Consider the following 71,841-nt stretch of genomic DNA (forward strand, 5'->3'; position numbering starts at 1 on the left):
CCTTTGTAGGGACATAGATGAAGCTGGAAACCATCATTCTCAGCAAACTATTGCAAGGACAGCAAATGCTGTAGGTCTGAGGAGGTAAAAGGGCCTAGCAGAGTCATCCTCAATAAAGACCCACAGCCAATATCATGCCAATCTCCAGAAACACCCTCAGAGGCACACCTGGGGCAGCCCAATCATTCCAATCAAATGCCAAACCACCTGCAGTTCCCTTTCAGCAGAAGAGGCACAGGCTGTGTCTACTGAAGCACTGAGAATAATTAGTGCTTTCCCAGCTCTCCAGGTATCCCTTAACCCAGTCACACTGACGTGCAAATCAACCAGCACAGGTAGTGACGATCATTCTGTGCAGAGGCCACAGGGACCCTGGGATCCAGGATAAACAAACCCTCTTCAAACACAGCTCTCATGGGCTGAGGTCCCAGATTTCCATTCTGACTCTCCACTAGCCTAGGGTGCAGCCCTGGGCAAGTCACTTCCCTTCCCTGGGTCTTAGTCAGAGGACAGAGGGGCATTTGCTGACCCTGTGGCCTGGGGCAGGTGCCCTCACCTGAATGTGGGAAGGCTGGTAGGACCAGGGTGGTTGTAAGTAACAGAGAAGACAGGAGTTCCTAAACCCAGCGCCGCCTTCTCCAGCCCCACCTCCTTAAAGGGCCCTCTCTCTCCAGAGCACACCAGTGAACTCGCACTTAGGCAGAGCGTGCCCCTCTTGCATGGTGCAAAAACTGCTCCCTCAAAGGCAGTGCAGGTACTTCGGTGGGTGCTGCAGGGGGAGCATTGTGTAGATGAGGACCCCACCCACCCTTCAACCAGATTAGGCCAGGGGAGGCCACTCTGACTCCCCCACTCCTAATCATGTAAGGGGGAGGTGGCTGATGTTGCCTGTAGCTCTGACTCCTAGGATCAAGCACAATGTGCACAGTGGATGCTCTGGCTATCCCTGACATTTAGGGGATCCAGGGCAAGAGCACAAATGGACATCCACATTCCCAAATACTTAAAATGATAAACCAAATGAACAAATTGGTGAACGAAAGATGTCCTACCCTTTTCCCTTAGCAAATGCAACTTTATAACAACCTAGGAGGCCAGTTTTCAATTTAAAGTTCTCAGGCCCCCTGGGACCCCAGCTGTGGAGGTCCCAGGTCCCACCCCAGCTGTGGAGGTGCAGGGAGAACCAGCCTTGGCCCCTCCTTGACCCACTCCCTTCTTTTCCTACCCCAGGTCCCTCCCACACCATGAGGGGCTCACATGCACGTAGACACCAGTGCAAGTGTTCAAACTCCTTTCATAACCCCCCAAAACAGCTGGCCACTCCTCAGGCCTGGGTGTGCACTGACAGAGCAGGCCACCCTCAGGAGGATGGACCCAGGAATGAGGCCCACCTGGGCTCAGGAAGTGGGCTTTGGGATATCTGGGCAGGGAATGCTGCAGTCCCAGGTATCAGGCAGTGATCTGGAAGGGTGGGAGGTGTCAGGTAGACTCCAAGTGAGCACAGCATCCCTTTGGCTCCATGGATTCCTTGTCCCTTGAGGAGATGCATGGCCAGAGTAGGGTCCTCTGAAGTGTGGGACCCAGGGAGCAGGCCTCTTGCCCAGGTCTGAGGATGGTGTGAAATCAGCCCTGCTCCACTAGCCAGGCTGTCTCCCCAGCTCTACAGTGGGATGGACCCAAGAGGCTGTTTCAAGCCACTAGGGAGAGCAAGACTCAAAGACCCCATTCCAAAGGCCATGGGCAAGGGTCCAGGGACAGGACCCGAGTTAGGGCATGGAGGCCTAAGAATAGAGTCAGATAGAAAACGGGCCTGGGCTCCAGGAAGCCGTACAGGTGAGAGGGTACTGATGACCTGGCTGCTTTACCTGGCGACGCAGGGCTGACAGACCCACATACACTGCATCGCTTCCCCAGGTGTCACAGTTTAAAGTGGAAGCCGTGAGCACCAGTTAGGAGCAGGTCATTACAGACAGCTCTGCAGCAAAACAATTCAGCCCTGCACTGTAATGGCCCCATGAAACTGCCTGGGTTTACACACTCACAGAGACATATTTCATGCCGCAAATGAGTATGTCTTTAGGAGCCACAAATTTCTAGGAGTTCATGTATTCCTAGAATCATCACTCTTTTGATAGCTTCCATGAGACAGAAGAATAAGTAAGGATGTTGACATTTAAAGAAAACAGAAGGGGGTAAAATGGAAAGACTCACATTGCGGAAGTTCTGCTTTTTACATAATATATCTTCAGAGTACTGGCTGCATTTTCCCAAATTGTCAAAGATGAGTCCCTCTCTCGTGAGGGCGGCCTGGAGAGGGTGATGCCGCCTCAATTGCTCATGGAGACAGAAAGCAAGCCCCTGACACGTCTGCGCTCTTGTCATTCACCAGGTAGAGGAAAATAGCAGTTTCAGTTGGATTCACAAGGTCGTGAGCACAGAGAATCCATTTCTGCACACCAAGCTCAGACCAGACCCACACTGTCAACCTGGGTAGGGAGTGAGAAAGAAGGTATTGGGGGCAGAGAGAAACAGCTGTCATGTGGGATTCTGGAAGGGACAGCCAGAACGAATGATAGCTGTGGGAATGACAACCCCCTCCTTCACTGTCTAAAAGGTCCAGACTTCACTGTCTAAAAGGCCCCAGCAGATCCCCCAGCTCGGGGTGATACCCACTGCCTTTGATCAGGCGTGTTCTGTACCAGGCCCTGTGCGAGGCACTTGATGAGGATTATCACCCTGAGTCCTCCCCGCAAGTTGGAGGAAGGTGCTATTAGCATCCCCGTTTTGAGAAGAAACTGAGGCTCAGGGAAGGAGAGGGACTTGTCCCAGGTCACATAGCCAGCAGGCAGTGGAGCAGGACACAAATCCCAGATGTGCAACTGCGGAGCCCACAGTCCTGACCCCTGGGTAGTCCTGGCCGGGGGATGGGGAGGGAGCCCGTCTATCAGGCGCTGGGCTGAGCATGTTACCCATTTATGCCTAGTGATCCATTATTGGAATGCTAAGCTCGTGGGCGTTATTTATATCCTACTGCTCAAGGTCATTGCCAAAGTCTGATTTTTCACACAAAAGACTTGCAACCTCTGGCGTAAATGGGTTGTTATCTCACTCCCCACTGCAGTCCTGGGAGAGGGTATTCTTATCCCCAGCCCTGGCTCAGAGCAGTGAGGTCACTGGCCGCCTGGGGCCACGGAGCCTGTGCATGGAGCAGGGTCCAATTCCCTCCACTCACTCCACACCCAGGGGCTCTTCTCTGCAGAGAGTGGCCCCTGGGACACAGTATTTCCTGGGCACCCTGCCCCTCTCTCCCTCCTGTGCCTGCCAGCATTGGGGCTCCCACCCCTTACCCTGGTGCTGCTGCCCAGCCCCCTCCTGGGCTTGCTCTGCTCCTGGGCCACCTGCTGAGCTCACTCACCATCTCCAGAGCATCTCTGCCTGGTCTGAGAGGAGTCTCTGCTGCTGGGCTGATGGGAGAGGGGCCGGCTCACCCCTTGCAGGCAGCGTGAGCTTTAACAGGTGCCTCCCGGAGACAGCGCACTCGGCTGCAGTGGCCACACACAACTTCTTAAGAGTTGGACCTGGGCTACCATGTTGTCCAGAGGCGCAATGCCCTGGTCAGGGGACAGAGGTGGTGGGAGAGAGAAAGAGTCTCTCGTCTGTGGTAAGGGTCTCTGACTGTGTGAGCTTGGAAAGGTCACTCTCCCCCACCAGCACCTGATGCCCTCCCCAACTGCCCAGACCTCAGTATCTCTGACTGTAAGTTTGTGCAGCTGGGTTAGCTCAAGGGGCCTTCCTAACCCCAATTCTCTTTGAGTCCTTGAGCCCCAGATGAGGGGTTCCATTACATTCTCACAATCCAGGATGGCCTGGGCCCCTGGGAGTTCAGGGAGCACACGAGAGAGGCTGAGAGAGGCCTGAGGTCCAGGCTCTTATGCCTTGGAGCTGCCAGCATCCCTCACCTGCTCACAGGTGGCACATCATACCTGTGGCCCACTATTTACTATCTTATTCTCTGAAGCTTCAGGCCCTGCTTAGACCAACCTGCTCCTCTGAAGCTCCTGAGTCCTCTCCCATTCACTGCCATACTCCACCCCTCAAACCTGACACTGGGCGCATCAGCTCCAGCCCCTCCCACCTTTGGGGGCAACTCAACTCCATTTTCTTCCTTATTCCCCAGAAAATAGGCCCTCCCTGGCTGACTGGGATCCCAGGACACCCCCTAACCCCCACCCAACCCTCTTTCTAGCCCTGAAGCACCAGGTCCCACAGAAAGATGCAGTTGTCCTCATTGCAGACTGCACAAGGGGATTTGAAAACCAGAGCCATGATGTGAGGTTCAGCCCTTGAATTGAGAGCCTCGAGACCTGCTTTTCTTCCTCCCCCATCCGGCAACGCATCTGGAGGGGTTGTTGATTTCACATGACTAGAAACCCAGATGTGTTTGTGCTTTGGCTGGGTTTCTGTGGCTCTTCCCACAGCCAATCTCTTCTATTTTCTTTCCGGCCCCCAGCCTCCCATTGTGGTGCCCACAGGCTTTCTCTTCCTAATGCATCCTTTCACATTCCTGCAATTGCTTTTGGTCCCAGCAACGCAGGCTTCCAGCTTTGCAAAAGTGCCTATGCTCCACCCTTGGAGGGTAGATCCACACCTACCTTCAGCCTCCTCCCACCCAGACAGACTCCCTGATTTCCTAAGCCCCAGTCAAGATGAAATAGCATGTTTTCTGTGAGAGAAAGGTCTTTTCCATCATCATTCATGTGGCTCTTGCTGAAGTCCATGAACCAGCCCAGGGGGCCCACTTGCCATGTCTACTAGTAAACACACTCCCAACAGAGAGATGCAGGCAAGGAGACATGATGACCATCATAGTGACATTGGCAGGAGCCAACAACTACACCATGGCAATCACCGGGCAGGCCGCTGAACTGGGATCCCTTGGACGTGGCCTGTTTCCTCTCAACAATGCTAGGAGGGTGCTGGCGTTGGCTGCACCAACTCGGCTAGGCACAGCTCCATTCTCTCTTCTCCTGTGTTTCTCATTATGAGGGGTGCACTCACAAGAGTTGGTGGCAGAATAACAACACCCATGTTTTAGTAGCCACGTTGTTGCTGATCTGCCGACCCGCCGAGCACAAGGAGTTGGGCCTGCAATTGCTCTCCATTCTCTCCAGATCCTGCCCCACTTCTTTCCAATCTCCTATTGGCTCTGCTCCTCTGGTTGAGCCCTGACTGATACATACAAAGTGGGAACTATTAATATCTCTATTCTACAGTTTAAAAGTGGAAAGGAATTTTGCCCCAGAATGGGCCATATGAGGAGTCTCACTAGATACCTGTTTTAGATGATTTTGATGATGAGATTTGGGGCTTTTGAGCTGAAGAGATTTAGATGAGATTTTGCACTTTGAGTTGATGCTGTAATGGGTGGAGATTTCAGGAGATGTTGGGACAAATTGAATGCATTTTGCATTTGGAATGGATGGGAATCTTTGGAGGGCAGAGGGCAGACTGCGGTAGGCAGAATAATGGCCCTCAAAAGATATCCACACCCTATATCCCTGGAACCTGTATAAATGTCGCCTTACATATCAAAAGGGACTTTGTGGCTGTGATTAAATTAAGGATCTGGAGATGGAGAGATTATCCTAGATTTTCCAGATGGGCCCCATGTAATCACAAAGGCCTTATAAGGGAAAGAGGGAGGCAGGAGAGTCAGAAAAAGAGATGTGATGACAGAATCAGATCAAATGATGTGGGGCCATGAGCCAAGGCATGTGTGCAGCCTTGAGAAGATGGAGATGGAAAAGACAACAGAGGAAAATCAAGGGGAAAAAAGGCAAGTTCTCCTAGAAACTCCAGAAGGAGTGGAACTCTACTGACCCATTTGAGATTCCTGATCTCCAGTACTTGAGGATGATAAATGTGTGTCATTTCAAGCCATTAAAATTGTGGTGGTGATTTATTATAGCAGCAGAGGAAACTAATAAAGATCTGAGTACTGTCGAGCTCGCTTAATCACATCACATACGTTGATATGCCAGTGGGGGTTCATGTCTAACCAGATGCTCATTCAAACACCAAAGAGAATACCCACTCCCCGGGACCTGCAGACACACTCCTGCTGCACTAACCAGCACACATCCCTGTGTGCACTGATGAAAGACCTGCATTTGTGCACGGATGGGTGTGCCCTGTGTATACCAAGGATGCCCTCCCCTGTACACAGCTGACCCTGGTCCCTAGGCACTCTGGATCCTGCCTGGCACTGGGCTCTGGGGCGAGCCCATTTTCTGTACACCTGTAAAACCTCCATCTAGGAGTCCCATTCCAAGCTCAAGGGTGCTGTTGTGGAAATGCTAAGAAATGCATTCTTTCTGTCTCTTTCCTCAACAGTAAAGCTCTACAGACACTGGAGGGACTTCACAAGTTTTGCCTCTTCCTCTTGTTAATTTGATTTGCCCTTTGACGAAGACCCTAATACAGTGAGTGGAGTGCTGGCAAAAAAAAAAAAAAAAAAAGCCCTGATGTGCCAGTTTCTGTGGTGTAGATATTTCCACCATGGTCAATTTCAAGCTGTCAATGGTTTAACAACTGGCTCGGAAAATTTAATATTTGGCTCTCAGTTGGGTTTTGTGAACTCCAATGCATGCCCACTGCCCAGCCTGAGAAGTCAGCCTCACTCCAGCAGCAGAAAAAGACAAAAAACTGCAATTGTTTGGGCTTAATCAACTCCAAACACAGAAAGACAGTCATGAGGAAAGGAGGCCCAGGTTTGAGAGAATGTGAATTATATGCTCCTGGAGCTTTATTGCCCTCAGTTACTGGTCTTATTTGTGTTATCTTTATTCATTCTTGCAAATTAAATCAGCACTGTCTTTCCAATCTCATTCTCCCAGCAGAATTAAACCACAGCAGTAGAGTGAATTGGTCATAATGAAGGTGTTTAGCACACTTTTGGCCTCTGCTCCCCGCATCTTAAAGTTCCATAACCCTGAAAAATACCAGACAGGCACACCTCCTAGGGAAAGTGGTTTGGGGCATTGGGTGAGATGCTTGCCTCTTCCTTATCAAGAGGGGAGAGGGGTCTGCAATGCCAGATCCAGGGGTACTTCTCCAGCTACAGGAGCATTCTGTGCCTCATTTGTCCCAGCAATGAAAACCTGGTATCAGTATAAAAAACACAGGCCCCCAGGGGCTAGAATTTTAAATACGCACTGGCCTCAAACATGTTGCTAGGTGAACTCACAAACTGGCAGCAGGGAAGATGAAGAGCAAGAAGGAGAGTTTAGCTGGAGTGGCCTCTTTTTAAAGCTGGAATGATCTTTGAGGCATTTTACAGCCCTCTGATCTGGCAACCCTCCACTCCAGAGGTTGCCAAATCTGCCTGCCCACTCACCTGTGAGACAGGTTAAAATACAGATTCCTGGAGCACAGAATATAACTCTCCGGGACTGGCCTGGGTACCTTTATTTTCCACCAAGTCTCCTAATGGTGCTGATGCAGCTGGTCTACAAATATAGATTTAGAATCTGCTGCTTTGACCCAAAGCTTCTTGACTTGGGCCATCCAAGTCTTGTGGCAGACAAGACCCATGCTCTCCCCTATCAGGGTCTCCTCTCCTCTCCTTTCTGAGTGCATGAAAACTACACTTCCCAGTTTTCCCTGCAGGTAGGCAGGCCACGAACCACTTCCAGCCCGTCAGAAAGAGACATGTATTACTTCTGGGCCAAGGAAGGGAAAGGTCCCTGCAGGCCTCCTGGCTCTCTCTTCCCTGTTGTGGAAAAGTATGGAGGCTTTGTATTAAGGTGGGCAAGACACAACATTACAGCAGCCTGGATCCCTGGGTCACCCAGGACAGCAGCCTCTGAGTGTCACCTGACATACAGTAGAGTTTATCACAGAAGAAAGTAAACTGCAGGTGTTAAATTACTGAGATTCCAAGGTTGTTTGTTACCGCAGCATGAGCCTAGCCTAGGATCATTAGATCCCTATCCCTTTGAGAATCTGGTAATTCTGCCCAGGAAAGTGCTTAGATACCTGTAAACATTATTGCCTGGTGAGGTGTCAGAGCCCTGGCATCAGAAAGTGGGTGACTCACAGGTTGGTTAGAAGAATTTACCGACAACAGTATAGGTTTAAAAGGAACGTTTTCTGTTTTTGTTTTTTCCATGCAAATATATACAGCTGTATTTTCATGGCATCTGCTTACTTGATGACATTCTGACATTCTAGAATGACATTCTGACATTCTAGCAACATTCCTTGCATCTTTTAAAAAAAATATTATTTTATTTTAAGTTCCAGGATACATGTGCAGGATGTGCAGGTTTGTTACACAGGCAAACGTGTGCCATGGTGGTTTCCTGCACCTATCAAACCATCACCTAGGTATTAAGCCCTGCATGCATTAGCTATTTATCCTGATGCTCTCCCTCCCCCAGCCCTCACCCCCTAGACAAGCGCCAGTGTGGAAAGGAAAGTTCTATTAGAAAGAAAGAACAGTGCAGAAGAGTGCAGCAGGGCATCTCAGCAAGAGAGGACTGAGTGCACCCTGGTGGATTTTTCCTTAGGGGTATTTATGGACCTTAAATTGGGAGCTTAAGGGTAATCTGGACCATATTAGCCACATAGATCAGGATAAATGATTTCATTTGTAGACATTTTGGTCCCTTAATGTCAGCAAGGGTTGCACAATGAATTTTGACATGCATGCATTCAGAGATGTATAGAAATTTTAGTTACTTACGTATATTTTTAAAAGCCTGGTACCAGATGCCTGCTTTTCTCCCTGTTTTCTTTTTTTTTTTTTTGAGATGGAGACTTGCTCTGTTGCCAGGCTGGAGTGCAGTGGCACGATCTTGGCTCACTGAAACCTCCGCCTCCCAGGTTCAAGTGATTCTCCTGCCTCAGCCTCCCGAGTAGCTGGGACTACAGGTGCGCACCACCACGACCGGCTAATTTTTGTATTTTTAGTAGAGACAGGGTTTCACCATGTTGGCCAGGATGGTCTTGATCTCTTGACCACGTGATCTGCCCGACTCAGCCTCCCAAAGTGCTGGGATTACAGGTGTGAGCCACCTGGCCTGGCCCAGATACCTGCTTTATATAAGAGGGAAGTATAATTACTTCTGAATTCCTCAGATAAGGAGTTTTGCCTCTGGACAGTCTGCTTGATGGCCACCGGGTGATCTTTGCTTTCCTTGATTACATTTGGGGTTCCCTGGGTATCTGCTCTGGTCCCCTTGCCTCCCTAAAATCTAGGCACTATTGGCTTAAACCCTGCTGGTTTTACTCTCTTTTGGTCAGATTTATGGCAAAGGTGACATTTGCTCCCACCGTTGCTCCTCCTCCCAGCACTGCCTCACCTTCAGTGGTGGCCTCCGGAGCTCCGCCCCTGCAGAACACCCCTGCCCTCTGTGCCACCCTACCTGGGATGGGCATCAACTCACACACCAACAGAATGTGTAATCACTGTTACATTTATACAAGTGTAGGGGCTCAGGGGGTTTGGATGTCCCTAAAGCTCATTCACAGACCTTTTGGTGAAGAACTTCAGCTCCCGGGGGTCCATGGGGAAATTCTCCAGGACCTATGCCTGTCCAGTGCAGAACGCTGAGAAGATTTTGCAGTTAGAGACTGAGCCCAAATTTTGAAACCTCAGGCCTGATGAGGACAAGCCCTACCCCACCCAGTGGCACCGGCAGCTGAAGCTTGGGCCCCAGGTTCTAGTCACAGAGGGGTCCCACTGCCTCCTTGGCCTGCTTCCTGCTGACTGAGCAGCCAGTGGGAGACTCCCCTAAGGCCAGTGGTTATTACGCTACATCCCACGGGGCTGATGGAAACACAGATTGGCGTCATGGTCTCAGGCTCCCCCTGAGCAAACCTGTGTGCTCCCCTTTTATCACAAGTCGTCCCTATAAATAAACTCTTGCTTTCCAAATTCCCTCTTAGTGTCTGCTTCCCAGAGAACCTGGGCTGACAGGCATGAGGTGGCTGCTCCATAAAATGTTTATCTGAGCTTCAAAGTCATAACGATGCCTCCTGCACAAGGCTTATCTCCAGGGTTTCAGCTGCTGGAAAGCACCAACGCTATATAGACCTCCTACCTGAGTTTTTGCCTCCCCTGGAGCCTGGCAAAGGGGTGACTCCCTGAGTCACCAGAACCTAAATTCAAATGCTGGGTCTGCCTCTTGCCAGCTGCGTGAGCCGGCTGGCCTCTGCTGTGTGGTCCGTGTGTGTGTGTGTGTGTGTGTGTGAGACAGAGAGACAGAGAGAGTGTGTGTGTGTATGTGCACACCTGCCAGCCTTTGCCATGTGATCCACTTGTGTATGAGTGTGAGAGTGTATGTGTGTGTGTATGAGTGGGAGGCTGTGTGTGTGTGTGTGTCTGTGTGGGCAGGTGTATGTCCTTCTCTGGGTGTGCATGAAGCCTACCTCAGTGTCTCTTCTCTATTTCTCAATGAATCAATGAATCTCTCCCTCTCTTACTCGCTTGCTCCCCAATCCTATATTTTGCTGCTGGTACCAACATGGAAATCTGTGAGACTCAGATGGGGTCCTTGAGTTCCAAGGGAGGAGGAATCTGCTTTTGTGCAGGCAGGCAGCTGTCAGCTGGGCATCAGAAAGGAAGGAACATGTTGCAAATCCAGTGGCCGGGGGAGGGGGGCGGCCCTGAGTCACCTCATCTAGAGGCAGCAGGAAAAACACCGGACTTTGAGCCAGAGAATCAGAGGAGGAGCCTGCTTCTTCCACTTCCTGTGTGACCTTGGGCAAGTTACTGAACCTCTCTGACCTCAGTGTCCTCATAATTAAAATGGGGCTATTGTAAAGATTAAGCGAGTTCATTGTTATAGAACTGGAAGCCCAGTGCACAGCACAGTGGGTGCAATAAATAGATGGACGAGTCTGGACTCAAAGGCTGCCCCCGCGCAGATGCAGGCCCAGAGGAGGATGACAGACAGAGGAACTGCTAGAGGTCAAGGAAGGAGATGAGGATGCGTCCTGGAGATGGATGCAGAGGACAGGCTGTGGGGACACTGCACACTGTGGGGTTCTTTCTCTTTGGCCCAGCCTTGGGCCTCTCCCTCCCCTGACGTCATGCACTCACAGTTCTCCCCACAGAAGGGTCGCTCCCAGGGCTCCACGGAGGTAGAAAGCTCATGGCTCACTGACCCCACACAAGCAAGCTGTGAAGGATACTGCTGTTACGGGATCTTTGGGGTGTCACTTTTCCAGCCAGAAACCTCTGTGGCCGGTGGCACATTTGCCTGAGTTCTTGTCCTGCATCCAGGAAGAATGATGTAAGCAGAAAAGTGGAGGGTGAGCAAGATGAAAAGGAGCTTTATTGAGTGTTGGAACAGCTCAGAGAAGACCCACAGTGGGTAGCTCCTCTCTGTAGGCAGGTCTTCCCATCGAGTGTTCAGCTCTCAGCAGAGGAGGCCCTGGAGATGGTAGCTCCCCTCTGCAGCTGGTCATCCCATTGTCTCTCCATTCTCTGCCCTGCTCTGGCTGAGCCGGGGTTTTTATGCACCTCAGAGGGGAGGAAGTGTGTGCTGATTGGTCCATGGGCAGCCATGGGTGGGCCCAGAAAATGCACCACAAGTCCCCACTCAGGTCAGAAGTTCTGGCAGTCTGGCCTCCAGCCTTCAGGCCCTCTCTGGCCTGAAGGTGGGGCTTTACCAGGGACCTGCCGCCTTCCACCCAGGAATCTGTTTGCCTCCTGCTGCTGTTCGTGGCATCTAGGCTAGGCTCTGACTTTGCTCGAAGATGGAGCCAGTGCCAACAGCAGGGAGAAACAAGGCAGAAGGAGCAGGAACTTCAGAGCCTGCAAGGGCAGGGGGGCCTTCCTGGGCCCCCAAGAGTGCAGGGATGCCTAAGGCTGCAGCTACTGGTTTGGGCGGCCGCAGGTGTGCCTCGGGGGGCAGGACTCCTGCCTGCTCCGTGGAGCAGGAGGCCTCTATCTGCAGCCACTGTTTGGATGGCTGCAGCAGCACCCAGGAGGGCTGGGCTCCTGCCTGCTCCCAGCTCTCCAAGGGCACACAGAGGCCCAGGTCTACTAACCGAACTTAGGCGGCTACAGCCATTAGGGGTGGTGGGCAGGTGTCCAGGGCAGGGACAACATCACCAGGAGCTCCCCCATTGCCCTGGCACTCAGGGGTGGTCCAGGGCAGAGCAAATTGCAGCTGGGGCCTGGCCAGAGTGGTGGCTCAGTGGTCACACCGGCGTGGGGCAACCTTGGGGATACAGCCCCAGGCAGCCCTACAAACAGCCTCCTCCCAAGGCCCAGGAACCTGGCACCCTCGGCAGGGTAGGTGCAGTAGCCGTGCTGCTGGCCAGGTCCCTGAAGTGGGTGCCACTCCCACTTCCTGCCCCAGGCCCCTGAAGTCCAGTTCCAGCTCTGCATCGGGGGCCCTTTCTGCCTGACCATGCTGCTCACCTGCTGTGCTGCTGGCAAGTGACCCGGCCCGGTCCCGTCACAGTGGCCCCCGTCCGCCTCCTCCCCATGTCTTCCCTGCAGGGGCCAGCATGATAGCAGTGGCCGCACTAGATGGCCCACTGCTGCCAACACTGCTGTCACCCATTTTACAGACGAGGACACTGCAGTGCGGGAGGCGGCTTGGCTCTGCTCTTCACCACTTCCAGGCTCCTGGCCCCTCCCTCTGGTGTCTCTACCACAGTGAATCTGCCTCCCGCTTCTCCTTCCTTCCCTGTCAATATCATCATCATTATCATCATCATCATCATCTCCATCTCCTCCTCCTCCTCCTCCCCCTCCTTCTCCTTCTCCTGTCACTCTTGGTCTTTACTTTTCCACTTGGCCACCCTACATCCCGGCTTGGTGCCTCTGATCTCATGTCCAGAACTCCAGCCTCTGTCTGTTGTCCCCTCTGTCTCGGGCTTTCTCTGTCTCCCTCTGTCTCTGACTGTGTGTGGATGCAGATGTGTTTTTTATTATTATTTTATTAAATAGAGACAGGGTCTCTCTATGTTGCCCAGATCATCCTCAAACTCCTGGGTTCAAGTGATCCTCCTGCCTTGGCCTCTCAAACTGTGGGGATTACAGGCGTGAGCCTCTGTGCCTGACCAGGTGTGTGTGTTTCTGTCTAGCTCTGTCTGCATGTCTCTCTGTATGCATCTCTCTTTATTTTTGTCTCTTTCTCTCTCCCACCACACACACACACACACACACACACACACACACACACACACACACACACACACTCGTCTTCCCCACCCCTCTCCTGGCTCCTTCCTGCTGCCTGGGCACCTGGCTCTTCTCTAGTGGCTGCTTGGTGGCTGACTGGGCTCCAGGTGTCTATTTCACTCTTGCCCAGGTACAGAAGCAAAGCAGGAGCCCCCAGATGTGGGGGAGGGGCAGAGAGCCAGGATTCAGCAGGAAGGTCCCAGCCTGGACCTGAACCTTCGAGGGAAGGTTTGGTTTTCCAAATCCAGACATACCAAGCATTTCCTTTGTCTTTTTCTCTGGTTTCTTCCACTGGCCAGCACCTCCCTCTCTTCCTCTCTATCATCACCCCAAAGGGCACCCGGCCAGGCCTTTGGGATGCCTGTGGGGCAGGACTCCCTGGGTGCAGAGCTTTAAACAGGTGGGAGGAAAGAGGGAGGAGCGGAAGAGAGAACTTGAAGCAGGGAGGGCCTCTGCTCAGCCATGCTGAACTTATCTAGCCCTCTTGGGCCGCCCCCAGGCACCCTCTCCATGAAGACCTGGCAGACATGAGCCCAGGCCCGAGGTCTCCCCTACTCTGTGGCTCCTCTGGCATCTGGACGTGTTGCCTCACTGTGACCTTCAGCAAGATGGAGCAAGCACGTGTATCACACCATATTTTGTAGATGGAAAAATTAAACAGAGGAACAACTTGCCCAAGGTCACTCAGAAAGTAGGTGCAGAACCTGGACCTAGGACCCAGGTTCCCTTACTGAACTCTCTCCAGATTTCCCAGGGCCTAAGGTCCCCACAGCCCCCTTTACTCTCACCAAATCTTCATGTGCTGGCTTCTTTTCCACAGTCTACTCTCTGCTCAAGTGAAGCAGAGAGTAGAGTGTGTCTAGCCTCCTTCCTTCAAGAAGCCCTCCCTGACTACCCCAACTAAAGCAGCCTCCTCTCCCTGCCTGGCACTTACTAACATCCCATCCTGTTTTACTCTGGTCACAGCCCTTATCACATCTGAAATCAGCTTGAGCACTTACTTGGGCAACCCACTTCCTCTGAGCCTAAAATCTTCACTACTAAAGCAATGTCTATAGTGGCCCCACCTCACAGGATAGAGGAGAAGAGACAGCTCCATGGAGTGCCAAGCACCTGCCAGGGGCCCAGTGAGGGCTCAGAGACCGCTGGCTGCTGTGAAGGAAACAGCAGCCCCGTGTCCTGGGTGCTTGGGCCTGGGACACAATGGAGACAGAACCTGATTTGGGGGTACTGCCAGGAACATCTGTAAACAGCCATCCCACAAGGAGTGAAGCCTCGACTGAACAACAGCAAGAAGCAAAGGGCTGCAAACATAATCAGTGCAGCCCGGAGGGCAAGAACCTTGACCTCATTTGGTGACCAAGAAAACAGAGGCTTAGAGATGGGAGGTGATACATGTGGGGTTGCAAGATCATTCTGCTAGTAGGTGACAGAGTCCAGATGAGACCAGGCTGACCCAGCTCTGAAATCAGCTGTGTTTTTAAATTTTAAGACAATAATCCATGAAGGAAGTCGAGGAGGTCCCTGGGGCGTCAGCTGGGCAGGAGGAAGGAAGCCAGTTTTCCTCATATCACTTACTGAATGTGACAGTGACCACTGCTGGGCTTGATGCCCCTCCACAGGATGTATTGTAAGACAAAGAGTTGACGTCTGGCTTCTCTGCACTGGTGGAGCTGCCTCCAGTCTCCTGGAGGGCAACCAAACTCTGAAATGTTCTCTTACCCAGAAAGCCCTGTCCACTCTCTTTATTAAGACCATAAATCTCTGAGCTCCCCATCACTGACTGGGGTGCGGGGTGGTGAGGGAAGTGGCACCAGCAAGGCTTGCCAAGCCCCACAGTCTTAAACCTTGCAGCCTCTGAATATGTCACCTTTAATACCCCGTGCTGGCATTGGGGGCTCATTGACTTTCCTTCTCAGTCACCATCTTCAAGCTGCTCTAGTCCAGCCCTATGTGACACAGAGTCTGCTTCTACACTGAGGGGGAGCCCGCCCCGCACCTAGACTGCTCCAGGCCAAGCGCCACTTTGGAGCATGGAAGGGGGAAGGGAGGGGAGGCTCCTGAGTGCTGGGGATGCCCAGGCAGTGCAGAGGGAGCACAGGCCCTACTGTGGGAGTCAGAGGCTTAGGGCTAAGGCTCTGAATGGGATTCCATTGCCTCCAGATTAAGGCCAGCTCCTCCTCTGACCAGCTGTGTGAACGAGTCCACTGTGCCCTCTGTTACCAGGAGTCATGACAGTGCCTACTCCAAGGGAATGTGGTCAGGACGAAATGAGACATTGATTCCAAAGTGCAAAGCCTGGTGCTTAATAACTGCTCATTGTTGCTGTAAATGAGCTTGGGGATATAGCCTTATCCCATGATCCTCTTCCACCATGTTCTTAACAACACTTTGAACAGATGGCATCACCCCAGTTGACAGATGAGGAATCCAAGACTGGAGCAGAGAAGGAGGCTGCCCAAGGCCACATGCAGTCCCATGGCAGAAGACAGAGTTTCCAGCCCTAGGCAGACTCATCCACCCACCCTGCTCTCTCCCCGAGCTGAAAAATGCTGCCATCTCTCAGTTGTTCTCAGCATGTTCTTCTCAAATGGCATCTGATCCACATCCCCTGAGGTTGCACTTTGGCAGAGGAAACTTGCAGTCAGGGCCTGGCTCCATCAGAGCAGGTGCATGGGCCTCAGTTCAGAAGAGAGTTGGGCTCAGACGGTTCCAGAGGCTCCAGATGGCTCCAGGAGCCCTTGAGGGCTCAGAGCTAAAATCTGGCCCTGGCCTGACTCCTGCATCTGCCCTTGAAACTTAACACAACTCCAGAGGAGGGACTTCTGGGGCAAGGAGAGCTTGGGGTGACTCAGGACTTCAGATACATTTTCAATGGAAAGACCAGGAAGAAACGATGTCAGAGAAAAGCCCACATGGCTTTGCCTGTGTGCTGAGAATGATATTATCACTAACTACTGACTCTTGCCAAGCCCTTGGTCCGTGCAAGCCACTGTGCTGTGAACACTTGGTGTGTACTATCCCCCATGAGAGCCCATTGAGATAGACTCAATGTTTATGCCCATTTAACAGATGAGGAGGCTGAGGCCTGCCCAAGGGCTCAAACCCGGGGCCAGAAGGAGGTGAAGCTGGGATTGAAACCCAGGCCCATTGTCCTGAGGATGAACTGTCACTTTCTTACTTAAGCACCCAGTATAGAGATGCCAGTTGGAACTTCCTCACAGTGAGTAGCAGCAAATTGAATCTAGAGTCCACTGGGGAGGACACCCATTTTCTGGAGAGCTCCTGAGTCCGGAGGATGATCAGAGGTGAGCTCAGAAGGGCATAAAGGAGTCAGGGGTCCACCACTCATTCCCTCCCCTACCCTCAAGAGCTCTTCCTTCATCTTAAAAGGCAGGAAAAGCCTGAGTCCAGCACCTGGGTGACCTCGCCTGACTCAGCCCATGGGTGCAGATGCAAAGGAAAGGATCTAGAGTGTGTGCCTTGGGGACAGGGCAGCCTAGCAGTTAGGAACACTGGCATTGGAGTCTCATGGAAGAGTTTGAGCTCCAGCTCTGTGATTGACAAGCTGTGCATCGTTAAACAACTTACCTTACCTCTCTGTGCCCACATTTCCTCACCTGTGAAATGGCATTGAGGATATCTGTAAGGAATTACAAATAAGGAAATTAAACAAGTAGAGCTAATATTAAATAAGGAAATAAAAACAAATAGAGCTAATATTATAAAATGTGTACTTTGTGCCAGGCACTATTCTGAATGCTTTAAACTGAATTAGTAGATGCTGAGATATGGATGGCAATAGAGGCAGGCTGAAGCCATGGTCTATCCTCTGCAAAATTGTGCCAAAATGAGGGGACAGTACTTAGAGCAGGCCAGGAATATCCTAAAATCAGCATTTCTCCATGTTTGGTCTGCACACAACCTTTCATCAGAGTCACCTGGGAAGAGAAGGGCAGTGGTAAGGTGGGAGGTGTCTACCTGAATTACAGATTCCTTGGCCCTGTCTGATACAGAATCAGAATCACTGGGACCTAGGGATCAGCATGTTGAATAGACATATCGACTCTTGGCCAGGTGATTCTTAAGCCTCCTGAAGATTTGGACTCAGGGACTGAGTGTGCAATGAAAGTGGTTATGAGTTTATGTCACAAATTTCAAGGCCAAACAGCCAGAGCCCTCGGTTCTAGAGCAAGCCCTGCCACAAACAAGCCACAGCACCAATGAGGGCATCCACATTCCCTTGTCTCAGTTTTTCTGCACATATAACACGGATTCTGCTCCCCACACCACCCAGCTCATGGGACACACATGAGTGTGAAGGAGCTGGCGACTGTGGGTATGGGCTGGTAACTGTGCAGGAGGCCCTGAGTCACCCTGACCCAAGATTTAATTCTAGCTCTGCCATTGATGTCATTTTAATTTCCTTGTTGTTTTTTTACTATATTTTAAAATTATTATTATTATTATTATGGAGATGGAGTCTTGCTCTGTTGCCAGACTGGAGTGCAGTGGCACAATCTCAGCTCACTGCAAATCTCTGCCTCCCGGGTTCAAGCAATTCCCCTGCCTCAGCCTCCCGAGTAACTGGGACTGCAGGTGCGCACCACCACGCCTGGCTAATTTTTTGTACTTTAGTAGAGACGGGGTTTCACCACGTTGGCCAGGATGGTCTCGATCTCCTGACCTTGTGATCCAACCGCCTCGGCCTCCCAAAGTGCTGGGATTACAGGTGTGAGCCACTGTACCTGGCCAAAATTATTTTTTAGTGGTTGCCTTGGAGATTATAATGAACAGAGTAGTTTAAAACAATTTAGCTCAGATTAATACCAATTTCATTTCAATAGTGTACAAAAACTTTGCTCTCAGGAAGCTCCATTACCTCTCCCTTCCTTTGTGCTATTACTGTCATGCAAATTATCTTCATACATTAGAATCCTACCAACACAGATTTATAATTACTGCATTGTTTCAGTTCTTTAAAATCAGATGAGAATAAAAGAGTTACATGAAATGCATTTACATTGTCTTTTACACTTACCGTTTAGAGATACCTTTTATATTTACCTTTTAGAGATATCTTTACTGGTGCTCTTGTTTTCTTCCTGTGGATTCCAGTTACCGTCCTTTCAAAGTCCTTTCATTTTAGCCTGATGCACTCTCTTTGGTACTCCTTGTAGATAGAGCGTCTCTGCTAGTGACAGATTCTCTCCGTTTTTGCTTATCTGGAACATCTTAATTTTTCCTTCTGTTTTGAAAGATAGTTTCCCTGGATATAGAATTTTTTTATGTAAATACAAATGAGTTTATTACTATAACTTTAAATGAAGTAATAAGTGTATGTTTTTAAATTCCCAGTTTTAATTTTTAATATGGTATATATTGATAGATATGACCCACCCACATTGACAAAAGGTCGTCAGTGATTTTTTTTAATTTGGTGCCCTCTCTTCTTTAATTAATTAATTATTTTTTATTTTGCTTTAAGTTCTGGGATACGTGTGCTGAATGTGCAGGTTTGTTACATTGGTATACATGTGCCATGGTGGTTTGCTGCACCTATCAACCCGTCATCTAGGTTTTAAGCCCCACATGCATTCATCTACAACCATCTGGTCTTCAACAAACCTGACAAAAACAAGCAATGGGGAAAGGATTCCCTATTTAATAAATGGTGCTGGGGAAACTGGCTAGCCATATGCAGAAAACAGAAACTAGACCCCTTCCTTACACCATATACAAAAATTAACTCAAGATGGATTAAAGACTTAAATGTAAAACCTAAAATCATAAAAACCCTAGAAGAAAACCTAGGCAATACCATTCAGGACATAGGCATGGGGAAAGACTTCATGGATACAGAATTCTTGATTCATTTTTTTTTTCTTTGAGCACTTTGTATCTGTTACCCTACTGCCTTCTGGCCTTTATGGTTTCTGATGAGAAGTGCCAGCATTAATCTTATTGAGACTTTCTCATATATAAGCAGGAGTCATTTCTCTCCTGCTGCTTTCAAGATACTCTCTTTGTCTTGGTCTTTTTGACAATTTGACTATGTGTGTCTAGTGTGTATTTCTTTGCATTTATCCTACACAGAGTTTGTTGAGCTTCTTGGGTTTGTAGGTTGATGTTTTCTTCAAATTTGGGAAATTTGCAGCCATTATTTCCTAACAATGTCTGTTTTTCTCTTTGCTCTCATTCTGGAAGTCCCATTATGTGTATGTTGGTATGCTTGATAGTGCCATATAAGCTTCTGAGCTTCTGTTGTTTTTCTTTTTTTCTATCTATTCCTCAGGATGAGCAATCTCTTACTACTTATTTTCATGTTCACTATTTTTTTTCTTCTACCACCAACTCACATCTATTATTGAGTCACTATTGAAATATCCATTTCAGTTGTTGTAGCTTCCAGCTTCAGGATTTCCATTTGACTATTTTAAAATGTAATTTCTATCTCACTATTTGGAGAAACATTGTTTGCAGACTGTCTACTAATTATTTGGACATGGTTTCTTTTTGTTGTCTGGATGTATTTATAATAGCTATCTTAAAGTCTTTGTCTAGTAAGTCCAAACTCTGAGCTTTCTCAAGGATGGTTTCTATTGACTACTTTTTTTTTTTTAACCTGCGTATGGGTTGTATTCTTCTTTCTTTGCATGCCTTGTAAAATTTTTCTGTTGAAACTGGACACCTTAAATAATCTAATGGGACAACATATGAAATCAGATTTCTAATGCCCTCCTTGGACTTTGTTGTTGCTGTTCCTGCTGCTGCTTCTCTGTTGAGTGGCTTTCTTGAACTTAGTCATTAAAGTCTGTATTTCTTATTATGTGTGGTGGCTGAATTCTCCACTCAGGTAACTTAGTGGTCTATGATTCGACAGAGATTTCCTCAAATACCTTGAACCAATAATCTCTCACTCTTTGCCAAAAGGCCCTGTGTGATTTCAGGACACACCTTCCACATTCTAGTAGTTTACAATTCTGCCTTGACCCCACACTTCCTGCTTGCACAGGGCCTCAAGGTCAGCCAGAGATGAAAGAGGAGAGCTTTCACGGGTCTTTCCTGGGTGTAGGCTCAGCCCTGTACATGCACAAGGACTTCTGGAGCCCCAGGAATATGCTGACACTTTTCAATGCCCCCTACCTATGGATATTTAACTTTCCAGATCCTCCTTTTAAGTTTCTTGGCCAGCATATTGTTTGCTTCAACTGGTATTACTGTCTTCTCTGCTGCAAGGATAAACAATTTCTGCTGATTGTTTTTAGCAAACACCCTGAAGATAGGGCTTTCCCCAGTGAGTGACCTCTGAGTTAGGTCAAATAATGATAAGCCTTGTAATGGGGCTTATCCAGTGAGCTGCCAAACAGAGAAAATGGTGACAGTTCTCTGGGTCTTTGGAGGAGCACCCAAACTGGTCTTCCCTCTCCAGCAGCTGCTATGCTGCTGGTGCTCACAGCTACAATGGCTGCTAAGTTGTTGCTTTTCAAGGCTACTACACAGGAGGAGCAGAACAGGGTAAGTTAAACCACCACAGAACTCTCTGTTCTTACTGAGATTCAGTAGTTGTTCTTGAACAGACGCTCCTTGGATTGTTGCAAGCCTTTGATTAATTTCCAGACTTTCTGAACAAGTTGATTTTGACAATTTTACCAGTGTTCTTGTTTCTTTCATAGAGGAGCAGAATGTTTAAAGGCCCTTCCTCTGCCATTCCAGAATTCCTACCTTAAAGGCAGCTATTTGTGCTATTACTTTTTATAATAGCTTTATTGATGTATAATTCACATATCATAAAAATCACCCATTTACAATGTACAATTCAATGGTATTTAGTATATCACAGATATGTGCAACCATTACCACCATCAGTTTTAGAACATTTTTATCACCTGATAAAAAAATCCCATACCCTTTAGCTATCAAACCTTTATTCTTCCATCCCCCAAGCCCCAAGATTAGATAACCACTAATCTATTATGTGTCTGTATAGATTTCCATCTTCTTGACATTTTATATAATGGAATCATGTAATATGTGGTCTTTTGTAACTAGCTTCTTTTACTTAGCATAATGTTTTCAAAGTTTCTTCAAGTTGTAACATGTATTAATACTTCATTCCTTTTTATGTTCAAATAATGTTCTTTTCTATGGTTAAACGTTTTGTTTATCCATTAGTCAGTTAATGGGCATTTGGGTTGTATCTACCTTTTGGCTATTATGGGTAGGCCACTGTAAGCATTTGTGTACAATTTTTGTGTGGACATATGTTTTCATTTATCTTGGGCTCATATCAAGGAGTAAAATTGATGGGTTTTATTGTAACTCTATGTTTAACACTTTCATGAATTGCCAGAATGTTTTCCAAAATGGCTACACCTTCTACATTCCCACCAGCACTGTATAAGGATTCTAATTTCTCCACATCCTTGACACTTGTGACACTTTTTAGATTCATCTGATTTTTCTAGTAGGTATGAAGTAGTATCTCATTGTGGTATTGAATTGCATTTCCCTGATGACTAATGATGTGGGGCACCTATTCATGTGCTTACTGGCTATTTGTATATCTTTTTTTTTTTTTGAGGCAGAGTCTTACTCTGTCACCCAGGCTGGAGTGCAGTGGTGCAATCTCGGCTCACTGCAAGCTCTGCCTCCCGGGTTCATGCCATTCTCCTGCCTCAGCCTCCCGAGTAGCTAGGACTACAGGCGCCCGCACCATGCCCAGCTAATTTTTCGTATTTTTAGTAGAGACAGGGTTCACTGTGTTAGCCAAGATGGTCTCACTCTCCTGACCTTGTGATCTGCCCGCCTCGGCCTCCCAAAGTGCTGGGATTACAGGCGTGAGCCACCGTGCCTGGCCTGTATATCTTCTTTGGATAAATATATATTCAAATCCTTTGCCCATTTTAATTGAATTATTTGTATTTTTATTGTTGAGTTATAAGAGTTTTTATATAATCTGTCCTAGACATATGTTTAGCAAATCTGTCATATATATATATAATATATATATATATCTGTCATAGATATATGTTTAGCAAACACATAAGATATACATTTAGCAAACACATTGCCCCAGTCTTTGGCTTGTCTTTTAAGTTTCTTGGCAGTATCCCTTGATGTACAAATGTTTTTAATTTTTATTGAGTTGTTTACCTATTTTGCTTTAATAACTCATGCTTTAGGTGTCATATCTAAGAATTCATTGCCAAATCTGAGGTCATGTGGATTTACCTGTATGTATTCTTCTAAGAGTTGTATAGGTTTAGCTCTTAATTATGCGTGAGCCATTTTGAATTATTTTTCATATATAGCCTAGGGTACAAGTTCAACTTCATTCCTTTGCAGATGGCTATCCAGTTGTCATAGTACCATTTGTTGGAAAACAGTTCTTTTCCCCATTGATTTTTCTCAGCATGCTTGTCAGAAATTAGTTGACTATAGACACATGGGTTTATGTATTAGTCGGTTCTCACATTGCTATAGGGACATACCCAAGACTGGGTAATTTATAAAGAAAAAAAGTTTAATGGATTCACAGTTCCATATGGCTGGGGAGGCCTCACAATCATGGCAGAAGGCAAAGGAAGAGCAAAGGCATGCCTTACATGTTGGCAGGCAAGAGAGCATGTTCAAGGGAACTGCCCTTTATAAAACCATCAGATCTCACGAGACTTACTCACTATCATGAGAACAGCGCAGGAAAAACCAACCCCCATGAGTCAATTACCTCCTACCAGGTCCTTCCCATGACATGTGGGGATCATGGGAGCTACAATTCAAGATGAGATTTGGGTGGGGACTCAGTCAAACCGTATCAGTTTATTGCTGGATTCTCAATTCTCTTCCATTAATCTATATGTTCTTATGCCAGTTCCATGCTGTCTTTATTACCATTGTAATGTAATAAGTTTTAACATCAGAAAATGTCAGTTCTCCTGCTTGTTCCTCTTTTCCAAGATTGTTTTGGCTACTCTGGGCCACTTGCAATTCCACATGTATTCTAGGATCAGCTTGTTAATTGTTACAAAGAAGTCAGCTGAGATGCTAACAGAGATTGTAGTTAATCAACAGATCAATTTGAAAGTATCGCCATCTTAACAATATTGAGTTTTCTAATACACATATATGGAATGTTTTTTCATTAATTTATATCTCCTTTAATTTCCTTCAAAAATGTTTTGTAATTTTCAGAGTATGGGTTTTACACTTTTGTTAAATGTATTCCTAAATGTTTTACTCTTTTTGATACTGTTGTAAACAATTTTTGATGCTGTTGTAAACATAATTGTTTTTGAAATTTTATTTTTAGATTGTTCATTGCAAGTGTGTAGAAATATAATTGATTTTTATATATGAATCTTCTATCCTGTAATCTTGCTGAACTCATTTATTAGTTCTAGCAAATATTTAGTGGATTTCTTAGGACTTTCTATTTACAAGATAATGTCAGCTCTAACTAAAGATAACTTAACTTTTTTTTTTCCAATCTGGATTTCTTTTATTTCTTTTTCTTGCCTAATTGTCTTGGCTAGAACTTCTAGTTCAATGTTGAATAGAAGTGGGTATGCCCATAGTCACCCTGGGGTTACTGTGGTTTTTGCAAGACTCTCTTTAACTATCTCTTTCTCTGACTATACCCAGTTCTTAAGCTCCACTAATTGCCAGTTGATTGCTCTGTCATTTTCAACAATACGCTGGAGCAGAAATTGCTTCACAGGCAAATTCCAGTCAAATTTAGGCTTCTTTCAAGGTATAGTTCCAAATCAGCATCTGAGATTTGTTCGGCCCCCAGGGGGGTGTCTTCCCACCTGTCTCTTCCCCTAATTCTCTCTGGCAAAATAGCTGGACCCCAGTTTAACCTATGTCTCCAATTAACCTATCATTCTCTTCTCAGTTGCCTTTCACCACAACTTCTCCTGATTTTGACAGTTCCCTTAGATTTGAACTTCCCCACACTCTGTTGCAAATTAAGTCAGTTCTTTGGAGATTTACTTGGTGCTTTCTATTCTTTGCCTAGCTTCCACCTCTGAGAAAAATCTCTCAGCCTCAGCTCTGGTGCTGAGGTTGGGGACAATGGCATTCATCTCTCTCAGTGACATTCCCTCTTTAGGATCTGGGTGTTTAGTAGACAAAACAATAGCAACACCAGGTGTCTTGGGCTCATCTCTCTCAGTCTGGGACCCTCACTTCATGACCCTGAGACAAGTGCAATCAGGGCCTCTTATTCTCAGTGACACTGCACCCAGGGTAGAGCCTTGGTCCCACAGGTTGAGGCTGGGCAGAAGACAGGAACTTCCACCTCTTGGCTGCAGTTGCCTGGAACTCAGTCTTAGCAATCAGTAGCTGGAGCAGGATGAGAAATGTTGACATTCTGCCTCTCCTTGGAAGATAGGTCTCTAACTGGGAGCTGCAGGGAGAGGAAGTTCTGTGTTTTGGATTTACCAATCTTGAGTGAAATTTTTATCTTGTGGAGCTGGGAAGGAGTGGGAAAAATATGGATCTTGGTTCAAATATTACAGAGTCTAGCAGTTCTTATCAATTTTCAGTAGATTTTCTTGAACGCATGCTTCTTCATTTACTATATGGTCATTTCTAGGCACTTAAGTTTTTTTTTTTTCCAGTAATTTTCACCTGTTTCATAGAAGGTAGGGATTGAAGAGCTCCTCACACTGTTGGGCCAGAAGTGAAAACCCTTTGTTATTACTTTTCCACTTTTTCAGGGTTCCCACTGAAAGATGCTATCATCCACTGAGTCACCCAGACAAGCACACTTGGTGTGGGAGTCTTTGGTTTTGCTCACTTAGCATCTCATGACTTGACCTATCCCAATATGTGGTAGGATTGATTTCCTGGTCCTCAAGCTGGCTGGGACTAGTTAGGTAACTAGCTCTGGCTTATTCATTTTGAGTGGAAATGACATGTTTCAATTCAGGGTCAGAGCCTTTGATGTGGATGTGAGACATGCCACCACCATAGCCAACCTCCAGAGTTGTTTATCCCTCTGCCCTGGTGACAGTCAACTTTATAGACTGCAGTGACTTCATCAGCCTGGCACCCTGAGGGGTGGCACATGGAGCAGAGACACAGCTGACCCTTGACGGATATGCAGACTGGGAAAGAAATGACCCTGTGTTTTTTTAAGCCACCGAGGTGTGGGGATTGTTTGTTATTGCAGCAGAGTCTCACATATCCTCACTCATACATCCATGGAATCTGTAAAATTACTTCTCATCCAAACAGATAGAGCCACATCTCTCTGGGAAAAAAACAGAGCTTGCTGTTGCCAAGTGATGTTAAGCCTCATCACTTCTCTGGGTTCCTAGAGAAGCCCCTTACTAATCACCTGCTTCTAGTCTTGCTCCTTTCCGTCTGCTTTTCTCACCAACCATATTAGTAACTACCCTAAAGCCCCAGTGTCTAATGTCCATGCCACAACTGGGCTGCTATAGCCCTCTATGCATATCCTTATTAGGGCACTTAATACACTGTATTGTGGAAAAGTTAATTTATTCAAAATGTTTATGTTCTGGGCGCTGTGTTAGGGGCTGGAGTTACAGTGGTGAAAAAAAGTCAGGGTACTTGCCATCATGAAGGGATGTTCTGGAAACTGAGACCAAATGTTGGCTGCTGTATGATTGGTTTCCCCATACTTATCACAGTGGTTGTGACAATATTTTGGAAAACCAATTAAAGCAATCAGTTTCCCTGCCTGTTTCTGAACCAATCCAGAGGATTCAGGGCATGTTAGATGAAAATGAACCTCCCGTTTATTACTGATGAAGCTATTGCTGGAGAATGGAGCTCACCCATGCAGGCATGTGAACCCCCCTGTGGACCCCCTGGAACTAGACAGGGAGAAACCCATCATCAGAGGTGTGCTGACCACCCCCACCCAGGTCCCCCATGGTTGGGGTGTGAAGACTGTTGCTATAAAACCTCTGGCAGTGGGAGAGCAGGGCAGACATGAGCTCCCTGGGCAGCCAGACCCAAGGCACAGTGAGAAGGATGGGCCCGGGGAGCCTGTTCTGCTTTGCCTCAAACTTGTCACCTTTGGTAGAGGTGGTAGGGGGCTACAGAGCTGAGGTGTCAGGGGAGACCACTCCAGGGGAAATAAAAATGGAGAAATCTTATCCCCAACTCTAAATAACAAAATAACAGTGTGACCACTCATGGAGCATTACTCAATGCTGTCACAGCTGGCTGTCACCAACTGACAGAGGAGGAAGCTGAGGCTTATACAAGTTATCTCACTGGCCTGAACCCCTGGGAAGTGGGGAGTCAGGAAGTGAACTCAAGTATGAACCAAAGCCCTTGTTCTTAACCGCCCCTGACAGTGACCACACCAGGCTCCGGACTCAGCCAGTCTCACCTGAGCTTCCTGGGACAGCTCACTCAGGGCTGGCCAGCTGTGTGACCATTAGAAAGTGCTTCTTCTCTTCGAATTCAAAACTGCCTCTGGTGGATTCTACCAAGTGGTTCTTCTTTTGCCCTCTGGAGCTACAGAGAGTTAGTCTAATCTCTTTAGTAACTGCAAAATAAATTTAATAAAAACTCTATTAATTTGTGTAATCTTGTACACAGGATGCAACATTTCTGTGCTTCAGAAATTTTGTTCATAACTACTAGCACCATGGAAATTTCAGGGATTAGAGACTCGGCTGGAAATAAGACAGATTATGTCACCAAGAGTTCAAATGAACCAAAGCCCCTGCACAACAAGACAGGCTTGGATTTACATAAAATTTAGGAGGCAAGTCCAGGCCCTTTAATTCCATACGGACTTACAGTGACTTTCTAGGGTTTGCTTAGGTAACTCAAAAGCAGGAAGATTTGAGGTATTTGTTGTTTGTTTATTTTTGTTTTTGTTTTTTTAAAAAGCCATTACTAACATTATACTCAATGGTGAAAAACTGAAAGTTTTTTTTAGTCTAAGATCAGGAAAAACAGAAAAGAAAAGGATGCCTACTTTCACCACCTCTATTCAACATAATACTGAAAGTCTTAGTCAAAACAATCAGGCAAGAAAAAGAAATAAAAGTCACCCAAATTGGAAAATAAGAAATAAAATTATTTCTGTTCACAGATGTCATGATCATATATGTAGAAAATTCTAAAGATCACACACACACACGCACTCACACACACACACACACACACATGCAGAAGCTGTTAAAGCTAATAAACAAATTCAGCAAAGTTGTAGGATACAAAATCAACACAAAAAATCACTTGCATTTTCTATACACTAACAGTGTAACAGTGAGTGATCCAAAAAGAAAATTAAAAAGACAATACATTTACTATAGCAAATGATTCATTTACAATAAAAAATTAAAGTACTTAGGAATTAGCTTAACCAAGAAGGTTAAAGACTTGTACATTGAAAACTAAAAAACACTGCTGAAAGAAATTAAAGAAGGCACACATAAATGGAAAGATACCCCATGTTCATAGATAGGAATGCTTAACATTGTTTAGATGTCAATGCTGCTCAACTTGATCTACAGATTTAATGCAATCCCCAACCAAATCCTAATGATTAAGTGATTTTTTTTTTTTTGTCGAAATAGAAAAACTCATCCTGAAATTTGTGTGGAATCTCAAGGAACTCCAAATAGCCAAAAACAATCTTGAAAAAGAAGAATGAAGCTGGAAGTCTCACACTTTCTGATTTCAAAAACTTATTACAAAGTTACAGTAATAAAAACAGTGTGGTTTTGGCAAAAAGACAGACATAGAGGCCAATGATGTACAACAGAGGGCCTAGAAATAAGCCCTCACATATATGGTTAAATGATTTCAACAATAGTGCCAAGACCATTCAATGAGGAAAGGACAACCTTTTCAACAAATGGCATTGGGAAAACTGGATATCCACATGCAAAATAATTAAGTAGGACTCTTATCTTATACTGTATATAAAAATTAATTTAACATGGACCAAAGACTGAAATGTAAGAGCTAAAACTGTAAAACCCTTAGAAAAAAATACAGGGAAAAATCTTTATGACATTGGATTTGGCAATGACTTCTTGGAAAGGACACCAACAACATAGATGAAAAATGGAAAAAAATAATACATTTAGCCTCATTTTTCCATTAAAATCTTTTGTGTATCAAAGGACACAATCAACAAAGTAAAAAGGCAATCCACAGAATGGAAGGAAATATTTGCAAATTAATTTCTGATATGGGAATAATATCCAGATTACATAAAGAACACCTACAATTCAACAATAGCAACAACATTAAAAATGAGCAAAGGACTTAAATATACTTTTCCCCAAATAAGATATATGAGTGGTTAATAAGCACATGAAAAAAGGCTCAACATCACTATCACTAAAAATTGGGGAAATGAAAATCAAAACCACAATGAGATACCACTTTACATTCATTGTGATGGCTATGATATTTAAAAACAAAAAGAAAAAAAAGAAAACAACATGTGTTGGTGAGGATGTGGAGAAATAGGAACCCTTGGGCATTGCTGGTGGGAATGTTAAATGGGATAGCCACTATGGAAAACAGCATGATGATTGCTAAGAAAACATTAAGCATAGAATTTGATCCAGGAATTCCACTTCTGGGTATATACCCAAAAGAACTGAAAGCAGTTGAACAGATATTTGCACAACAAGGTTCATGGAAGCATTATTCACAATAGCCAGAGATGGAAACAACCCAATTGTTCATAGACGGATGGATGGATAAACAAAATGTGGTACCTACATACGATGGGATATTATTCAGTCTTTGAAAGTAATGAAATTCTGACACTTGCTACAATGTGGATGAGCCTTGAAGACATATGTTAAGTGAAATATGTCAGACACAAAAGGGCAAGCATTGTATAATTCTACTTGCATGAAATATCTGAAAAAGTCAAACTCATTGAGACAGCAAGTAGCATGGTGGTTACCACAGGCTGGAGGGAGGGAAGAATGGAGAGTTATTGTTTAATGGATACAAAGTTTCAGTGTGGGATTGTTCTTGGACTGCCTGGTAGTGTCTCCCCAAAATTCATATGCTGAAATCTTTACCCCCAGTGGACTGGCATTAAGAGGTGGGACCTTTGGGAGGTGATTAGGTTTAGATGAGGTCTTGAGAGTGGAGCCCCCATGATAAAATTAGAGTCTTTTAAAGAAGAGAAAGAGGTTAGCGTTCTCTCTCTGCCATGTGAAGACACAACACAAAGACAGCTGTCTATGAACAAGGAAGACAGTCCTCACCAGACACCATATCTGCAGGTTCCTTGATCTTGGACTTCTCAGCTTCAGAACTCTGATAAATAAATGTTTGTTTTTAGGCTATCCATTCTGTACTATTGTGTTACAGTAGCCTGAACTAAGATAGAGATGATGAAAAAGTTTTGAGATGGAGAAGTGGTGATGGTTACACAACAATGCTTAATGCCACTGAACTGTGCACTTTAAAATGGTAAAAATGGTAAATTTTATGTTATGTGTATTTTACCACAATTAAACATGTAAAATACATACATAAATTTACATTTAAGAAACAATATACAGAAAAAAATGTATTAAGTGTCTGTGTTGGAAGGATTCTTAGGAATCATCTAAGCTTATCCCACTTTCCAGATTGAACATTTATGCACTACTATCACCCCCTCACCTCTACTCTCTACCTCCGGGGAAGCAGAGAGGACATGCTTGCTCAAGGACCTGCAGCCAATCCACAGGACTGGAATACAGCCTTTCTGACACTTCTGCCAGTGACCTTCCCACCACACAGACTCATCAGGGAAGCAGGGAACACCATATTAGCAATAGCAGACCTTTCTTCTCATATGCCTGTGTGGTCCACAAGAAACAGTGGGATGTGGGTGATGAAGCAGGGCCTGAATCTCCCAACCTCTCTTTCACTCCCCAGCTCACATGTGGCAGCACACACATCACTATTTCCCATCACATGCCCATGACAGACATGATTAATTGATTACAATACCTGCCCCATTAAGTCTGACCTGACCTCACAATCTTAACTCAGTACCGGAGTTGACACATGGATGAAACATGTCTACTTTCCTGGGTCTTCATAAACTGCATCCATCACCAGGAGAAGAAGGATGTAGAATGAATTTTCTCATTTCTTTCCAAAATTGTTATCAGATATCTGTTATAAACTTTACCCACATTACCTCAGTAATCCCCTCAATGAAGGCAAGTGATCCTGCTTTACACATGGGAAAACTGAGACTCAGAGAGACAAATATACTGCCAGCCTGTTAGTCATTCACAGAGCTGAAGGTGAAACCCAGGACTGTCTGACTTTAGCACCAACATTTGGAGGAGCTGGAGAGTCTCTAATGCTGGTCTAGGAAGTAGGTTCTCTTTCACAAGCTAATGTTGCTTTGTTGGTTGTGTCTTGTTGATTGATGTGTTGCCTTGACAAGGAGTTTGGGGCTGAATTCAGGATCAGAAAGAAGAGTGCTGTGATTGATTGGTGATGTCTGCCACAGGAGTGCAGAGCAGGACAGAAGTGTCACATGCATGCTGTTCGAGCTGAAGTCTCACACATGCCAAAGCCCAGTGTATGAGAACGTGCTGGGTCCCACATCAGGACTTGTCCCTGGGGTGGTGCAGGGTACATGTGAGCACTGTCTGCTCTTACCTATGATGGATGGCCATGCAGGCTTGTTCAGCTCTCGAGTGCTGGTCCTCCAATTCTCTGTTCTGCTCCCAGGGGACACAGCCTTGCCCACTTTCCTGGGTTGGTGCTGGGATTGAAAGAGGTAATGGATAGAAGACGATGTCCAGGTGAAAATGTTGATGAAGACACATTCATATTTTATTCCTCTCCCTCAAAACCCACCTAAAACAACAACAACACAAATGCAAAAGGGTATGTTTTTATTATGACTTATACTAGAAATTTCATCCACACAATCTGAAACATATCTACCAAGTACTAAAAAATCTATACCAGAACAAATGAAGAAGCTGAGAATGGACGTGAACATCCTCAGGCCTTGAGTACCAGCCAGTTTCATTAAAATAAAGGATCTTCGACTTGAGAAGTTTGTCCAAAAATCCTTAGCTTAAAGTGCTGAGACCCAGAAAGGCCCCCTAGGGACTGGAGGTCATCCCTGGGGAGACCCAGTTGGATGCTGCAGGTCTGCAGAGAGGTTGAGCTTAAGGAAAAGCCACACTGATGTGCCACTTCCCAGGCCCAACCCTACCTACCCAAGGAGCTTCCAGAGGCTAAGTAGGGAGAGGGAGAACAAGGGCCCAGCCAGCCCTGGGAATAGTCCCTAGAGGTAGTGACTTAAACAGCTTGGCTGAGGCCATGCTGACCTCTGGGATGTCAAACACAGAGCTCTGCTCCCACTGCAAAGAAAATAACTGCTGTGGTCAGAGTGTCTAAGACAACAAACTCAAATGGAAGCTGCTAACCACCTGAGCCCATCTTTCCCATCCCTTCCCATACTATCATCCCACACAGAGCTGGCCCCATCCAGAAATGGGTTAAAAAGAAACGGATTCAGGAACTATGAATAGATGCTGTAAAAAAAAAAAAGAGAGAAAAAACATAAAGACAGATGAAGAAAATAAACTATAAGAGGAACTGCCCAAAGAATCAGGGGAAGACATGAGAAAAATTGTTTTCCATAGTATTAAGAAATAACAGACAATGTGATATCTCTTAAAAAAAATAAAATGGATTGAAATAAGAGCTATAAAATAACAGCACAACGTTAAACCAAACTGTCTGTGCATAGGTATGAAATGGAATAGAGAAAAAGAAACAGGAGAGATGAAAGCTACATTCAAAACACCAAAAAGGAATAGGCATAATTAAAATACTGTAAGGAATATTGTGAACAAGTTAGAAGTAACTAGAAAAGAACTTTGTTTCTTTTCCAAATTAGGAAGACGGTGATAGAGTTGCAAGACAAAGACTTTCAAACATATGGGTATCCAGTGATGCAAATGGCACAACATAATCTAAGAAATAATGCAAGAAAAAAATCCTAAAATTCAAACAAATGAACAAAAATTCCTGAATCTGTAGATTAAAAGTGTACAACATCTTTTACAGAGAAAAGCTGATAAAAATATGTCAAGCAGATTGGCATGATACAACTGAGATTCAAAACTAGTCTCATTGGTCAAGCCACAATGATGGGGGGAAATTAGTTTGGTGCAAACTTATCCACAGCAACTCCAAAAGGTGGTAGAACAACATCTACCAACATCTGAAGGCAAGAAAATAGAACCCTATAATTTAATACCCAATCAAGTTGATTTTCCAGGTGTGATGGCAATAGATATTGTCTCAATTGTGCCAGGACACAAGAAATAACCTTCCTGACTCTTGAAAAATACTACTAACAAACCCATTAAAAAATATAAAGAACTCAGGTAAGACAAGGCCAGCAGAGTGTGTGGTGGGGGACAGAAGGAAGAGAAGGAGGAGGAGGAAAAAAAGAGGATTCGTGCTGAGTATTGAATCCATATAAATGTATAGAAAAGTCTAAGCTTAAAGAGCCACAACTGTGGTTTCAGAAGAGCATGAAAAAGTATGACTTTGACACAATATGACAAAATCAGAAGGTGGTAGAATGAAGGGTGAGAAGAAGTATAGGTGTGCTAATTTCCTAATCATTTTTTACCCAGGCATTATCACATTCAGTAAAAAAAAAATTAATCAGTAGTTATTTCAAAATCATGACCATAATGCCTTAATGCTTTTCAAAATGTTTTCTGCATAATTATTCAAGGATATGTTATTGTGAAGCAGAATTCATCTGAAGCTTGTAATTCCTTCAATTTTATCACAATTTACATTTCTTCTCTGAAATTCAAAGAAACATATGATCCTATATATTTTTCTGTCAGTCCATCTCCTCTGTAACATCCTGTTTATGCTCATGGAGATATGCCTGGAATTTGCTCACCAAGAGTTTATCACAGTTGTTTCTGGGTCTTGGAGATGTTTATTTTACTTTTCTGTATTGTTCCATATTTCTTGAATATTTACAGTGTATATTTCCCACTTTTCCAGAAAAAAAATCCTTATTTTTTAATTAAAATAGGAATAGAAGTGTCAACTGTTGCACACCTGTGAGGCTTATATGTTAATTATGCCTCCCTCCATTCCTGTAAGCCATTGAGGCAGCTTACCAAAAATACACATAATGCAAAATTACAATATAAATCGCTGGAAACGGGAGGAAAGAGAGATTGTGGGTGAAATAAGCACACAGAAATGCATGCCATTTATTCCCATTGCTGGAGCTTAGCCATGGACCTGGCCTTGGGCTTCCAAGTTGCTGAAACAAAGAAATGAAACCAGCCCAACTGTCCCATAGAAGTGATGTTTATGGTTTCTTTTGAATAAACATAGAAATTTACCCTCCCTGTCTTAAAACCTGAGAAAGTTACATTTGTTTTTTTTTTTTTCTTTCTTTCTCTTTGGGACAGAGTCTCATTCTATTACCCAGGCTGGCGTGCAGTGGCACAATCTTGGTTCACTGCAACCTGCACCTCCTGGGTTCAAGTGATTCTCGTGCCTCAGCCTCCTGAGTAGCTGGAATTACAGGCGTGTCTGCATTTGTCTTATCTGAGTTGCTTTCTCAGGAAACCAACCATCAGGGCCCCCAGATAGTATCAAGGAGCTGAAATTCACCAGATAACTGAAGCTGGACAATGAGGTGCCAGACCTCTCACCCCTTATGATTGCCTAACCCACTGCCTGCTTCCTCTTGACCAACTCCTCTTCCTTACTCCTAAGTCCTGTTTTCCACATGTAGTTGCATTTCTCCCCAGCTACATAAATCCCTAACTTTAGTTGGTTGAGGAGATGGCTTTGAGACTGATCTCCATCTCCTCAGCTGTAGCACCTGAATAAAGCCTTCTTCCCTGGCAATACTTAACTCAGTGATGGGCTTTCTGTGCAGTGAGCAATAGGACCTTAGCCAAAGCCCTGGCATTTTGGTAAGAAAAAGAACAACGTTCTTTTTATAAATTATTATTTTTTAAATTGATGCATAATAGGCATACATCATTTCAGGGTACATGTGATAATAAGACATTCATATAATTTGTAAATATCAAATTGATGTACTTGGGCTATCCATTACCTTAAATATTTATCTATTCTTCATGCCAGAAACATTCAAATTATTCTTTCAGCTATTTTGACATGTATGATAAATTATTCTAAACTGTACTCACCCTATTTCTCTGACACTAAGTCTTATTTCTTCTATCAAACTATATATTTGTACCAATTAATCAACTTCTCTTCATCCACCCCTCCCCATATTCTTCCCAGCCTCTGGTAACCACCAATCTACTATCTTCATGCGATCCACTTTTTTTAGCTCCCACGTGTGAGTGAGAACATGCAATATTTGTCTTTCTGTGCCTGGCTTAGTTTAACATAATGCCTCCAGTTCCATCCATGTTGCTGCAAATGATAGGATTTCATTCTTTATTATGGCTGAATAATACTCCATTGTGTGTGCGTGCCACACTTTCCTTATCCATTCATCCATTGATGGGCACTTAGGTTGATTTCATAGTTTGACTATTGTGAATAGTGCTGCCATAAACATGGGCATGCAGATATCTTTTCAATGTATTGACTTATGGGACTGTCAGTGTCCAGCACCCAGATGGGCTCTCTCTGCCCTTTGATGCCCCTTGCTGGCCTAGGGAGAGGCTGCAGTTTCTCACTGGCACATCCTCAAGGCTGATCTCAGCCCCTGCAGTCCCAGACTATTTATTCCACCTTCTCTTACAAGCTCTGTTTTCCCCAGTGACTCAGACCCAGTTTCTACCTCAGCGCAGTTCCTTGAGCCTAGCTTTAGGGCAGACGGGCTGACTGCTGGGCCTGCCCTTCCTCCAGTACCACTGGACATGCTCTGCTGTGTTTCCTACTGCCTCAGGCTCAGTCACCATGAGCCAGCTCTGCCCCTCTGAAGCTTGCAGAGCCTGTGAGGGTCTCTACCTGCTTCCGCAGGTGTGTCCAAGAGGCAGGCTTGGGCTCAGCACCTCTGGAGGGACTTGGTTTTGTGTCCTAACCTGGGGTGATTTGAAGGCAGAACCTGACACAAGGGCTTGGGAAGGGTTCCTAGGAAGCAAAAATGAGGGGTGTGGGGAATAAGACAGAGGAGGGTATGACTGGGCCTCAATCTCACTGGTGACTCTGAGGAACCCATGCTGAATGCACCTCAGGACAGTCCACTGAGGGACCGGAGCTGGCGGTGTTAATCCCTTGCTTGGGAGTTGGATGTCCATAGGAGCTCCAGATGGCTCCACAGGAGGGCTGAGCCAGCTCCCACAGCCCCAGAAGAAGCCTTCAGGCCAGAAGGCCGGGGACAGTAAGCCCTTGAGGTGGGCCGCTACCTGCTGGCCTGAGAACTCACCACTGCAGCTGCAGGTGACCTCAGAAGTGGCCGAGGATGGAATTAACCTTGGCCTTGGGAACAGAAGTTTCCCTTTCCACTCCCAGTACTCCCCTCCCCATCTTGGAGACAATTCATTTTTTAGTGTCTTGGTCCCTTGGTAGCTTGCTTAGGAGCTTGACAATAGTCTCTCCTATCCCCTTCCTAGCTGTGTGTCCTTGGACAAGTTCCTCAACCTCTCTGAGTCTTCATTTCTTCATCTGTTTGTTTTTTTTTTTAAATAAAAGAGTAATAAAAGAACCTCCCTCAGAAGGTTGTTATGAGGATAAAGGGACACAGCAAGTGCCCAAAAGACGGGCTCTGGCACTGGTATCGCAGCTGTGGCAGCTTCAGGGGACTGAGGTGCCATCAGACTCTATGAGGCAGTCACAGCACCTCCTCTCCTGGGCGCTTGCCCCTCTGAGGTCCTCCTGACGGCCGCCCGGTGGCCTGTCCTCGGCCGGGCTTGGGAGACAGGCCCTGTCGAGCGTCCCCCTTGTTCCCAGGCCCACGTCTGCTCCTGCTTCTCAGCATCCTTGTGCCCTCACTCCTGCCTCCGCTGCATCCTGACAGCGTTTAGTGGTTGTCACTCTTCTCCCAGATTGTGTCATGCTTGGCAGAAATCCAAGCTGGCGTTTTGACAAAAAGGGAGAACTCTGCAAAAATCCACAGGGAGATGTCAGGGAGCTCAGTGAGACACCGCCATGATCCATCACAGGGTGCCCGGCCTGGGAGAGACCCGGGGGGGAGGGAAGACACGGCACAGTCTGGACAGCGAGACCCGTGTGGCACCACCCCACCCCCATCTGTCAGTCCTAGTGATGGACGAGGGCCACCCACCCCTGCTATGTGTGGGTATTTCCTCCCATCTAACCCCACACCCCACTGAGAGGCGGGTAACACGGCTCTTCCTGTTGCACGGGTAAGGAATGCACCTCCTCGAGGCCATGAGACTCGCCCGAGGTGTCACAGCTCCGATGTGCTAGACTCGACCATGGAGCACATCTGCCCTCGGGACCCAGTGGCCAGAACCCTCAGCCACACAAGGGTTATGGCGGCCTCAGTCCTCCTGTGGCTTCCACATTCCAAAGCAGTTTCCCACCCAACCACACACTCACTCAATCTGCATCACAATCATGTGAGATACCAGGCAGGATGGTCACGCCCATTTGTCAGATGAAGTAACTGAGGCCCAGGGAGGTGAAGCGACTTACCTGGAGCCACCCAGGGCATTGGGGTTAGTGGTGGAGGCAGAACTAGAGGCCCAGTCACAGGGCTTGTGAGCACTGGAGAGAAGCTGAAGGCAGGGACACAGATGTGAATCAGGGAGGGCTTCCTGAAAGAGGTGGGCTGAGAGGCTGGCTTAGGAGGCCTGAAACGATGAGGCCTGCTGAGAAAGGGCAGGCCTGATGAGGGGCAAGGCGAGCTCAGATACAAATGCCAAGAGGAAAGAAGGCTGCTTTCTGTGTGGACAATGCAGATGATCTGGGATCCTCCAGGGGCCTGAGTCAGGGCCAAGGTTTTAGATGACAGCTGAGACCCTCGAGGGACTTGTCTATCCTGAAGCATGTTCTGTCTGCAAATAGGTTATTCAGATACCCTCACGTAACACTCGTAACACTCGCTGTGTGCCTGGCACCCCCAAGCAGCTCTGTAGCTGATTTATACTGCACCTCAGGCTGTGAGATAGGGACTCTTGTTAATGTCTGACTTACAGGTGAGGTCACTGGCCCCAGGTCCCAGGTCCCACGGCCCTGAGTTGTGAAGCCAGAGTCTGTGTGGCCACAATGCTACCTTGCGGCTGCGTGCAATGGCCACTCCCCTGCCCTTCCCCTCCCCTCCCCTCCTGGGAGGTCATATAAAGGAAGATTCCACCCAGGTAGCCATGTATGGTCATCCAGAAGTGTCCAACATCAGCTCAGCCACCACACCTGGCCACACTTGAGTCAGGGGCACAGGGCTGTCTGGGGAGATTGGAGATTGAGCATGTGGAGATGTGTTCAAGCCCTGGCTTAGCCCTGTAATGGCTGTGTGACCTCAGGCGAGCCACTTAACCTCTCTGGGCTGCCCTGTCCTCCTGGGTCCTGCTTCCCACCCAGTGCCATGAGATGTTCAAGTAGATAAGAATGCATTTTACAAAACTGAGAGAGATTATTGTGAGCCCGTGGGCATCACTGTCAACATGAGGATCTCCTCCTGTCCTTGAGCAATCCCTGGGCTCAGCAAGAAGCTCTTTCCTCCCCTGGCACAGTTTTTCCTGAACTAGATCTCCCAGCAGGCACATAAGCGACAGCTAAGATTGACTTGATGTTGTCAATATTCCTCCCACTGTTTGCCATCTCAGCATCCCTGGGGAACCTGGGGACTCAGCAAGAAAAATCCCTGGCTGACTCTGAGAGCTCCGATTCTCACCAGGCCCTCGGGTTTCGTAAAAATTTGGAATGCCATAGCTGGGTCTGCCGTTGGACTTTATCCAGCCCAATTCCTTTACTGAGTGATGGGGAAACTGAGTCCTGAGGGTGTGAACAGCAGCAGAGGACTATTCACAACAGCTGTTAATAGTCCCATAATCTGTAACTGCAAATAGTCCCATCATCTGTAACTTCCCATCTGTTAATAGTCCCATCATCTGTAACTGCAGGACTATTAACAGCTGTAACCTGCAGTTACAGATGATGGGAAGAAAATGCAACACAACTGACCTCACAAAGAGGGAGGCAGAGTCCATGCAGAGCTCTTGCTTCAGGAATGGTTGCAGCAGCTCCAGCCTTCACATCTCAGGCTCAATTCCAGAGTGAAAGATTCAGTGTCTTTGTCCTTCCATCTCCAGCAGTTTTGCTGCATCTCATTGGCTCTTACTGGGCTATGTGACCTCCCTGAACCAAAAGATTCTGGGTCACCTGAGTCTACCATGCCTGCACTCATCAGATGCACCTGGGAGGTTGTTTAAAACACAGATTTCTTAGCTCTGCCTTAGAGATTCTCTTTAGGTCTGGGCTGGGGATTGGAAACCCAGGGGAATTAGTCACTGGTTCCCATTTGGGCTTTCCAAAACAACAGCAAGCAAGTCATTGCCAGCTTGCTGTGTGGCCTGGAGCAAGTCACTCTCCCTTCTCTGGGCTCCAGGTGCCTCCCCTGCACAATCTTTAGAGTTAACTGTATGAGCTAAAGGATTTCTTTCCAGTGCTCCAATTTTGTTCCCCCAGTCTATGCCTATGAAGTACTTTATAGATGAGGAAATTGAGGCCCAAAGTGAGAGGCAGAGGTGGAGTCCCAGTCCAGGTGTATCTGGCTCCAAAGACGGGTATTGCTCCCCCAACTAGGCCACCCCCCAGGGCTTCTCAGTTTCCTGCCTTCCCACCCCTGCCCTGTGCCATCCATTAGGGTCACTCTGTGACATCATCTCTCCCAATCAGAAAGGCCCTTACCCTGGGTTCGACCCAGTCACGGCCAGTGAGACCTCCAGCTCCCAGTACCAGTCATTTTAACAGCTGAGGCTCCGGGTGCTTTGCTCTGGTTCCTGCTGGCCTATGTGGAGTCTGTGACTATCCCTCACACACCCATGGGTAAATGTCACCTTCCCAGCGGGTGGGTGGACAATGGACATTTGTGCCATGTGGGGCCCTGCCTGAGGCCAACAACCAGGGAGCCAGGTGGGAAGAAGGGGGCACGTAAGGCCAGGGCTGGGGGAGGCTGTGTGAGTGGGAAGTGGATGAGGTAAGACCTCAGTTCTCATGCCAGTCCCACCTATCAGCAAGCATCATATGCTCTTGCCCATCCGTAGACCAGAGGTGAGGTTTGGGTCACCTAGTCCCGGGTAGTGCTCACATTCTGGGTTCCCACTGGGGTTGGTGTAAGGATTAGAATAATTACTAGGTGTAAAGCTGAGAACAGGGCGGGGCAGACAGCAGGCACCTACCAAATGCTTGTGGTGGTTGTTAGTCTAGACTCTAGGAAGGAGATTGGCTCTGAGCAGCGTGTTCACCTCTGTTGTCATGTGTCAGGCCCTGGGTGAGAGAGGCTGAGTGATCAGCTCATGTTCACATGGTTGGGAAAGCAGAGCCAGGCTTCAAATCTCCATCTGCCCCGAGGCCTGGGCTCTCAGAGTCCCCTTAGTGATGCCCACTGACCTGAATCACTGGATCCACTGCTCCCAGGGGGGCACTGGCCACTGTCCTCTGGGGAAGGATCAGCTGGAAGCAGGCTGCCCTCTCTGACTCACAGCATGTGGACTCTGCCCATGTGTCACCCTGGACCAGGCCTCTGTCACCCCTGACCTCAGCCCTACAGCTGCCTCTTCTCTGGCCTCCGTGCCTCCATCTCCTCTTGGTGATCTGACCAAGTCACTTCCATGATCCCTACTGGCCCGAGAATGAAGTCCACACCCCTCATCCTGGCATCCAAAGCTGTGGTCACTCTCGACCTGACATCTCTGGCATTGTGGAGGCCACAGCCCCATGCATCACTTTGGTCCAGCCTCACTGGACCATCCCCCACCACTCCTGGCTTTTGTGCGTGCTGCTTCCTCCACCTGGGATGCCCTTTTCTATCTTCAATGCCAGGGAAACTCCTACTCATCCCTCAAAGCCCAATTAAGATTTTACATCTCCTTCTCTAACAGCCCCAGGGCTGACTACCTGCCCCATGTCCCCTTCTCTCCCACTCATAGGTTCCTCATGCCCTAACCCTGAGTGGCTGTCATTGTCCATTTACAAGTCTGCCACCCTGGAGACTATCAGGGCTGCAATGGCCAAAGCCACATCCACATAGTGCATGCCAGGAGGGTTTTGTCACATTTGTTACTGGGACCCGTTGCCCTTGTACATATTGTCGTTTAAGATTTCTTCCCACTCGTTCCCAGAGCTCTAGGTCTAGTGTGCCTTCTTCTGGGAACCACGGGTTATGGAAAACAACAGTTTGCATTATGTCCCTTAATTGGGCCTCTGAGACCAAGGCTCCGCTAGCTTTAAGCAGCTGTTTCAATACTTTTATATACTGTTGCTGTTGAGCTGATAACTGTTTTCCCATGATGAAACCCTAGCTTGAAAATCCCCTCGAACTTGGAAATCCAAGTAATAGGAACCCAACGGGCACCAATTACTTACTGTGCAGTCACCTCACTTTCGTTTCCGAGGGTTCCACTGCAGTCCATTGCAGCCTTCCTCACACAGGGCCCACCTGCCGGGTCTGTCCCACAGACCCTGGCCAAGAGAGGAAATCAGTACTCAGACACTGATGTATGTAGTGTAAGAGCAGCTAGGTGACTGCCTGGCTCTAGTGGCCAGAGAACAGCCCCGAGAAGCTGGAGCTGCTTGCTTTTATTCAGTGCAGGCACAATGCTGAAAACCTGGAGCCAACACAACCTGTAGGTAATTAACATTTATTGTTCCCCTTTCAGGGAACCTCACGCATTTGGATGATCAAAGGTCAGTTCCTGGTCAACATAAGTAAACAAGCCTGTTTAAGACAAATTCCCCCACATTCCCTTGTACCTACTGCTGCCTCAGGGTTATAGAACAGCTGCCTTCAGCTATTCTACCCCAAGGCTCTGCAAAACCTTCCAACCTTTCAGAAGGTTTGTGCCCTTTCCCTACAGTTTTTTGCACCACTCTGACCAGTCCTCCACAATCATCCACTCATTCATTCATCCACTCATTCACAAGCCTGCAATGAGCACCCACTCCAGGTTCCAGGCCAGGATCCAGGAGCTGGGGCTACGGTACTGCAAGTCAAAGCCTTCCCGCAGGGGTCTGTTCAACGCACCCCCTAGAAAGCATGTGATTATGCCTCAAATTAAGTGCTCTGAAGGAGACGAAATGGACACTCCAAGAGGGCAAACACATTTAGATCAAGGCCGGGCTGGCAGTCAGACAAGCGTCCTGAGGAGACCACAGGATGTACAGACTTGACGGGAGAGGGGGGCCAACCTGTCCACGGAGGGGACAGGCCCCAGGTGGAGAAAGCAGGTGAGCAGACACCCCAGGGGGATGAGAAGAGTGTCCAGGAGGGACCTGGGGCCTGGGACCTCCAGGGAGGGGGACTGGGGTGGGAGCAATGAGGTCAGAGCAGTGGTGGGGGGTCAGGTCACCCCAGTCCTCATGGCCCTGAAGGGTGGAGACCTGATATAAAAGCAGAGGGAGGCCCTGACAGGCTCTGAGCAGGAACGCAACTTGATCAGATTTTCGTTTGAGCCAGTCACTCTGGTGATGGGTGAAGAATGGCTGTGGGGCCAGGTAGGAGGAGGCCCACAGGTGAGGTGGCTGTGGACTGTGATCAGGGTCAGGGGAATGGAGAAAACGGGAGACTCAAGGGGAAATTCAGAGGTTGGTTGGAACAAAGAATGAATGGCCTCTTGAGTGAGGGGCTGTTGGCGGTGTTATGGGGGGTCAGGCAGCAGAACTGCCCCTCAGATTCCCCCACTCCTAGCACTTGGCAGTCCAGGTCCCGGGGTGATTGGGGTCCCCAACGTCATGACTGAGAAGCTCTGTCCACCTCTGAATAAGCCCCATGTGATCTCTCAGGTGGAACTTGCTGTCCTGATGGGGCTGAGACACAGAGTTGGAGGAGGAGCCAGGCTGGTGGAGCGAGGTGTCTCCATCTGAATCTTCCTTGATGGGCTGGGTGACCTTGTGCAGGACTCTGCCCTCCTCTGGGCCTCAGTTTCCCCATCTGCAAAATGAGGAAGTCCCTTCCAGCTTCAAACTTCACTGGTGAAACCAGTCTGCTACCCTCAGACCCCCCATCACATGAGCAAGGCTACAGGAGGGCACGGGATTTTGGGGCAAGGTGACCACTAATGAAGTTCAAATGGGGTCTTCCAGGGAGGCCCCAGAACCCAGTGTCCTCCCTGTGGTGGTCTCAGTGAGGACTGAAGGGGTTACTTCTTGTGATGTTCAGAAAAAGCACCAGGTACTCTCCCCACCTACCCACCCTGGGATGAATTCAGTTTGGTAAAGTAGTAGTTATGCTGGAAATTTAATCATCACTTTGGATGATAAGGGAATTGAAAAATAAATTGAAAGTGTCAAGTACTGCATTAGGGGGAGTGATGGAGTAAGGCAGGGGGCCGGTCACAAGAAATTACACAAATTTTTGTTTTCATAATTGTAGGATTAAGAATCAAGGGTGATGGGGCCAGAGGAATGGGGGCATCCCATGTGCTGGAGCCTGCTCAAACCAGCTCATGGAGCTGATGGGTAAACTTTAAAGAATTTTGTCAGGAGGTTATTAAACACAGACCACTATTAAAAATTAAATTATATTAACATCTGATGAAAAAATTACAAAGGTAACAAGTACTCAGAATTCATTAATTCCCAATTCTCTTTTAAAACTGTACTATTGCATATGCCTTTGAGATTATTTACATCTATCTTATCTATTGAGGTTAATCTATTTGAGGTTAGTTACAGCTATTGTATGGTGGAAACACTATATCATAGCGTGTTACTCTGTTTCTCTCCCAAACTTCCTGTTTAGTGACAATTCACTGAGAGCTTGAAATTGACCGTGGTGGAAGTACTTACACCACGGAGATGGGCAGACACTACCACTCAGGGCTTTTTTTTCCTGAAGAGCCAGTTGTTAAACATTTACAGATATACCACTGAGTTGGGAAAGGGGAGAAGGCAAAGGCAAAAATAGAAGGAGGAGATTCCAGTGTGGAGGTGGAGTCAGCATTAGAGACCATCCAGCCCCAACCCTGAGCCACCATCCACACACTGCGTCTTGGGCAGGTGGCCCTTGATGAGCCACCAGGTCAGATGGGAAACCCCTGTGCAGGTGCAGGCCACAGCCATCAGGCCACCTTGGGGGCCTACGGGCAGGTCACTATGCACAGGGTGAACTGGGCCCCTAACCAAGGCAAGCTCTGCTTCCTCTTCCCTACAACCTGACCTTTCATTGATGGCAGTGGTGGCCCATCTGAAGCAGCCGCTGCCATCACACTGGCTGCAGCAGAGAGGCACGGCCAGGCCTTCACACTCTGTGGAGCCAGCAGGAGCCTATGACAAGTGGGAGCCCTGCCCCTTCAGAGTTGGTGGGGTGAAAGCTCCCCATGTGCAGCTGCAGCCACCCAAGTCATGGCTGCAGACCCGGGCCTCCCTGTGCTCTTGGGGGGCTGGAAGCAAGCAGAAGCCCCACACTTCCGGGTGCAGCTGGCCTCCCAAGTCAGAGCTGCAGACCCAAACCTCTCACTCCATGAAGCAGGCAGGAGCCCCGCCCCCCTGAGCACAGCTGCAGCTGTCCAAACCACAGCTGTAGACCCAGACCCAGATATCTCTGCATTCTTGGGGGCCTGGGAAGGCCCCCCTGCCCTCGCAGGTTTGGATGTGCCTGCTCCTGCTGCTTGGCTGCTCCCTGCTGTCAGCGCATGCTCTGATCTTAGAGCAAGTTCGAGCCTGAGCCTGGGCACTGTCACAGCCTGACTGGGTGTGCACATGCTCAGGGCAGTGCTGACACACTAGACCCCTGCCACCTAGGCCCCCTCCAGACTTTGGGCACTGATGACCATAGGAGGGAAGCTGAGGGGGACTGAGGGCAGCTTGGTACTGGCCTGCAGACATCCCTTGGCACCTACAGCCTGGGGTCCATGAAAGGCAGCAGAAAGCAGACAGCTTCCTGGGTGGAAGGGGGCAGGTCCCTGGTGAGGCCCTACCTTCAGGCTAGTGAGGGCATGAAGGCTGGGGGCCAGGCTGCCAGTCACATGGATCAGAGTGAGAACTTGTAGTGCCCTTTCCAGGCCTGCCCATGGCCACCCATGGACCAATCAGCATGCACTTTCTCCCCTCTGAGGCCCATAAAAGCCCCAGGCTCAGCCAGAGCTGAGCAGATGTTGGGATGACCAGCTGCAGACAGGAGCTACCCACTCCAGGGCCTCCCCTCTGCTGAGAGCTGAACACTCATCAGGACACCCTGCCTGCAGAGAGGGACTACCCACTCCAGGGCTTCCTCTGAGCTATTCTATCACTCAATAAAACTCCTCTTCATCTTGCTCCACTTGTCTGCATACCTCATTCTTCCTAGACACAGGACAAGAACTCAGGACCTACCAAATGGTGGGGCTGAAAGAGCTGTAACAGAAACAAGGCTGAAACACCCCTTGCTTGCCACATTGCAGGTGAAGAGAAAGAGGGAAGAGCTATGGCCATTTGGGGAGCCCAGATCTGGGAGCTCCCCAAGCAAGGGCTGTGACTCCCTCTTTGGAGCCCTGTGGTTCCTGGAGTCTCCATGCTTCCAGAAACCACCATGTTCCCCAGTGGCAACTGTAGAAGCTGCATGTGGTGCACCTGGTCCAGCTGTAGCCTCACAGAGAGCTGGCACCTGTGCCTGCACCTGGAGCTGCCCACCTCGCTGCAGCAGCTGGCATGCCTAATTGCACAGTGGCTGGACCCCATGCTCACTTGCTCACACACCCCTTGCTGCTCCACGTCTGGCTTGCCCTTGGCAGGCATGGGATCCAGGTTGGTAGCATGAGCCAAGTGCAGCCTGACAGGCCAAGTGGACAGAATGAGCCCAGCAGGCCTGAGCAAAACTTGGGCAAAGGTGCCACCAGCCACAGAGGTTTCCAGCCAAAAAAGCAACACCCCAAGGATCCTGCAACATCATCACCCGCAGGTCATGCCCTGTCACCAGAGAGGTCACCACACTGACCCCCACCCAAGTAGGATGGCCAACTGTCCAGGTTTTAACACTGAAAGTTCCATATCCCAGACAACCCCTCAGATATGGTCTAACTGGGATGGCTGGTCACCTTACCCCCTTCCCTGCCACCTTGAGGTGGACAAATACTAATAACTCACCCTCTCTGAGCACTTGCCTGTGTGAACAGCCAACCACAATTCCCACAACTCACAGTCAGCCTGGGGCAGGAGGTTTGCAGGTGAGAAAAAAGGGTTTAGAGGTGAAATAAACAATCAGGAAGTGGGGCATCTGCAACCTCCAGGCCCTGGCTGTTACCCCAGGGACAGACCTGCATCTGCACCCTACACCCATCACACACACCCCAGGTACCCTCACACCATCACCTATCACTGACCCCACCTTCCATGCTCTTCCCCTGCCAGGGTCCTGCCTGGCCCCCACCAGCCCAGTCACTGCACACACAAGCACATGCCCCACAGGCACAGGCTTTCAGGCACACAGTGCATACGGGTACATGACTGAGGGGCCCTTCCCCCAGAGGGGTTCCCATGTTCACATTCACACCTGCCACCTTCCTGCACAGACCACCCCTTGGGGGCCTCCCCTCAACTCTTGTCTCCAGGTGTGCCATGAAGTTCCTCATCACATATAAAGGGAGAAGACAAAGTGGAGCAGAATGTTATTGTAATTATCTGTGGCAGGAACCCAGCTTTTCAGATGATGATTATAATCATTAACAATTCTCTTATCAGTGGTGGGGAGCGGGGCTCTGTAAGGAGGGCCTGGAAGCGGTGTCAGGGGAAGCTATGAATGCTCTGATAACAAGATCCAGCTCCCCTCCCGCCATTCCTAGGTAATTCTGTGGGAAGTTCTGGGGCTGGGAGTGGGGCAGGGAGACGGGAAGCTTAGATACGGGAGATGAAGAGCTGCTCTTCTGGGGACCCGCTTGACCAGGTGACCTTCATCTGCCCAGCCCAAGGGCTTTGGCTAGGCCTGAGGTAGCAAAAGGAGCCAACCGGGGCTTGGCCTCCACCATGTTCTCAGAGAAAGGGTGACTTCACTGGAATGAGGGAACTGAAAATCAGTAGGGTGGTGCAGTGAGTCTCCTGCCTGGGTGGTGTCACATGTCTCCCCTCCCCTAGCCTGTCCAGGGCTCCAATGATGGTGTGTGGCCTTGGATGGGTCACCCGCCTACACTGCAGTGCCTCAGCTCCTGGCAGCTAATGGACACCTTCCCAGCCAGCTCCATACTGCATCCACCCCAAGAAAGACCCACAAGAGCAGGGCCCTGTCTCTGCTGCCCACCTCCACACCAGTCCTCAGTGCCCAGACCAGGGCCTGGCACACAGAAGGCTCCACAGAAACACTTGAGGAAGAACCAAAAGAGCCTGTTCATGAAGAGAACAAGGATGACAGGTAGGTGCTGTTATCCCCATCTAACAGAGGAGGAGACTGAGGCTCAGAGGTGAAGTGACCCACCCAGATTCACACAGCTCATCAGAAAGGGGAAGCTGAGGGCTGCTCTTCCAGGGGGCACACAGGACCAGAACGGGGCTAGGAGCAGCATGGATCCTGGGAGAGACAGCTGAGCTGCCGTGCACCTAGATGAGAAATCAAATGTTTTACAAGGATCTGCCCCTACCTGGGAAACTCAAGCTAAGTGGGAGGCCCCAGTGATGGTGGCCTTGGGGAAAAGGAGGAGCAGAGAGGGGAGGCAGCCTCATTTGCATAAAGGCCTCACCTCTGCCAATCAACTGGGCTTTCAGGGGTGGGGATGCCAGGGCCTGGCCAGTCACCAGAAGACTGGGGGCAGAGGAGGGTGGAGCAGGGCCAGGCCCTGACCAGGTAGGCAGCCAGGCCCCGCCCCTGTGCTCCTGGCTGCTCTTCCCAATTGGCTCTTCCCTCCCTGACCTCAGTGGGTCCTCCCAACACACCTGCATCAAGGGCAGGAATAATCATCTCCACTTTGCAGATGAGGCAACTGAGGCTCAGAGAGGTCACATGACTTGCTCAAGGTCACACAGGAAATTCGCAGCAGACCCAGAACTGACCAGGTCTGAACTCCCAGCCCAGGATGCTGAGTTCTGCTCCTCTGGCTTCTTCCTGGCTGCTGCCCAGGGCCACAGGCAGGCACACCTACCCCATCCTGTCCTCTGCTACCACCAGAGCCTCCTGCCCCACCAAATGCCCCAGCCAGGGTTTAGCTCAGAGCTGCTGGGGACTTCAAGCCCACTCTCCAGCCTCCATCCCTGAGCCCAGACCCTTTTCCCCAGCTGTTCCCAGACACTGGGTCAGGGAGACACAGAATTCCGGGGCTGGCAGGGACCCCAGGAAGCCTCTGGCCCAATCCCCTGGGGTGGCAGGTGGGAGCAGTGGTCCCTCAACAGCCACACTGTGCCCCTCACCTTCGTCTCAGAAGCCCTCCAGGGCCTGGCTTGGGGAGCTGCTCTTCTCCCTGCATGTCCGCCTTGCTTCCTGCCTTATTTATTTCCCGGCAGATTATTTGTATCTAGGTCTAAGGTTTGATTTACAAACTTCCAGGGGAGGGAGGGCAGCTGGCTGCACCTGCAAGTACTAAGGTGCCTCAGTGATTTACTCTGCCGGGAAATGTTTGCTTCTCCTGAGGGATCATCTCAGATCCTCCTTATTGAAGGCTGGGATTTACTGAGGCTTCTTTTCCCTAGGGAGCTGCAGGGCAGCTTTGCAGGGATAGGGAGGTAGATGAGAGGTGGGCGGTGGGGGGAACAGAGGTGGAGGGAGCCACAGGCACCCCTATGAAGTGAAGAGTGAATCTAAACAATGTGACTGGGAGGAAGAGGATGGACTTCAGGCTCACCAGCTGGGTTTGAATCCCTGTCCCTATTACAGCCAAGGAGTGTGACCTTAGGCAGGTCACTTAACCTCTCTGAGCCTTGATATCCTCATCTGCACATTGGGCATAATCTCACAATGGCAAGAGTGACATCTGCCTACTGAGGTGGTGAGGCTTGGATGAGGGGTGCACGTAGATGCTAGACACATAGCAGGGGCTCAGGAGAGGTGAGTTCTCCCCTCTAGCCCATTGGAGGTCTCCCTTTTCCTGCCCCGACTGCCTCCTCTATGCCTGCCCCGTGGCTTTCCTCCAAGTCCCCTCCTTGCACATGCCTCTCTGCCCTCGGGGAGAGCAGAGCCTGCCAGTCACGGGTTCTGCCTCCACTGCAGTTCAGGAGAGAACACGGAGCCCCACGGGCAGGACTGGCCTGGCCGCTGCCGCTGTATGCCGGGACATCAGGCACAGGTGCAGCATGTGTCCAGGGACTGTTGGAAATACAGCCGCTTCCCTGTGGATGAGTTAATAAATCTTGAAGTTGGAAAGGGCCTTGGCAGAGTGAGGGGGCTCTGGGGCCTAAAGTTCTGCTGTGATCTAAAGGGTCAGCAGAAGTCTTTCATGTGTCTAATTTCTTTCTTTTTTTTGGTGGGGGGGTGCAGTGGCACGGTCTTGGCTCACTGCAACCTCCCCTTCCCAGGTTCAAGTGATTCTCCTGCTGCAGCCTCCCAAGTAGCTGGGAGTACAGGCGTGCACCACCACATCTAGCTAATTTTTCACATTTTTGGTTAGAAGGGGTTTCACCATGTTGGCCAGCCTGTTATGGAACTCCTGACCTCAAGTGATTCACCCGCCTTGGCCTCCCAAAGTGCTGGGATTACAGGCATGAGCCACTGCACCCAGGCAATATGTCTAATTTCTAACAAAGCGAGGTGGAACAGGGGAGGGGACTGGCCTTATTAGCTCAGGTGACCCAGAGTCTATTGAGACTGGGGAGACCCCTGGGGAAAGGAAATGGGATTCTTCCAGGCTTAACCCAGAGGCCCCAGCCCCGATTTGTGGCCTCCTGAAGGTGTCTCCAGGCCCCTAGGAACTGTCATAGTGAAGTTCAGACTATCAGAAACTAGGAAACAAGCTTCTTCCCTACCCCACCCAGCAGGGCACAGTGTCCGGAGGAGGAGGCTCTGGAGCCAGACCCCCAAGAACCCAATGGGGCCACAGAGAGCTGAGCTGGCCCTGGGCAAGTCTCTGACAGCCCCTTTGTCTCCTGAGTCTCAGTCTTCTTATCTGTAAAGTGGGAGCGGTGAGCACTCCCTTCCTCAGTTGTTGCTGGGGTTACATGACGTGAGTAAAACCCCTTCACAGTGCCTGACACACAGGGCTTCAACAAATATATGGTACTGTAGGAAGGTGGTGCCATGAGCCCAGTTTTAGGAAAGTGTGCATTTGGAAGCCATACAGCCAGGACTCAAAGCCTCCTCGGCCTCACACCAGCCCGGTGACCTTCAGCAGAGAACTTAGCCTAACGTGTTTGGATTCCCTTCCTGCAGAATGAATTAATTATAGTAATTCCCCTCTGAGATTGTTGTAAGGACTCAGTAAGATACTTATAAAGTTCTAGAATAGAGCCAGGCTCACAGAAATACTTAATAGAACTAGTTGTTTTATGGTTGTGTGCTGGTGTGGTTTCAAGGTCATTGTCCAGCCTTTTCTCTTAATGGCCCCTCCAGACCTCTGCAGGCCATCTCTGCATCACTGTGGCCAGTGAAGGACCTTGTGGTTTCCTCCGGGGTCTGCCCTGATCTCCTCCTGCTCTGACCCGTATCTCACCTTCACATACACACACACACACACACACACACACACACACACACACAAGCACACATGAACACACACACATGTGCCCTGAACCCCGTGATTCAGGAGGGCCCAGGGCCATCTTTGGATCCTTCCTGTTGACAGTACCTCTCCCTGCCCAGGGCTGCCCATCTGCACAGCAGTGTGGGCATCGGGCAGAGGCTTGGCAGGGCCGGTTCTGCCTGTCCACCTCTCCCTGAGCTGCCCCATCTGTTCATGGGGCTTGGACTCTGACAGCCCAGTGTACCCCTGGATTGAGGGGGGCTTGTTATTGTCATCCCCCACCATGCAATGGTTGTCCTGAGAGACCCTCCTTGACCGTGGTTGCAGGAAGTCTTTGATATATGGAGGCTGTCACCACACAGACACACTGTCAGGCATGCTTATAGCAATGGTGGCAGGAGCTGAGCCGCAGCCATCTCTGTGGTTGGAAGCCTGGTCTCCCTCATCCCAACTTATATGGGTCCCTTGAGTTACCTACTTGACTCATGAAGACACTTGAGCTTATGTCCCAGTCTGCTCTGTACAGAGATGAGTAAACTGAGCCCACAGAGGGGCAGGGACTTTGTCCACCCTGCCCTGGAATGCCACAGGCTTGAGGGCAGGAATGGCTTCATCCACCATTGTATCGCCAGCGCCCAGAACCAGCCTGGCACTTAGGTGCGCAATAGGCATTTGTGGAGTGTTGAATTTGTTGACTGTCACTCAGTGAGTTGGAGACACAGCCACAGCTCAGACCCACCTCCCCAATCCCCAGGCCAGAATCTCCCCAGCCCCAGCTGTTTCTCCTTTTACTGCCAGACCCCAAGACACTACCTTCTTCCTCATACATATGGACAGGTGCACCCTGATCTCAATCAGCTCAGATGCCTTACAGCCCATTCCGAGTTAACCCCAGAGAAGATGGCGAGCCTCCTGCAGGAACCATCATTTGTCATAATCTATTTGACCATGAGGAATGTTTTTAACATTTAATAAAAGTGTGGGACTCCCACTTGCTATGAGCTGTCATTGTAAATTGGAGGTAGCAGAGAGCAGTGGTGAGGACCGTGGTGTTGGGCAGGCCGGAGATCAAATTCTCTGTTCACCACAATCTGCCTGTGTGTCTTTGGACATGGCACTTTAATTCTCTGAGCCTCAATTTCCTCATCCATAAAAACGACGATAACAGCCCCTCCCCTCAGTGGATGTTGTAGGGATTAAATGAGATATCCCAAGTAAATCACTAAGCCCAGCGCCCCAGCACACAGTAGGTACTTGAGGAATGGTGGCTGCTATTATTTTATCACTAGCCAGCAGCTACCATTAGATCCTAATGACGGAGGAAATACGCAATGGACGAAGGCTGCTAGAAATGCAGAAATGCTTCTCAGGAGCACATGCGGATAGTAAAATGGTGCTCTGTTATGTGGCAGGCCAATTATTCTGTCTACAAATAGCATCTGGTACCCAGGTGAAGTCAGGGCCCCTTGCAGTCAGCACCCAGAAGTTCTGGACCCCTGGGTTGGGACCATCAGCCATTGCTATAGTCAAAACCAGAGGAGAGTTCTGACCGTCACAGTTAGGGTGGCAGTAACAGGGGCCACCGGCCCAGCCTGGCCTCCCTTCCTACCTCCAGGCCATTTCCTGAGTCAGAGAGGATAAGTCCTCCCCTGCTCACCCCTCCAACCCCAGACACTCAGGCTTGAGTGGTTCTCTTTCTTCCCAATGAATACAATATCATCTCACAGATGAACCACGGTGATGTAATAAAACTGGCTCATTACATCCCTGTACATGGAGCCATTTAATGAACACACAACTGCTGGCCCTCCATGGCCCCTGAGCCATATGCAAATAAAACAGTTTCCACAGTGTCATTTAATTAGCTGGGGAGGGCCAGGACATGGGGAGAGGGAGGAGAGAGTATGGGACAGAAGCAGAGAAAGAGGGGTAGGAGGAAGGAAAGAGGCAGTCAGGAGAGGGGCAGAGAGGATGAGGAAGGGCAGTTCTGCAGGCTGTATAAGCATGGCCCCAGGATCTACTCAGCTTCTGGTGAGGCCTCAGGCAGTTTTTACTTATGACAAAAGGTGAAGAGGGAGCAGGTATGTCACATGGAGAGAGGAAGCAAGAGAAAGAGGGGGAGGTCCCAGACTTTTTAACAATCAGATCTCACAGTAACTCATTACAATGGGGATGGAGCTAACTGATTCATGAAGATCCACCTCCATGGTCCAACACTTCCCACCAAGCCCCACCTCCAATACTGGGGTTCACATTTCAACATGAGATTTGGAAGGAAAACACATTCAAACCATATCACATACCAAGAACTTTTGCTAAAATTATCAGGAAAGAGAGAGGTGAAGCCAGTGTGGCATAACTGTGGGGATTTCCATAGGATAGCATTTGCCACCCAGAAGGGAGAGCATGGCTGAGGATTAACTCAATGTAGAAGCACTGGTCAAGAGATGGAAAGGCAAGATTATAAGATGATAGCCCTTAAGCCACTGCATTCAGCTGTGCTCAAAGCCATCAACTCTTGGATGTCTTAGTTGAATGGGCCAATAAGACACCTCATTTCTTCTCTGTTTTATTTAAACCTGTAGGGGTTAGATTTTCATCCCTGGAACTGCAAGTGTACTAATAAGGAAAGCACATTTTTGGCCAAAGGAGAAGACTTGGAATAAAGATTGACAGAAGCCCCAAATAATGCCAGTGAGCCTGCAGCACAGTGGACAAGGCAAGATGAGCCTCTGTGTATCAGACTCAGAGGGACCAAGAAGCCTTGTTGTCAGCTGGGTAAGAGGTGAAGACCAAAGTGGAGGCTAAATGACTCAATGTACTCAGTGAGACAACTTCCAGTTTCCTAGGATAGATGTCCTCCAGGGCCATCCCCAGGAGCCTCACTTCGCCCCAGACCCAGACCCAACTTTGTCCACTCCTGAGAAGTCCAGAATCAGAGGTCTTTGGCCAATCAGGACTGGAAGGGACCATTAATACCACTCATTTTTTTCTTTCCTTTTGTATGGCTAATTAATGTGTATGAGTACATTCTCGTGAATGTATTGCATTCTTATGCAGGTATAGGGTAAAAAGTCTGGCCATGTGGAGAAAGAAAATAGCCTTGATTTACAAATGAGAATGGGCCCAGGAAGCCATGTGATGCACCTAAGTTGTGGAGAGGGTTCCGTGAAATGTTGCACATACAGTGAACAATGCCTGGTACTTAACGAGTGCTGCAGAGCGTTGCCTGGTGCTGGGCTGCTCTTAGCACACTGTGGATGCCTGTCTGTTTCTGAGAAGGCTCCTGCATTGATCTCAGAGGACCTAAAGGGCAAGGACCCGACTGATTCGCCTCCTTTTCCTGGGAGCCTAGAACAGTCTCTGTGAAGAGTCCAGATTAGCAAAATTTAATGAAAAGATGAATGAAAGAGGAGTTGGGGTGGCAGTGTGTTAGGGTAGACAGAGGGGTTGTCCCAGATTCCCCCACCCCATTCCTTACACCTAAAAAGCCAGAAGTCCTCACTCTGCGGCTGGCTAATGGAATGCATCCCCACACCTGTGGAAAGTGGGTACTGTACCCCTTTTGTGGAAGAGGAGGGTGAGGTCGCCCTCTTGGTTTCCATCCAAGGCCAGCCTTCGACAGAAGCTGGGCTGATTCACATAGGTCATTTGTCAGTGCAGACCTGGCCTCAGGGGCTGCGGGACCACATTGAGGTGAGGGCAGCAGGTTCCTAGGAGCAGGGGTTTCTTCTCTGCTCACCACTGTGTCTGGACTCAGTTATTCCTGCTGCCCCCCACGGCGTCTCCCTGCCCACACACTCTGCAGGAGCCCCTGTGTTCTGCAGGCCCCACACCTGGAAGTGCCCTCCTGTCTCTGATCACTTTTGAAGAATACAGTTAGTACACATTCCATTTCACAAAACGCTCCTCTTGATATCTGTCCTGCTCACAAGTGTGAGCATAGGCTAACCCACTCCTCACCCACTCTCACCACAATGTCTCAGCACAATCTGCCCCCTCGCAGAGGCACTTCAAGCAATACTCAGCAGATGTCAGCAGGTGGCTCTGGCCCTCTGGTCTTCATGCTGGGACAAGGCGGTCATAAAAACTTTTGCTGGTTCAACCTTCATCTCAAATCTCTGCACAACGCACCACCAAAAACAAAAAAACAAAGCCCCTTACATGATGGGTCATGTTGGGTTTTTTTTTTTTGTTTGTTTGTTTGTTTGTTTGTTTGTTTGAGATGGAGTTTTGCTCTGTCGCCCAGGCTGGAGTGCAGTGGCAGTGGCATGATCTCGGCTCACTGCAACCTCCGCCTCCTGGGCTCAAGCAGTTCTCCTGCCTCAGCCTCCCGAATAGCTGGGATTACAGGCACATGCCACTAAACCTGGCTAATTTTTGTATTTTAATAGAGACGGGGTTTTACCATGTTGTCCAGGCTGGTCTCAAACTCCTGACCTCAGGTGATCCACCCGCCTCAGCCTCCCAAAGGGCTGGGATTACAGGCAAGTCACCACACCCGGCCAGGTCATGTTGTTTTTGAGGAAAGCCATGGATGGGGTGGGAGGGAACATTTACAGATAGGGAATGTTCAGGAGTTAGATAGACTTGGGTTTGTGCCTCAGACTTACCAAATACTGGCCGCAATAGTAGTGCCTACCTTGCCTGGAAGATCAAGAGCTCAAGTACATGGAGGAAATAGGGATTTCTTTAGATTTCTGCTTCTACAACAGAGTAACAGGAGCTGGATTATTCTCCCACCTGAAGCAACAGAAAAAACAGACAAAATATATTTGAAAATGCTTTGCAAAACATTTGACATCAGGCAACAAAACACAGTGATCCCTGAGAGATGGGAAACAAATAAAGTGAGCCTCACGATTCCTCAGCTTACTGCCTGGAGTGAGTTTCCTAGACATGGTGTAGGGACTCAGAGTCCAGATGGAGTCTGGAGGACTCTCTGAGATGAGGAGATGGAGCTGAGAGTCTAAGGAGAGTTCACAGGACAGAGGAACAAAAGGAGGGGCATTGCACAGAAAGAACTCCAGAGATCTGTGCAGGATCCTCCTGAAGTCTTCAGCTGAGTAGCAATCAGTACAAGCATGTGGGGAGACCGCCTGAGGATGGAGAAAGAATCATTCTGAAGGGTTAGAAGGGGAAGTCATCTGTGACGCTTACGCAGTGCTGGGAATAATACAGTTTCCAACCAGCCAGACTGGAAAACGTCATAACTCATGGGGTACTCGGAAGGATCTTGCCTTAATAATGGGGAAAAATTAGTCCTAGACTGAACACTGCTCTGGCCTGCCTAACAAGTCTTAAAAATGACAGCCAAAAGGATCAAGCTATTTTTGAAAAATAATTTACATCTTAGAACACATACTATAAATATTTACAGAAAAAACAAAAATATCCAGCATGCAATGAAGGAGAGGAACAGCAAGAGGATATAACAAAATTATGAAAACAAATGTGGCTGAGAAATTTCCAAATTTGACAAAAATTATTAATTCGGAGATCCAAGAAGTTCAATACATTACAAGCATTTGAAACATGAAAAAAATGATAGCAAGGCACATCACAATCAAATTATTCAAAACCTATAAAAGTTGCCAGAGAGGCGAAAATTACAAATTAGGCATAAAGAAGCAAAGATAAGGATGTAAAAACAAAGAAAAGGGTGACAATAGATTTCTAATCAGAACACTGTAAATAAGTGACATTAGGGGACAGGATAAAGCAAGAGCCTCTGGAAAGTCTCATTAAAAAAAGTAAGAATACTGGCAAAAATTTTCAGAATAAATTTTTCAGAACTTGGAAAATTAACCAAAGGCTTGCTGCAATCCAGGGCACATTTGTTCAGGAAAAAAAAGTGATCTTCGTAAGACAGTGGGCTTTGAGGCATGTTATCTGGCTGTAGTCCCATCCCCTGCTCTCCAGTTTCATGGTAGCCTTGAATATCAATAGTCCAGAGTCACAGGGAAGCCAGCAGTCTGGCAGCCAGGAGAGAGCAGAATGGGGTTGGAGTTTCTTCAAAGCCACATTCTCAGATAACTGGTTATTTCACCTGTCTGGTGGTTCCCTGGAAGATCCCACTTGTAAGGCTGTCTTTATTTTACCTGAATCAGAGCTCACCCAGTATAAAACAAGCAAACAAACAAACAAACAAACAAACAAAAACCTTTTTAGGGAAGCAATTGTCAAAAACAATTGCAGCCAATCATTTGGCTTGGACTGCCTGAGACAGTGACAGTGGAAAACAGTTGGGGTAAGTAACATACTAACCCAAAAGCTTAAAAGGCAAGACTGGGGAATGAGTTGTTCATAGGGGCTCTGAAAAGCTCCAAGGTATTCCTGGGAATCTAGAATGCCATGAGCATATGTAGGGTTATGCACATGCTCAGGAGAGACCCAAGAAGATGCTAAGCTCTCACCTCTGGCTGACTTTGAGTCTTTGAGGCTTTGTGAAGGCTAAGGCAAATAAATAAACTGCCTGGTTACGGGCTGAAGGCAAGACCCAACTCTCACACAGAGCTCCTGCTAGAGACTTGGAGACTTATTTGTTCTAGGCTGAGACAGTGGTAAACGCGGTAAGCAACAGACTAACCCAGGTATTTAAAATACGTTCGAATAATTCAAGGAAAATGTAAGAACAGTGCTTCACCAAATAAAGAAAAGCAACAAAGGTATAGAAATTATATTTTTAAAAAAGGATCAATATAAATCCTGAAATTGAAAAATACAAAAACTGAAATAAAAAAAATTACTAAAAGGGCTCAACAGCAGTTTTAAGTCGGCAGAAGAAAGGATCAGTAAACTTGGAAAGAGGTCAATGGAGATTTTGCAGTCTGAGAAATAGAAAAGTAAAAGAATGAAGAAAAATTAGCAGAATCAGAGATCCATGGGACACCATCAGGTATATCAACATATGCATCACGAGAATCTCAGAAAGAGAAAAGAAAGATAAGTGGACTTCCACCTCTCCTCTCCCACCTTTGTACTATTGTTGTATGTTTTACTTCTACATGATTTGTAAATATTACACTACATCATTAATTTTGTTCAACAGGTCAGTATTCTTGTGTGTGTGCATGTATGTGAGTAAATAACTTGTTCCTCTATATAGCTGAGCTGTATTCTCTTATATCTATATCTATATAAATAATGGCCAAAACTTCTCAAATCTGATTTTAAAATATTAACCTACACATCCAATAAAGCCCAACAAATTCAAAGTAGGATAAACTCAAAGAGCTGCACACACAGACACAGCATAGTCAAACTGTTGAAAGACAAAGAGAGAAACTTCAAAACAAGAGAAAAATGATTCATCATGCCACAGGTATCCTCAATAAGATCAGTAGCTAACTTCTCATAAAAAACTATGGATGCCAGAAGACGTGGGATGACATATACAAAGAACAGAAGAAAAGGAAGGTTAATCAAGAATTCTATGTCCAGGAAAACTAACCTTCAAAAATGAAGAGGAACCTAAGACATTCCCAGATAAACAAGAATCGAGAGACACTATTCCCAGCAGATCTACTGTAAAAAGGGATTCCTTTAAACTGAAATAAAGTGACCCTAAACAGTGACGTGAATCCACATGAAGAAATCAAGAGCACTGTCAGGTAACTACACAGGTGGTGCATGTGAGAGTCTCCCCTCTACTTCGATCACTATACTCCTTACTTCAGCTAATACATCAGCCTTAGGCTTCCATTTCAGCCCTTACTCACATCCATCCCTTCAATTCCATTCCCACGTCCATTCCATTCCCACTGTCATTCATTCATTCATTTATAAAAAGATGTATTTATATATCAAAATATATCCATTTGAATATTTTACTAGACAACATTTGTTTCATGGAGATATCCTGAAATCCCAAATCAAATTCAATTGAAGTATATCTTGGTATTCTTGCATTCTGTCTTGAATTTTAGTAAAATTGACTCTTTTGAAAGTTATCATAGCATATACATAAATTTGAAATCCTGTAAAGGCTATATACAAAAGAGGGTCTTCAAGTTGCTTATAAAATTAAACATACATTTCCCATGTAATCCAGAAATCCTCCTTATAGATATTTACCTAAGTAAATTGAATACTTCTGTTCACACAATAATATGTACATGAATATTTATAGCAGCTATATGCATAATTTCCACAAACTGGAAACTACCAAGATGTCTTTCAAAAGGTGAATGCAAATGGTGATATATCCATGTAAGAGAATACTGCTCAGCTATACAGAGGAACAAGTTATTTATTCATACACATGCACACACATGAGAATATTGACCTGTTGAACAAAATTAATGATGTAGTGTAATATTTACAAATCATGTAGAAGTAAAACATACAACAATAGTAGGAAGGTGGGAGGGGAGAAGTGGAAGTCCACTGCTATAAGGTTCTTAAAGTCTGTGAGAAATAGTGTAACATCTCGGGCAGACTGTGCTAACGATGTCCACTATAAACCCTCAAGCCAATACTAAAATGCAAAACATAGAGTTATAGTTAACAAGCCAACACAGAAGACAATATGGAATCATAAGTAATATTCAATCCAAAAGAAGGCAGGAAAAGGGAGAAAGGTATACAAATAACAGCTAGGACAAATAGAAAAACAACGAGATCTAAATTTTAATCACCATGACGATCTCCTTTTCCAGGGAAGGAAACCTAGACACAAGGAAGGAAAGGAGCCTGCCCAAAGTTATGGAGCGAGTTGGGAGTGGGCCTGGCCTTCAGCTCAGCCTGTGGGGCCTGCGCTCATAACCTAATGGGGAGCTTCCCCCTGGCTAAAGGCCTGGAAACTTCTGTTCCCCAGCATTTTGCCTCCTGCCAGATCTCTTGGTCCATGTGGGCACAGGGCTGGATGGGGCCACAGCAATGATCTGTTCAACTCCTTCATTTTACAGCTGGGGAGACTGAGGCCCTGAGAGGCAAAGGGGCTTACCAAAGGTCATGTCCTGAAGTAAGGCCACAGCTGGGATCACAACCCAGCTGCCGGCCGGGTCTCTCCCACCTCCCCCACTGCCAGGCTCTTTGCTGCCGCTCCGGGGTTCCTTCCTTCCCCCCACAGACTGCTGTGGCGGCACCTGCCCTTGATTTTCCCTCATGTCCCAGCAGACGTTAATAAAAGTGCTCATCATTGCATTTGAATCATCTTGGAAATGCTCCTGGGGTGCTTTCCAGGAGCCATTTATTCGAATTTCTTCCTCTGTATAAGTAGGTTCAGAGTCATCTGTCTTCCATAATCAGTAAACACCGGGCTTCTGACAGTATTAGTGACTTCTCACTTTTCAGAGGGCTCTTGGCCCATCAGAGCTGGGAAGCCCATTAGGGATCACTAGTGCATGCTGGGGAAACTGAGGCTGGGAGAGAAGGGACATTCTCAAGGTCACCTTGCAGGTGAGGAGCTGAAGCAGAACCTGAACCCGGGTGTCTGGGCTCCTGGATTCTGCTCTTTCACCACAGCTTGATTGCACCTGCCAAGCCTCAAATGTGGCTTTGAGACCCAATTTCCAGGTGGGGTCATGATGTCAAGGTCACCTTGTTTCTGTCTCTGAGCACCAGGCCATGATTATTTTTTTAAAATAGCTTCATAAAACAAATGATTCACACTGTTTGTGAAACATTCCATTGATACCAAAATATAAAGAAACAGACTGTAATGAGCACCCTGAAGCAATGCCACAAGCTTTTGGGGGAATATTTTGCTAATCATCCCTGGCTGGTTGTTCTTCATACCCTCATTCATTCTCCATCTCCTCCTGTCCAGCTCTGCACCAGCGACGCTGCCCTGCATGCACTATGTCAGGGATTCTAGCGACAGCTGGCTTCTGCTGGGTTCAGCCAATGGGAGGTGCTGCCAGGAGACCAGAACATAGGAGGAGAGAAGGTCAGGGTATTTTTTCTTGCTCCCTCCTGGATTCAACTTCATGTCTGCAGGTGCAGGCTTATGCAAGGAGCAGGTAGTCATGGTCGGGGGAGACGATGATAGAGATGGAGTCTCCTTCACTCCTTAGCTCCTCCCCAACGTGCCACCCTCCCTCCCCTTCCCCTGCATTAGGTTTTGCAGAGCATTCCTCAGGACCTAGCATTGTCTCTTTCTTTGTTCTTAATAGGTCTCCTCAACCACATTGCAAATGCCATGAAGGCAGGATTGAGTCTATCTTGATCACATGTGTACTCCTCGTTCCTAGAACAGCACCTCTAGGTGCTTAATAAAGCACGCAGTCCAAACACAGTTGTGTTATGAGTGATGGGACAAATGAAGAGCTCCCAGCTTGGAGGATGATGTTGGAGGACATTAGAGGAGGATGGCAAGCACTCAGTCAACCAGCCTATGGGTACAGGGGTGGTTTAAGAAGTCATGGAGGAGGGGCCTGAGCAGGATCCAGGACAGGAAGGGGGCAGACCTGGGTCAACACTCAATCACTCCCTCCCTCCCTCCCTCCCTCAATCATCAGACATTTCCTGGGCACCTTCTATGCCCCAGGCACTGAGATGGAAGTAAATGCTGGGCACGTCAGACCCTGTACCTCCCCTGAGGAGCTCTCAGCCAAGAGGGAGGGACAGATGCTCCCCTGGACACCTGAGATTAGGGTGACAAGAGCCATGGTCGGACATGAAGTGGCCACCACTGGAGTAAAAGCAATATTTACTGAGCTACCAAATCAGCTGGGCCTTCGACTTCCAACCAAAAGAGTCCAGCCGCTTTAACCTAAGAGGAAATTTAGTTGCTTGTAGAGCTGGGTGAGTCACCAGGGAATAGCCTCAGGCACAGCTGGACTCAGGGGCTCCAATGACATCACTGGATCGCTCATACTCCTTATGTTTCTCAACATTTTGCTTCTGACTGTGTAGTAGCATCTTTCTCTTTGCCATGGGATTCATTCATGAGGCAGGAAAAGGAAAGTGGAAGGGGAATCATAACCATTAGCAGCTCCAAGCTTAGATCATCCCATCTAGTGATTCCATAGGAAAGAGAGAATTGCTTGTTGTTATAGCCATATACATGGTCCCAGTCAAGGATTCTAATAGGCTGATTTTGGTCACATGCTCTACTTGGACCAACCACTATTTCCTGGGGGAATGGATTGCTGTGATTGGTTTAGTCTATGCCGATACCTCTCTCTAAGAAGAGAGGTGGGATAGAGTCACTGACTGATAATTTGGTCAGAATATCAGGGCCTGGGGGGTGCAGGAAGCTTACCTTCCCAAAGCAAGGGTGACAGGAGTGATAGGTGCCAAAAACAGAGGGAGAAAGAGATGCCGGATAAACCAAAACAGCCCAAGTGCAAATTGCAGTACATATTATGATTTCGTTTTATAAATAAAGAAACTGAGTCTCAGAGAAGCTAAGAAAAGGACATAAATTAGCAAGTGGCACAATAGACCCTTGAACCCTTCTCTGCTGGACAAAAGTGCCCCATGTTTTAGCCCATGGACGGCGGTACTTCCAGGAATACCGGCCTCTGCAGGCATCTCAGCACCTCCTGAGTTCCAGCGGGTTTCAACGCATAATTCCAGCCCAAATAGGAAGATTCTCCAAGCTCAGACATTCAAGTCCTTCACAGGCCCCTGGCTTACAAACCTAATCTTCATGATGGATGTAATTTAAGGCCCCTTTCCTTCTGGATTACAGAGTGCAGGAAAATGATGCTCCTGGCAATTTCTTGTCAACTGAGCCACCCTGGGAGTGAGCGCATCAAAGGGAACAGAGACCATGTCAGTGCTGCCAGGGGCAACCTGGAGGTGCAAGGAACATTAAGATGGCTGAAGTGTGATCTGTTTGACATGTGAGCGTGTTCTCCAGTGAAGCACACAGCTCAGAGCACTCAGACTCAGCCACAACCTCGGCACGCCTTCCCTTCTCCCTGGGCTCCTTTTCAGCAATCAGACCCTCCTATTCCTCCTGCCAGACCCAACCTGTCCATTTCATTTAAGGAGTGATTCACAGCATACAGCTCAACAGGGCTAAAGGGACCTTGTGGAGCCTCTGTTCCAACCTCATTCATTTTACAGATGAGAAAACAGAGCCCAGAGAGACTCAGACACTTGTTCAAGGTCAGAGAGTAAGTCAAGGATGAGGCTGAACCAGGGAACATCAGGACCCCTACAGGGAGGGCGTCTCATGTCCAGGTCCTGGCACGGACACTTTTACATGCATATTTAATCCTCACAACGACCCTGTGCCGTGGGTGTTATTATCCCCCCTTAGCCTTGGGTAAAAGAAAGCTCTGAAAAATTAAATGCCATGCTCAAGGTCACAGAGCTGAGTTTCAAACTGCTTTGATTAGCACAAAAGTCCAAGTGCTGAAGCACTGTGCAGGTCATTTGTCCACTGGCCGTTTGCTCTCTGTGCCATTAACACTATTGTGTGATGCTGGATCCTGGCTGGCTGCATCTCCTAGACTCCCATGCCTGCTGGCTTCCAGTTAGCACCGACAATGGAAAGTGCTAGTGAAGACGAAAAGATGGGAGCTGGGGAGAAGCTGCTTCTGAAAGAGGTTCTGGCTGCACCAGGTAGCTACCAGCTCAACGGCCCTTTGGTGACTCTGGCAATAGCTGCAGTGGCCAGCTGCAGCTACCCAGGGTGTGGGTGGCTCTGGCAGCAGTGGGCCTAGTGATGGATTACATCAGCAGGACACGCAGTCTTGAGCTCTGCAGCACCACCTCCTCTGGTTTGTGCCTCCAGGACTAGGGCTCCTATCTTTTCTTTTCTTTACTGTTTTTTTTTTTTTTTTTTTTTTTTTTTGAGATGGAGTTTTGCTCTTGTTGCCAAGGCTGGAGTGCAGTGGCGTGATCTCGGCTCACTGCAATCTCTGCCTCCTGGGCTCAAATGATTCTCCTGCCTCAGCCTCCTGAGTAGCTGGGATTACAGGCGCCTGCCACCACGCCCAGCTAATTTTTGTATTTTTAATAGAGATAAGGTTTCGCCATGTTGGCCAGGCTGGTCTCGAACTCCTGACCTGAAGTGATCTGTCTGCCCCAGCCTCCCAAAGTGCTGGGATTACAGGTGTGCGCCACCACGCCGGGCCTTCCTATCTTTTTCTTTTTGCCCTTTCAGCCTGTTCACCACTTTCATAATCAGCTCCCTGCATTCACTCCCCTCTGTTTACAATTTCTAGCGTACTTCCTGTTTTTTCTAAATGAACCCTGAATGATATAGCACTTGGTATCAGCTGTGCTACCAGGAAACAAACCTTCAATAATGGGATTTGGGGGTGGGCTGTTTGACTTGATTAGGCTTAAACACAGTGAGAACCTCATGGCCAGGGACAGTGAGATTGTAGTATGCCTTGGTGTGCAGGGACATTAAATCACTTAAATCATCACTTACGGTTGCCTGGGACAAAGTGCCTATTGAACACTGAGAATCGTCAGCCCAAGTGGCTGCGGCACTTGGCCTCTGAGGTAGTAATCATGACTATCAGAAGGAATGAGGAGTACAATGGCTACTTATGACAGTACTGGAGAGTTTGTAGAAAGAAAATGACAAGCACTGTGTTTCAAATCTCTGCTCAGAGCACGGATAGATAACCAGTGATTAGATTGCCCTCAAGGAAGCTTTTGTGTTTTCTAGCTATAGGGCAGACACAAATGAAAATCACATCTAAAATGTCATCCTGTGGGTTGTAGAATTGCATCATACGTTGGACTCACAAGCTTACTGTCTGTTCCTTGAAAGTGAAGGCGTTGATTGGGAAGCAGAGGGCCTCCAAGAATGAGGTGTGTGCCGTGTGTGTGCTGCCCCAGTGCATTTTGTAAATGACTTGTAAAACTGAGCAAGTCTTAGAGCCAGGAAAGGCCCTGCAGCAATGCTGATCTCCAGGCCAGTGCCCTGACACCTGGGCCTATAACCCAGCCTGTCTAGTGGAACCCAAGTCTCTGTACAAGTAGGGATCTTGTATGGGGCCAGCAGCAAGCCCCAGTAGGAGACTCAAGCCCCAGCAAGAGACACCAGCAGCACAGTTGCCCCAGTTTTTTGGTGCAAAGCCCTATCCTCTTCTGTAGATAACTATTCTGCATTTGAGAAATAGCTCTTGGCTTTCTACTGAGCCCTGGTGTAACCAAGTGGCTTCCTTTTTTCTAAGAAAAAGGAAATGAGTTACTATTATTTTTCCATGATTTTCTCTTCTTTTCTCCTCTCCCCTTTCCCTAGTCCCTGTTTTCTACTTAGCCCTTCAGAAATGCAGGTGTGACCTTTCACCTCCAGGAGATGGCCTCCGAACTTCTGCCCTCCAGGACTTGCCTGAGACTTTCATCCATCAGGAAGGTATATGGAAAGCATGCCTGCTTGACCTCTTTTACAACTTATTTCTGCCCAGGAAGGCGCCAACTCAGCTGTCCGGTAGATAAGACACCAGGTTAGCCGGGGGACCCCCTGCCCTTGCACACTTCCCCCCTTACCTTATAAAAATGTCCGCTTTCTGCTCCAAAGGTGAAGCAGCACATTTAAAGGCAGGACACTTTTTGCCTTTTCCCCAAGCTGGCTTCAAAATAAATTCACTTTTCTTCTAGCAGACCTCGCTTTTATTAGTTGGACTCCACATGCAGCTACCAAGTAATCAGCTTTTCAGTTACACTGGTAGAGGCAGAATGCCTGACCCAAGGCACCAACCGACTGCAACCCGGGCAGCCCATCTTGGCCTGGGTATCATCCGGTCCACTGGGTTACGGACTCAGCAGGTGCAGCATTAGACCATCATCAGTCTGGGCCTGAGCACATCCCGGAGGCAGGTAAACTGCTGCATGGGCCAGTGGTGAGAGTCTCAGAGCACTCTCCAGTGGCACTGCCATCTTTCCCTAGACCCACACCCGAGCCTCGAGGAGCCTTCTCCTTCACCAGCTGCATTCGTTTCCTGTGATTTCTGGAACAAATGGCCACAAACTTGGTGGCTTAAAACAAGAGCAATGTATTCTCTCACGGTTCTGAAGTCTGGAATCCAGATGCCAGCAAGGCCAGGCTCTCTCTGCAGGCTCTAAGGGAGAAGCTTCCTTGCCTCTTCCAGCTTTGGGGCTCCTAACACTCCTTGGCTCCTGGTTACATCACACCAGTCTCCGCCTCCACCTTCACACAGCCTTCTCCACCCTGTGTCTCTGTCTTCTCCTTTCCTGTCTCTTATAAAGACACTTGTCATTGGATTTAGGGCTTGCCTAATCCAGGATGATCTCATCTTGAGGTCCTTACCTTAATTATGTCTGCAAAGATCCTTATTCCAAATAAGCTCAGATTCTGATGTCTGGGTGGGCACACCTTTGCAGAGGGAGAAGAGGAACCGATTGACCCACATCAGCTGACATATTTAGACTGGCCAGAGGGGACTCTGCAACAATCCAGAGGGACCTAAGACAGGGAGAAAGAGAAGTCCTCCCGGTGGGCAGGTCTTCAAGTGGCACATCTCTCTGTCCACCTAGCTGCGATGGGAAAATGGCCAGAGGCAAAAATCTGATTCATAGGCAGTGGCTAATTGTTCAGTCCAATGATGAGGGACTTGCAAAGAATAAGATGGAAGGATTGGAAATAAGAAGATTATGGCCCCAGGTGCCCACCAGCCCTGATGCTGGCACAGAAGTGGCCTGGACAGCATCCTGCACCACAGCTCTGTGCATATCTCATTTGTGGCATGATGTTCACTTTTTATTTTGATGACCAACAAGGGGGAGATGAAGTTCCCATCCATAGGGTAAGCGAGTGGCTCCTGAAGTGAGTCACGCCTCCCCTGCCACTGCCGTTTAACTTCCTGCCAGCTCCTACATTCCATGGAAGGGTAATTACATTGTACATAGTTTTCTTTTTTAATACTCCAATAAATATCACCCGTGAAAATCAATTGGCATTTTCTATACTTAATGCATAATAACTGGCCTTATAAATCTAAATTATCCCTATACATCTAAATTGAATGCCCAGGTTTAAATGTATTCAGGTCACTTAATTAATAAAGTGCTAGTACATAACCACTACTAATCTGTTTACTTCAAGCCAACTTTTCATCTTTAAAGGATGTATTTCTCTGCAGTGTGTGGGTGGGAGGAAGGAGGGATCCCAGGGTCCTTGGGAAGCTTGCAAGCTGTAAGCACTGCCCATCTATATGGCACCCTCCATGCCTGGGCAGCCTGGGCCTCTTTGCACCTGGCCTCTTTCAGCCTCTGGTTCACTTTCCTTCCAAGGACTGAGGAGAAAGTGATCAGAGCAGCCTGCAGGTGTTGGCATGAGCAGGAAACAAGAGGCCTGGCTTAGCCATGAAAGTGCTGTGTGACCTTGGACAAGTCGCTTATCCTCTCTGGGCCTCAGTTTTTCCTTCTGCATAATAAGGGAAGGACCAGATCGTCACAGAGGACCTTCTTAGCAGCTGTGGGGAGGGAAGTGTGGGTTGTGGGGAGGTTGACTCATGATGCACAAAAGGTGTGGCCTTCAAGTGACTTAACCTATTTATACCTCAGTTTCCTCATCCATACATATGGGGTAGTAACAGTACCAGCTCACAGGGTTTTGGTGAATCTGAGACAAGGAAACAAATGGGATGTACTTAGTTCAGGGTCTGAGTAGCCAAGTGTCCTGTAAGTGTCAGCTGTTACTATCCTCCCAGGGCCCCATCTCCTGGGTAGTTTGTCAGGTTATCAAAATGATATTAAAAAGATTTAGAGCAAGTAAAGTGAAAATCAGGGAACACAGGGCTAAATTATCAGTGTTCAGTGCCTGTGTCTTTCCTGGCTCTCGCTCCCTGACCCCTACCTTTGGTTTTAGCTCCTGCTGCCTCTGTTCCCGGTGTGGACAGCCCGAGGTCCAGGGCTCCAAGTGTCCATTTCTCTGAGCAACTGGGAAAGGAAAAGCACAGATCTGGAATGAAATGTGCCCCGGAGAAAGCCAAGAGCTCTCTCAGCATTGTGTTCACGCGTTTTCCACACAGCGCAGGAGGCAGCAGCAGAGACTTTCAGGGAAGAGGAGCCCTTGGCATCCACAAGAAACTGGAACCCTCGGTGGGACTCAGGCCTGGGCCCCCAGCCCTCCTGGAGGACCGTATCTATAGGAGACTTCAGGAGACAGCCTGGCGGTGAGCCGGGGAGGGTTTCCTGATCTGAGCAGGACAGAAAGTGAAGAACATTGACCCACCTGTAACCAGACTCCAGCAGAAGACTGAAGCTGTGCTTAGGAACTGCAGGACAGCACTGCCCCCCACATTCCTGGGAGGATCCCTGAGCCTCCGGCAAGGCCAGAAGGGGGACTTTGGGAGGCTTTAAGGTTGCTTGCCACAGTTACAGGAAGCTGCACAGGAAACCCACCCAGAGATGAATGGGATCAATTGGGACCAGCCTGGGCCATGCTGAGAGATGAACGCTAGAATAGCAGCATCTCAGAGAGATTCCTTTGTGTTTCTGGCTGTCAATAAATGTCTATCCAGCTACCCGGACTAAAATCTTGTTCATCAAGACCCACCATCCACTCTTCACCAACATCCAGGTGACCGCTGAATCCCTGCTCACCCACCACCTCCCAGCTTCCTCACTAACAGGGCCTGTGTACCCATGCCTGCTACCTTCCTGGGGGAAGTACCATGCACAGCCCTGATGAACACGGAAGCCTCCCAACTGGGTCCAGTGCCAGCGCTCCCCCAGCTCAAACTCCACTTCAGCCCTCCCTTCACTCCACCCCTGCTCAACCCCTTGATCCTCTCCACCCCTCCCCCAGCCCTCCCTCCACTACACCTCTCCTCCAGCCCTCCCTCCACTACACCCCTCCCCAAGCCCTCCCTCCACTCCACACCTCCCCCAGCCCTCCCTCCACTACACCCCTCCTCCAGCCCTCCCTCCACTCCACCCCTGCCCCAGCCCTCCCTCCACTCCACCCCTCCCCAACCCCTTGATCCTCTCCACCCGTGCCCCAGCCCTGCCTCCACTCCACCACTCCCCAGCCTCCCTCCACTACACCCCTCCCCAAGCCCTCCCTCCACTATATCCCTCCTCCAGCCCACCCTTCACTCCATTCTTCCCCCAGCTCTCCCTCCTCTCCACTCCACCCCACCCCCTCCCTTCCACTCCACCGTTCCCCTAGCCCATCCCCTACTCCACTCCTCCCCTAGCCCTCCCTCCACTCCACCGCTCCCAGCCTACTCTCCATGCAGCAGCATAGCGATCTTTCTAAAATGCACATCCCAGAGTCTCCCCAAGGCCTCCTGTCCCCCAGGCTCCCCACTGTACTCAAGGTCAAGATCAGATCCCTCCTCGTGGCTCCTAAAATCCCATGGGGTGCAGCCCCTGCTGCCTTTTTTATCTTCTCAATCCTTGGCCACCCCTCACCTCCCATGACCTACGGGAGCCTCAGGGACTTGCCGTCCTGCTGGCATCTTGCTCACTTGCCTTCTCCTGGGCCTTTGCAGGACCTCTTCCCCCAGTCCTGAAAGCCCCTCCCTCCTCACTGACCTCCCTGCCCTTGGGCCTCCAGGTCTCCACCCTGAGATGAATGGGATCAACTAGGACCAGGATCTTCCTGACTGTCTAATGCCAAGAGGGGCTTCCTCTGTGCCCTACAGTTCCATTCTCATCAGAGAACTGACCACCTAAATGGACCGCCCATTTCTCCACCACCTCCCCCATCTGACTGGGAGCCACCTGAGGACAGAGGCACATCTCACTCACCCCTGTAGCCCCAGGAGCTGGCTTCAGGCGTGGCCCAAAGTCAGGGGCTTCAGTGCACATTGACAGAGGCATGAAGAATGTCAGGCTGGCAGAGTGTGGAGGGGCAGCGTGTCCCAGTGGTCACACTGTGTGGCCAACACCATCTGTCACTCACTCACCCACCTGCCCTCTCTTCCTCCTTCTCTTGCTCTCATGGAGGATAGGTGCCTATTGTCAGGAATAATTCTGATTGGTCTAAATTAGCCATGGTAATCTCATCTCTCTTGGCCAGTGATTGGTCCAGGATAAGGGATAGACTTGTCTAAAATAATTCTGTGCCCTTTTGCTCTCCTCCTTCTTCCTGGCTGGTACCCAGACAAAATGCCTGGAGCTGTGGCAGCCCCATTGTGACCATGAGGTAACAAGCAGAGAGACAAAGCCAAACATGCCAAGAATGACAGAACAGAAAAGCAGAATGAGAGCACCTGGTACCTGATGGCATCATGAGTGCCCAGCGCCAGCAATTGTCCTCTGGACCTCATTTCACGTGAGAAAAATAAACCTGTATTTGTTAAAGCTGCTATTAGTCAAGTTTTCTGTTACAGCCAAACACAGTTGTAATAGATCTAGACAGATCCCTGTTCTATCACTGACTAGCTGAGTGGCCTTCGACAAGTCACTTAGGTTGTGAGCCACACTTGCATCATCTACTCAATAGACTGCTACCTTGTAGATATGCTTTGTGAGGCAGGGACAATATCTGTCATGTTCAGTGAAGAACCCATACAAGCCTAACAATTCCTAACATTCATCAAGAGCTTAGTATGTGCCAGCAATTGATGGGAGCACTTTGCATAAAGTATCTACCTTAGTTCTTCCCAGAACACTGGGAAATAAATAATATTATCAAATTCTGTAGATGAGACAACTGAGGCATAGAGTGGCTAAGTAACTCGTTCTGGGACACACAGCTGGTAAGTGACAGAGATGGGTTGTGAACCCAGAAAGTCCACGTTTATCATGCACACTCCTGACCACTGTGCTATTGATAGTGCCCTGGCACATGGTGGACACTCAGTGCATAGTTGCTGAGTAATGAATGGACCCGAAGCAAGAGTTGCTCAGCAACACACGGACTTTCAGTCCAGCTCCTTCCACCACTGCCTCAGATTGCAGGGAAATGCTGGAGCAGGGATGAAGTGGGGAGCCCCCAACTCCCAATCAAGGCCATACCTCTGCTAGGAATCTTGGCCCCTTGGGTGCGTAGCTGGACTCAATTTACTAGACACCCTCTCAGGATCTTCTGTGATTGAGCTCATGTATTTGCTTTCATGTTAACTTTTATTACTTATTGATTTTTCCAACTTGCTTTAGCTGTGTCTATTTTTATTTGCTTAAAGTAATAGATGCTGTTTGGTGAGAGAAGCAGGGTATGAAATTCTATAACCACAGCCAGAGATCCTCTCCTATATTAATGAGGCCATTACCCCCAGAGAGGGCAGGCGATGGGACCTGCCTATCACTCTGGCCATGAGTCCTGGATTGGGAAGGCCTGAAGCAGGGGTGTTCGCCTCTCTCCAGGGTTGGTGGTAGGAGCTGAGCACAGGTGCAGGCACTAGGGGAGGGGTCTGGGTCTGCAGGCAGAGGCAGAGGGTTCTGGGGTGAATGCAGGGCCGTGTTCAGTGGAGGCAAAGGGAAGGCCTAGTGTGGAACCCCCAGCAGTGCTCAGGTGAGAGGGGCAGTGAGACAGTGGACAGGGCTGCCAGGCCAGCCAGGGCCACAGGAGAAGGCATGAACAGTCCCAATTCACTCTCCACTCTCTTCACTGCTTTTGTTGCCTCTTGCCCCATTTATGCCTCTGGCAGTGAGAAGGACTTCTCTACCTCCTAACCACTGCACTATGCTGCCCTGGCACATAGCAGGTGCTCAATAAAGAGTCCTTCAGCAGATGAACCACCCTGTGCCATGAGCTGCCCACGCACCTGTGTGCCAAGGTATTTGTCTCACCGTTCTTGGTAAATGAGTCATTTAGCATGTCAACTTTGCCGACTAGTTTATGAGGAGTTGTTTATCTGAGAGTTGGGCTCTAGAAATGAATTTTCAGTGAATTGTCCTAACCCCGAAGAAGAGTGACATAGACTCAGAGAAGGGTGCAGGGTCTGGTAGGGCTGGGTGTGGCAGGAGATGCTGCTGAGGGGGAGGCTGGGACAGGCCTGCAAGGGCAAGCCGAGCCATGTGCTCAACCCTGAGGTGCTCCTAGAGGGCCCCAGACTGGGGGAGCCATGCCTGTGGTTTGGTGGTAGAAAGGCCGGCCCGGGTGCCCTGTCCTCGCCCCCACCCCCTGCTCGTCTCCTGCTGTTAGGATGAGCAGGTAAGCACAGCCCAAGTCCCTACAAGTCAGATGGGACCCTCATTCTTGCCTTTCCCTTTATTTGATGGATTATTATTTTGATTTAGAGGCAACATTGAACCACAGCTGTGGCTGAGGAAGGGATATTAGGCCATGAATAAGAAGATGTCAGTCAGTTCCAGCAACCTCAGAACAATTGCTTCCCTCAGTTTTCTAGTCTGTAAAATGGGACTATTAAATTCAGTGCTCTAAGGGCCCTTCCAGTGCTAATATTCTGGTTCCTTGGGCTCACCTCAGTCATCTCTGTGGTTACTATGAGTCTACGTGTGGAAGGGACATTGATCAAGCACCTTCATTTCCTCCTTCAGTCCTCACCATGGTCCTTCCAGGGCTGTTCCTGTGACCCCATTTTCCAAACAAGACATCCAGTGTCACCCAAGTGCCAAGGTATTTAAACTAGGCCAGAGTCTCTCTGGAGCCCAAGCTTCAACCACCCCTGTACTCACCAGAGGTGAGGCTTTGGGCAAGCAGCCTCCCCTCTCTGTGTCCCATCCTCTCCGTCTGTCAAACGGGGATAGTACTTACCTCAACGGGCTGATATGAAGATTAAATGGGTTAGTGTATGTGAAGTGCTGTATTAGGCACTGGGCACACAGTAAGTGATCAATAGATGCTCGCTGTTGCTCTGCTCCCTGGAAACCCTACTGAGTGTTAAGTGCACTGGAGACTCCTTATCGAAGCTGGAGGGTGGAAGTGGCAAGAGCCATTGGAAAGTTGAAGCCAGCAAGGTGAAGCCTGCTCAGTGTGGAGACGGCTCTTCCCAGCCCTCGCTCGGAGTTCCATGTCCCAAATCCTGTGCTGATTTGTGCTTAAAAAGCAAAACAAACCTCGGATACTTAAGTGTCAATTAGGGTGAGATGAGAGGCCTTCTCCCGGAAGTCACC

At 48.2% G+C, this 71,841-nt stretch overlaps 1 long non-coding RNA gene across 1 annotated transcript, besides 2 other annotated features; it reads right to left on the reverse strand.

Moving 5' to 3' along the window:
• Positions 10,140–10,640: an enhancer, noted in NCBI's record as "H3K27ac hESC enhancer chr1:30481435-30481935 (GRCh37/hg19 assembly coordinates)". NCBI's record gives its function as "activates a minimal SCP1, AML or CMV promoter by ChIP-STARR-seq in naive H9 embryonic stem cells {active_cell/tissue: H9 hESC(naive)}" and the evidence as "EXISTENCE:reporter gene assay evidence [ECO:0000049][PMID:30033119]".
• Positions 15,504–39,164, reverse strand: LINC01648 (long intergenic non-protein coding RNA 1648). The gene is made up of 7 exons (NR_110790.1): positions 39,050–39,164; positions 38,324–38,555; positions 30,842–31,042; positions 26,577–26,735; positions 18,272–18,473; positions 16,796–16,847; positions 15,504–16,061 (listed from the first exon to the last, which is right to left on the reverse strand). It is a non-coding gene; the product is annotated as a long intergenic non-protein coding RNA 1648 (long non-coding RNA).
• Positions 45,034–45,328: a silencer, noted in NCBI's record as "tiled region #9119; HepG2 Repressive non-DNase unmatched - State 24:Quies, and K562 Repressive non-DNase unmatched - State 23:Low". NCBI's record gives its function as "represses a minimal TATA promoter and a strong SV40 promoter by Sharpr-MPRA in HepG2 and K562 cells {active_cell/tissue: HepG2 | K562}" and the evidence as "EXISTENCE:reporter gene assay evidence [ECO:0000049][PMID:27701403]".

This window comes from Homo sapiens, chromosome 1 (assembly GCF_000001405.40).
Source record: "Homo sapiens chromosome 1, GRCh38.p14 Primary Assembly".
NCBI classification, from domain to species: domain Eukaryota; kingdom Metazoa; phylum Chordata; class Mammalia; order Primates; family Hominidae; genus Homo; species Homo sapiens.